The following is a 72,089-nucleotide window of genomic DNA, read 5'->3' as shown; positions in this document are numbered from 1 at the left end:
GGTTGGTTGGAGTCCCAGAAATTAAAACATAATAATGACTGTACTAAGTGTGGGTCCGTGTGGACTGTGACTCAAAGTGCATTTTCTGCACAGACAAGACAGTGAGACAGGAGAGTCTATACGGCTCAACATTCATGACACGGCACACTGATGCAAAGCCAAAGACGAGAGAGAGCGAAGAGGAGAGAGAGAGAGAGACAGAGAGAGAGAGAGAGAGAGAGACACTTGCCAAAGCATGGAGTGGGAGCTCAGAATCACTATCACCACTAACCCCTTCAGTCGTGTCCTGGCCCAGGATAGCGCAAGCATGGAGAGAGAGAGAGAGAGAGAGAGAGAGAGAGAGAGACAGAAGCATAAAGTATTAGAAGTTAGTACAAAGAGCATCAAGGTGCAGGATGAGGTCAGATCTGCTATTTTCCGCCACCAGAGCCGAAACAAGCCAGTGTTTTGTGGCGGCGGAGCAGCTGTGAGGGGCTCGTCTGAGCACAGAAACACCACTGTCTGCACTGAAAGGTCACAGACGAACACGTCGGGCAGGAAAACTCCTATCTCCAATCACATGTGTGAACTTGTTTCGTCGGTTAATGCCCTACAATTCAATGATACAATGTTGTACAAGAGTTTAGCGAACATAGCTGCCTGTAGATAAGCTATTTTCGTTTTTGAACAATTTGAAAGTGAAAATGTTGAAGCGTGCCTGCATGTGTGTGTGTGTGTGTGTGTGTGTGTGTGTGTGTGTGTGTGTGTGTGCGTGCGTGCGTGCGTGCATAAATCTTTAACCAATGAAAAGTAACAAGAGCTTGCCGTGACTGAATAATTAATAACTACAGTTCATCCAATACAGTTTATTATTTAATTGTTCTTGTCCATTTGCTAAAAAGTAACGCGTTTGGAGATATGAGGTTATCCACCCGACAGTGCATAGACACATACAGGATGTTAGATGGCAGGATGGGGGGAGGGGGTGGGGGGGGGAGATCTGTGGGAAGAACGCTGTTAGAGTTAGTTGTAAACAGGAAGTGTTGATTTCGTCGACTAAAACAAAGACCAAAAAAAAAGTCTGTCAACTATACCCTTCTTCACTGACGAAAAGCTAATCAATAACTAAGTGCTGATGACTAAAAGTAAGACCAAATATATAAATAAGACTATATATATATAAGACTACCATAAATACTACCGGACCTCGCCCTTCCTGCTAGGTTTACTGATAATTTCGTCCGAAAATAAAAACTAGACTAAAATGTTATAGGGAGGGACTAGTGGAGAAGAGTTCCAGTAGAACTAAAAGACAAGTCATTTTATGTTTGGTTGTGCTCGGGCGTTCCGTCGCGTTATGAGTCTTTGGTGTGGACTCTGTTGTGTACTCACAACACAAGAGACAATACTTGATGAATACTTCATGAACTGTAAGTAAAACGGTAGAACTAAACACCAAAACAACATTTGGCAGTGTAATCCGAAGCCTCTCGTCTAGGCCAGGTGTTTACCTTTGCAAAGATGTGGCCATACTTAGAAGAAGAAATAAACTTGGCCTCCGCATAACTTGTGTTTCTTTTTAGTATTCTTCAGTCACCATAAAGGAATGTTATAGAAACAAACCTTCTCCTTGTATACAAGACATCACAGGCTGAGTAAATGACATAAATGAAGACATTATTGGGGTGAACTATAGTCCTTGGCTTTAATCTACTGCATTTGTCTTGTATTCATTACTACAAAAGTGGGTTAGAAGAATCCCAATCTTACCATCAAATTAGGCCATCTTGGCACCTGGGGATTCGAGGTACACACACACACACAACACGTAATGTTCAAATACATTGCCACACATGCACGCACGCGCATCTGTGCTAAAAGCAAAACACACACACACACACACACACACACACACACGCACACACACACACACACACACACACACACACACACACACACACACACACACCCTTTCGTGTGTAAACATACGAAAGCGTGTTCCCCTGTGCCACATTTTCATTGTTCCATGCCCTGGCCCATTTAACACCACAAAACAGTGGTTTTCAACCAGTGGTCCTTGAGGAGGTTCCAGGTGGTCCCCAGCTATATGATGGTCCAGAGCTGGTATCTAAATGAACATGAAACCAAATGGACGCCTACAGGTTTCATTTTACACTCTCAAGAGGTAATTTATTAGAATGGGAACCAATTTTTGGGTTTTTACCCTTTGAGACGGGAATCAATTTTGGGGATCTTGATGCTATTATGTACAGTATATAGCAAGATAATAGTTTTTGTAGTTTTTCAGGAAACTTAGGTCAGAATTTAGAAGGCATTTGTAGAATCAGTCCTCAGTCCTAAATGGGTTAAACATCTGCATTAATTAATTCACAAGAAGTCTACACAATAATGAGTACCACAGACGAAAAACAGTCCAAGTCCAAATTTCATTCTGACCCCTCCACGAAAAGGCCTCGTTGTCCTGAACCCTTATCTATCATTTATACATTATGGATCAATGGTGTGGACTTAGACTGTTTTTCGTCTGTGGCATTATTGGAGAATGTAGAAGAATTGTTATTTTGATCAATGTTTGCCTGTCATCTCTCCCATGGTACCGACATCAATACAGCATGTGATTATGGACAAAATTATATCCAACGACAACAACGTTTTGGGGTCTGAGGGGCTAAATTTCATCAAATGGTGGTCCGTAGCTCAAACACCGAAAAAGAATGGACCTTCTTCGTATGAAAAAGGTTGAAAACCACTGCCATAAAAGGCTGCCATGTTAAGTGGGTGGACTGGGGTGGACTGCAAACGATTTTAAGATTTTCAAATAGGCCCTGATCCAGAAAAAGGGCTGAGAACCTTTGATCTCCTGCATAACTCTGCTCGACACTCCCATAATATACTGTGAAAGCTCCAATAAATTAGACAAAAAAAACATGGATATTTTATGCTTGCAAGAAGAGACTGTCGACAGCGCTGGCACAAACAATGACATGGAAAAGAGACTGTCGACAGCGCTGGCACAAACAATGACATGGAAAAGACAAGAAGAGCCTGTCGACAGACGCTGGCACAAACAATGACATGGAAAAGACAGCGTCATATCTCGCAGCAATAAACCCACCAATGCCTACAAAGTGACCTCAGTGACAACTGGTGGTGAATAGCTAGTGTGAGCTACAGTTTAGCCCAGTGGTTTTCAACTTCCAGGGGGTTCCAGGGGGTCCCCCAAACATCATTGATGTGGTTAAAGGGACACTTCACCCTTTTTGCAAAAAAATATATGTTAATGACGTTTAGAAGCTTTAGATCACTTTCCTGGGGGTATTTATGTGTGTAATTATGTGGTTTTAGATATTTTAGATTGTAGCAGTGAGCCTGTTGTCTCTGATGTCATGGACACTGGTCTCACTACCTTCCTGGACTACAATTCCCATAATTCTTTGGTGCACTGATCCTCCTTGTGGATAGGGGGAGAGCTGTCTTACTGAGACAACATGTAGTCCAGGAAGGAAGTGAGCCCAGTGTCCATGACATCAGAGACAACAGGCTCACTACATATTACATACATAAAGATCTCCAGGAAAGTGTTCTAAAGCTTCTAAACGTCATTAACATATATATTTTGCAAAAAGGGTGAAGTGTCCCTTTAATCTTATTTTTTTTTTTACATGAACTACTAGAGATGTTATTTTGCTCTCGATCCGATTCCGATCATTTTGATTTTGACTATCTGCCGATACCGATTTTTCCCGGTCCGATATCAATTTTTTTATCTGACACTTATCACTTTTCTTTGTAACCACCGCGCTCTGACTCATGGTGCGTTAACCTGTTCGAATCATGCAATAGAAATAACGGTGATGGGTCGCACACACCAAGAACTGTGAATAGTGAATGACCCATTCTGACCTGAGATCAGATTCATACGAGGTTTCCGCCGGAGACACACTGGTCTGATGAACCCATTCTGACCTGAGATCAGATTCTAAAAATGTCAGTCGCTCTTCGATTTTTCAAAAATAGCAGACCTACAAGCTCGTATCGCGCCACTCGGTGGCGCGATATGAGCTTGTAGATCTGCTATTTTTCAATAGCTAAAGCATAACATGATGCTGACACCAAAATGGGTGCCCGTTCAGAATGGGTTAATCTTAAAAGAATGTTACATGAACTACTAGAGATGTTATTTTGCTCTCGATTTCCGATTCCGATCATTTGATTTTGACTATCTGCCGATACCGATTTTTTCCCGGTCCGATATCAAATTTTTTATCGGACACTTATCACTTTTCTTTGTAACCACGGCGCTCTGACTCATGGTGCGTTACCTGTTCGAATCATGCAATAGAAATAACGGCGATGGGTCGCACACACCAAGAACTGTGAATAGTGAATAATAGACAAATGTTTCGCCTATCCAGCCCTTCATCAGTGCCCGACAATGGCTAATGTTAATTTCCTGAAATATTTTGGACACAGTTGGTTTTTCTGCCTGACAGCAGCAGATATCAAAGTGAATACATAATTAGGAATTATAGTTTAGAAAGTTTGAGAATCACTGACCACTGTCATCTGCACATGCACCACCAATCACACGCAAAGGAGCGGCGAATACAGACAGAAGCAAAAGTAATATCGATTTGCTCGCAGCATACACAGGTCGTTAGCAGTGGTGGACGGACATGTTCTGGTTCCATCGTTCCAGACACTAAATATATTTTTATCAATTATTTTAAGCCTAATGTAGACCATAAAACATTCTGTGGATTCTGTGGGGGAATTTTTTTTAAAGATAAATAAAAATCCATGAATCACCAGGATGCTGGATGGCTTGATTCTAGTAAATATTTTTTTAAATCTCTATGGGGGGGGAGGGGGGGGGGGGTCTGGATTGATGGAACCGGAAAATGCCCACCACTGCTATGCCCCTATAAGCAGTGTTGATTTTGTTGACTAAAACTAAGACGAAACTAAACTAAAACTAAGCTATGATGACTAAAAACAAATAAAAACTAGACTAAAATACATTTTAGTCGACTAAAACAACTGTAGATTCAGTCGACTAAAATCCTAGGATATTTAGTCGACTACAACTAGACTAACACTAAGACATTCCGGGTGACTAAAATGTGACTAAAAGAAGTAAATGAAAACTATTCAAGAGACTAAAAGACTAAAACTAAGATCAAAACTTGCGGCCAAAAACAACACTGCCTATGAGGCATACGGCACGAGGCACAGCTCATAAGAGATAAGGCACAGGTCATAACGGCTTAATTCACATAAGCCATAAGGAACAGACCGCTACCGGTGACAACAACCTTACCCTTTGCCTTATAGCCGATGTTCTCCAACCCTGATGATCACAAACACAGCAACATATGAGCCTGCTGTGTGCTGATGATCAGGCAAAAAAAAAAAGTGTGTCGCCATATTTCAAATTATGATATCATTATAATTAATATTATTTGTTAATTAATATCCTACGTTGTCGTAGAGTGGGAATATTAGCAAAAAAATAGCACGGCTTGCGATCTCACAATATCCGCTATTTCTTTGAAAGTGTCTGTGGGTCCGTAAATATTGAACCAAGTATTAATACGAGCTTGTGGTTTTAATTGTGACTAAACTACATTTGGGATCCCTTGCGGGACACAGGCTGTTTTCTTCTAAAGTATTGGTTTTGGACACACAAGGTTCCCACCTGACAGCTTGTGCTACTACTGTTATTGTATGTGTGTGACACGCTGCAAAAAAGTGTAAATCACCCTTTAGCGAAAGCCAAGAGAAATACCTGCTGCTGGTCTCTCAGAGATATTTGTTACCACATTGAGATTCGTTCGTTCGGATTGCCCCGGATTGACTCATAACATTGTCCTGGGACTCCTCTAAAAAGGACACACCGACTTATTCCATTGAAGACATCACAACATCACTGGACGTGCGTGTGTGTGTGGGTGTGTATGCGTGCTAAAAAACCCACCTTGCTCTGACTTGGAGTGGTGTCGGTAGAGATCTGACTGGAGATGGTGGCGGCAATGAGCTGTTTGCACCACTCTACATGATTGCCTGCAGGACTAGACAGACAGACAGACAGACAGACAGACAGACAGACAGACAGACAGAAAAGAAGAAAAAACACACAAAGAAATGTTGTACCCTTGCCCTTTTCTTCTTCTTTCTAATTATTAAAATAAATTAAAAATAACAATAAAAATATCATAATTTGAAATATGGCGATACAAGTTTTTTTTCTTCAAATATTGTGTTTATTATCATGATTTTTTTCACGATCGGCGTTGGCTTTGTTTGTGGCTTACAGATCTTTAAATAAATACTTATTTGAAATGTCTATGGGAAAGACGCATCAGGAATTATTTCCTGGGCCTGTCGTCGTCGTCATGAAAGGGGGCGGGACTGCGACGCTCTATATGAGTGCATTATAATGCATTATAAATGTAGGCCTACTTGAAATGCATTGAAGATCCGACCTTAATATACACATTAAACTGTATGAATTAACGTTTTAGTCATTCAATTAGGTCCAGCATAGCAGCTTTAAAGTAGGTCGTGGTGGCAATAGCCTATATAACATCCAGCCATCTGGATAATAATCACATTATAATAGCTACACATTGCACACAGACAACACGTCTGAATGCCTACAGTACAGCAGCATGTAAGCATGCCATCCATTCCATCCTGTGTGCACCTCTGTTGTTTTTGCACAAATATTTGCAGGACCGGACGGATGGGCGGACAAAAATAGAATTAGCATTTTCCAAATACTGCAAAAATGCAGCTTTTCGCTTCTTTGTTTGTTTAACCCATTCTGACCTGAGATCAGATTCATACGAGGTTTCCACTGGACACACACTGGTCTGATTAACCCATTCTGACCTGAGATCAGATTCTAAAAATGTCAGTCGCTCTTCGATTTTTCAAAAATAGCAGACCTACAAGCTCGTATCGCGCCACTCGGTGGCGCGATATGAGCTTGTAGATCTGCTATTTTTAAATAGCTAAAGCGCGGCATGATGCTAACACCAAAATGGGTGCCCGGTCAGAATGGGATAAAATAACCCGAGAAGCAGCTCTGACCAGAACTGGCAAATCGTGTCTCTCTGTCAGCACTATAGGGACACAACCAAAGAAATGCACAAACGCCAATAACACTGTGGATTTGTGGAGTCTGTAATGTATAGCTCTGTAGATAGATGTATAGAACCAAAGCTGTTGAAAAATAGCAGATCTACAAGCTCATAGCGATACGAGCTTGTAGATCTGCTATTTTTTTAAGAATCGTAAAAATGTGGCGCAAATCTTTGGGTCCCTGGAACAACATATTTTCCAGATGTGGGTCGGTGGCCAATTACATATAGTTTCTGGGGCTCCTGACATGAAATATTGAGAACCACTGATATAGAAACATGGGGGTTTTTCAGAAAACTGTCATGATGGGTGAAGTATATCTGGACTTGCATCACGGCAGCGTTATGAGAACCCGTGCTGGTATAGATCCATACCTGTCCAGTGAACTGTCTATGCTGGCATGTCTGGACGACGACGTGCTGCTGCTGCCGGTCCTCAGCTTGGATCGGTTCGATGCCGAGGTGCTGCCCGGTCCGTCGGAAGCCACCGAACTCCCACTGCTGTTGGACTGTTTGTCCATCTCCTCCTCCTCCTCCTCCAATAAGGAGTGCTGAGCAAGTCAATGGAAATATATAAGGAATGATGACATAGTCATAATGCGTCAGGTGAAACAGTGAACGATACAGAGACACCTCCCCAACAATATCTTCGAGACGGTTGGTTTATTTTTGGACCACAATTCTTATATGAGACGATTTTGTATTTTTTTTTATCCCACAATTTTGTAACCCAATTTTTCACCCAGTGTCCATTATCTAACGTAATCATGGGCGCTACACTTCCTCTGCCAACCTGGGGGGGGGGGGGGCAGCGGACTGACCTCATGCTTCCTTCTATGCATGAGGAGTCCAAGCTGCTTCTTTTCACCTGACAGGGGACGTAGCGTGTGGAAGGAACACGATATTCCGACCAGTTCCTTTCCCCTCCATCAGGCGCCCCGGCTGGCCAGGGGGAGGTAGTTTTAGAGACCAGGATTACTGCATGTTTTTTGTGAGGGCACGTACCCTAGGAGACATGGGGAGAACATGCAAACTCCACAAAGAAAGGCCCTTTCGCCAACCCCACCTCGGGTATGGGCACTGATGACACGCCCCCTGTGCCCACAGCGTCCCCAGCGGGAATCGAACCCAGAACCTTCTAGCTGTGAGGCGACAGCACTACAATAAATACTAATAGTATAACGCTTTACAAACACATCAACCAGCACTGGACCTATATATATTATTTAGCCGAGCGCTTGTTGTGCCGTTTCAGCGTTGCCTGTCATGCTGCGGATTCATTTCACTGCGAGTCTCGACTCGAGTGTGCGCGCTGTGCATGGATGCCGTTGGCATGCCATTGCTTGCTGTCCCTGTCCCATTGGCCAGAGGTGCGTGTGTGCATGGATTGGCCAGAGGCAGACGAGGCAGCCAATCAGGCTAGGCCGTCAGTATGACTACAGTAGGTAGTCTACATTTCATGAGCTATTAGTCAGGTTTCACCTGACAAAAAAACGTTCCCCTTCTACCCCGGATTTGAACCCGGTTTCCTGCACAGATTGGACACATTTAATCGTGTTCATGTTGATTAATCGATTAAACAAAAAGAAGGTTTAGCTGAAAAGAAAAAAAGGTCTGTCCGTTGTTTATTAAAGGTAAACTATAAATGGGCCAATGGGTGCTTTAAGTAATTACATTTCTGAAGGTGTAGGCAGAAACGTTGTGTTGAATGCTAAATTGAATGCTATATATACTTAAGATTAAAGTGTCCAATGAATGCTAGTGAGTTATAATCATACTATAACATCGTTATTATAATGTATAGCTATGAGAATTATAATACGCTGATCCTGGTATTATGATACTTAACCTTATCAGAATATCAGTCATTCTTATGTAATGACTTGTGATAGAATCATGAATACTTGTGATTGCTTATACCGGTACATGCAATTATATAGTCTTATTGTATTTATACATGACCGTCATATAATGTGTCATGGGTATTGTTATAAAGATTATAAGGCATTGTATATAGGCAGATTGATTGATTGATTGAAATATTTATTAACAGTTTGTAGAATTTACAGTACATTTTAAGCACAAACTCAATACAAAGACTGTTAACTGTGAGTGGACGACCCAATTAAGCATTACACTTGTTTACAACAGGGTCCACATTGTTCAATTCATCAAAGCAGCTTATGTTTATAATACATTAGACATGGGATGCAAAGTGTTAGCCTACCAAAACATGTATTTAAAAATAATAATCGACTAAATAAGATTTCTCTGATTCATCACATAACCCTGTAATATTATTAATACTAAGTTAGCATAGCATGCAATGCCTGGTCGTGGTGTACAAAAAATATATAAAAATAGTCGATCTTGTGTGAGCTTGTAGATCGGCTATATTCACTATTTGGACTTTGAAATCATGATCATTGATTTGCAGAGTATATAGTCACATCTTGCAGCCCTATAGTAGGAGAGAACCTACCGCTTCCTTCCCGGATGGGACTCGAACCGCGGGTGGTGATGATGTGGATCAGCCAGCGGGGTGTGTTCAGGGCGTCATGCCGGTTGAGAGGTTGATGAAGCCGGCCTTCAGCTCCCCGTCCAGCCGCTGATCATGGATAGATGGACTAATGGATGGATGGTTTTGATGGATGGCGTTGCAACTGGCGTAGTTTTGTGTTGTTGTTTTTATTTGTTCCGTTTCCATCAAAGAGGAAGCTGCTCCTCCGCTTGATGCTGTACTAGTCGCAGCGCCAGGGTTGCCAGGTTGTGCGAGTAACAAGCTTTTTTTTTGTTTAGTTTTTTTGTCGATTGAATAGTATTTTTTTGCAAATGTGCTGAAAGGATAATAACACAAAAGCACAGAGGGCTTATTTCCATTGTGGTCCTGTGCATTCAAATCATAGAGAATTGTCTACGAAAAATAATCTGGGTTTTCTTTTATATTGTTTGAAATGGAAATATATTTATTTCAACGCAAATCATGAAGGGGTCCCCGTCCCTCCCTGCTCCAATATTTTCAGATGAGGATCCGCGGACAAATACATTTTAATTTGGGGGTCCATAAGGTGAAAAAAGTAATTAGCCCAAATGAGCAACAATTAATGCGTCTGCTGGCTGCTGTGCACGACGAAAAAATAAAATAGAAGTTGCTTGTAATAAACAGACTTGGCAACATTGGCGGCTGCTGCTCCTCCTCCCCGATGTCACACCCACACTGGTGCCCCTGTCATATTCCGTCTAGACAGACAGAATGTTGACAGTTGTTGATTGGAAAAGAGGGCGCTGTTTTTCATTTATTTTTTTACGATGGGTTCTCAGATTGCATTCTTTCTGCTCCTCCCCGCTGTTACACACACACACACTGGTGCCCCTATCACATTCTGTTCCCGTCAACTCACACATGAGAAAATGAGAAAATGGGGTCATGGGGTCATATAAATATAATATAATATAATACCAGTATAGTCGCCTGAGGGCGAGAAGAAGTGACGAGGTCGCGTGCATGCATCCGCCTGGGTGACAGCAGACACTGTCGCATGGGGGGTCAGATCAACATATGGAATGTCAGAACAGGTCGTCTCCATATATGGAGATCTAAGGGTGGCTCTGAACTCGGTAGAATCTGCACCTGGCTCGCTGATAACAAATTATCCTTACACCTGGGAAAAACTGAATCCATCAAATAGTAAACTCAGCAAGGCAGATGGCTTCTTGGTTAGAGTGGGTGACAATATTATCACACGAAAAGATCAAATTACCTACCTAGGTTCCATCCTGGAGGCCAATCTTTCCGGTGATAAAATGGCCACCAACGTAATCAAAAAAGTCAATCAAAGAACAAGATTCCTTTACAGGATCTCCTCACTGGTCAGCAAAAACACCTTGAAGACCTTAACAGGAGCCCTCGTACAAGGTTTCTTTGACTATGCATCCACCTCTTGGTACCACAGCACCTCAAAGGCCCTTAAAACAAGGCTCCAGACCTCTCAAAACAAACTGGTCAGGCTCCTACTTGGCCTCACCCCCCGAACCCACCTCACCCCTGCCCACTTTGACAGGCTGGGATGGCTTAGGGTCGACGACAGAGTACAGCATCTTGCAATGGGTCTGGTCCACAAGATTCGATACACCACCAAGATACCCATGTACCTGTCTAAATACTTCCTTAATGTAAACGAAGTCCACACCCACAACACCAGAGGGAGTGCAACAAACCATGTACAACCCAGATTCGGCTCAAACAAGGGACTAAATTCTTTTCGCTCCTATGCCACCAAAATGTGGAACGCCCTACCAACAGTCATTAAGACATGTGAATCCCTTGACTCCTTCAAAACCGCTCTCAAAGGGCACCTACGGATGGCTGCAATTCGAAACTGGCCTCTGTAAAATCTGAATCCCCCCCACCCCCCCACCCCATTTTCCCTCACTGTATATTGTATTTTTTCCCTTTTTTGCTTCCCATATGATGAATTCCTGTTCTGTTCTTTACCTACAGAGAAATGTCTATTTGTATGTCTCTAAATGTTTGTATGTCTTTAAATGTTATGATGAATTGAACAATGTGGACCCTGTTGTAAACAAGTGTAATGCTTAATTGGGTCGTCCACTCACAGTTGACAGTCTTTGTATTGAGTTTGTGCTTAAAATGTACTGTAAATTCTACAAACTGTTAATAAAGATTTCAATCAATCAATCAAAAGCAGCGGGGGCAGTGTCTTGAGTGTACAGGGTGTGATGAGGGCCCAGGTAGGGCTGGGCCTTAATTTTGGGGTCTGTTAATAACTTTGGGGCAGGCCTGTCTAGAGTTTGAATGGACACAATTATCAGTCAAAAGGGAGACATCAAAGAGGAAGGACGGATGGGGTAGGATCAACGAATACAAGAAGACTCACCCCGTTTCTGTTTTCCTCCCAGAATCTTCCCCAGTGAGGGGTGGGAGAGGCTGGCCAGGATTTTGAATTTCTCTAACTATAAACTTTCATGACAGCAGAACTAGCCTGGGCACCATTTCATTTCGGTATATGATCCGGGCTGGAGCCGGATGATATGCTTACGTCATGTTGTAGGCAATGGTTTGCCTACAACAAACAGGAAGAACAGGCGGCGACAACTTCCTTTTCCCTCTCAATAAAAGAGAGCTTTTATTGAGAGGGAAAAGGAAGTTGCCGCCGCCTGTTCATCCTGTCTGGCGACTACAAAACAATACTACAACATGACGTAACCACATCATCCGGCCCCAGCCCGGATCATACAGACTTTTGAAACAGAGACCAGGCTTTCCTCCGAGGCGGTGGAAAGCCTGGTGATGCGAGGTTACAGCAGAACAGCTTAAGTACAAATATAATTTATGAAAAGCTACTACAGTGAAGTCTGTTCACAGAAGTTGTTGTAGGATATGTGGGGATTATCTGACGAGGTACCATTTGAGGGGGCAAAACCTTACATATACTAAATAATACTAAATTGTTTATAGGGTCAATATAAGTAATATAATATAGCCTTTCCACAGGAGTATCTTTTTATATTTTTCCAAAAAGAATACAAACAGCCAATAGCATATTACAAAGTTATCCCCCTCACTGGGGAAAATTCCGGGAGGAAAAACGGGCACGCACCGGGGTGAGTCTTCTTGTTACCGGATCAACAATAATCAACATATGGAATGTCTGTCACAGGACAGGTCAGCTCCATATATGGACATCTACTTGAGGTCAGATGTAGAGTTGCTGGCCGGCTCCATATATGCAGCTCTAGGTGATGATACAGTCTTATCTCCATGTATGGCTATCCAGGGTTTGATAAGGTCAGTGTTGTGATCTTCATATACGGCCATATATGGAGCGTGTTACGACTCTGGACTGACGGCCAATCGGCCATATGATGTGACGTGTCACGAGGCGTGATGTCACGAGGCGTGATCGACTGATAACCATATATGGAGGCGTGACCGACTGACGGATTGACGGATTTGCAGGTTTTCATAGTAATCTGCGCTCTATACGGTCGCAAATAATACAAACGATTATGATTGATTGATTGATTGATTGATTGATTGATCAAATTGATCAAATTGATCAAAATGATCAAATTAAATTTGTATTCAGTATGTAGAATATGGTATCGAGGATGAAACCAGAAAATCACTTGCTTACATCAGGGTCCTCCATTTTCAATTCATCTGAACATTTAAAGGTGTAGCCTACATACATACAGTAAATATATGAAAATATTCTACTAATATTATTAGTATTTAAATAGTATTGAAATAAAACAACACAACATGCAATAAAGGTAATTATACAATGTGTTATGATGATGATGATGATGATGATGATGATGATGATTACTATAATAATAATAATTATTATTATTATTATTATAATCACTGCTCCGTGGCCACCAGCCAATCGGAGCCGTGACGTGCTCACACGTGACTCCGTTATGGAGTTCCAGAGCCAAGCCTTCATAATGGGAAGACTACACCTCCCAACAAACCTTGCGGTCCGCCAGCCAATCGGCGCGCTGACGTGCCAACACGTGACCTGTCCGGTATGGAGTTGTTCTTCCTACGGGCGCACGGAGAGGGGAAACAAACTGAGTGAGAAATTTAATTTCGGGGACTCTGGAAGAAATTCGCATCTTTTTGCGGGTGAGTAAAAGTATTTACCGACACAACGACGAGCATAAAAACACGCGCGTGGTCCGTGGAGTGGCTGCGCGGTGCGTTACACGCGTTACAAGTATTTATGGAGCTGTAAAGAGCGCTTTGAAAAGGCTGTGTCCATTTTGAGGCCTTTGGTTATACTGTATATTTCCTGGTGTTGCTGGGGCTATGAATGATCATATCATCATGTCATGTATAATGCGTTACCTCTAGTTACCAAGTACAGTATCTTTATTTACCGGTCGTTTAAGTACTTGTCTCTGGGGTGCTTTTGCATTTTGGGCTGAAATTGTGAAAAAATATGAATAAAATAAAGAAAAACAAATGCCTTGGTGGGGAAAAAAGTACTGAGGACTGTTTTATACATAAGTACAGTATGGAATGGATACTCTCGTCATAGCTCATGGCGTCCCTTTGGATGGACTATAAATGCTTATTTTTCCTGAACCAGAATTAATTCCATGGTGTCGCTTTTGGAGTTGTGACATGTCAGTGGTGGAAGAGAAGAGATATACTCAGATATATGTACTTGAGTAAAAGTACACAGTGCAGAATAAATTATTAATAAATACTCTGTTACAACTTTACGTAAACGTCATGCATTAAAATTGTGCTAAAGCCAAAGTATCAATACCGCTCTGTGTTACAAGTAAAAGTACTGCATTCAAAAGGAAACTGTTGGGACTAAAAATAGACTATAATTACTGTAGCAAACTCATTATGTAGACAGTGGTTAGTGCGTGGTTAGTAATGCATTAATGTGTTCATCATCACTTGAAATGAATGTTGTACATGTTGTAAATGTTGTATAATTACTAATTACTAATTGTTTATAGTTCAGTCCAGCTCTTTAATAACCAGAACATACAGTTTGAGTTAGGTTGCAACATTTCAGCCAATCAGAAGAGACTAGAGTAGCCATTTGTCAGCTTCATGTCATATAGTGTTCAGTTCCAATTTCGTCTGCTCATTTCTTTGTGTCAGTGCTTGCTCAGTAACGGGAGTCTCCATGTACCTCCATGTAGCTCTTTTATGAAACAGAAGATGCATTTTCAGGTCAGGGATACCAATTGTGTATCCAATAGACAACACACACACACACACACACACACACACACACACACACACACACACACACAGCGCACAGATCACACAAGTGAAATCAAACGTGATGCCACAAAGACATGAGCAGACAAAATAAGCGAAGCTGGAACACTGGCCTATGCAATTGAAGCTGATAAATGGGTACTCTCTCTGATTAGCTGATATTGGCAATCAACCACATTTCTGCTAAATGTCTGCTATAGGAGTCTAGAATCTCATTACTAAAGAGATGGGGATTCTATAGTGATCCTGATAACTATCAGCATATAGTGCTTTACCATTTTAACAAAAAACACATCACTTACCCTGCCTTTTCAATTGATTGTTTCAATAACTTATCAATCATTTTTTTGTATTATGGATTAGTTACATTAACTGTCTGATATGCTCTCTGATATCAACATTATATAGTATTCCTTATGTATATGAAACACATCGAGGCTATATTGTGCAGCATGCACGGTGGCAAAGTGAGTTTAACGTCATTTAATGCAATCAGATAGGACTTTTCTGTTAGGATGTATGGGCTGTCAATCAGATAGGACTTTTCTGTTAGGATGTATGGGCTGTCAATCAGATAGGACTTTTCTGTTTGGATGTATGGGCTGTCAATCAGATAGGACCTTTCTGTGTGGATGTATGGGCTGTCAATCAGATAGGACCTTTCTGTTTGGATGTATGGGCTGTCCATCAGATATAGGACCTTTCTGTTAGGATGTATGGGCTGTCAATCAGATAGGACCTTTCTTTTAGGATGTATGGGCTGTCAATCAGATAGGACCTTTCTGTTTGGATGTATGGGCTGTCAATCAGATAGGACCTTTCTGTTTGGATGTATGGGCTGTCAATCAGATAGGACTTTTCTGTTTGGATGTATGGGCTGTCAATCAGATAGGACCTTTCTGTTTGGATGTATGGGCTGTCAATCAGATAGGACCTTTCTGTTTGGATGTATGGGCTGTCAATCAGATAGGACCTTTCTGTTTGGATGTATGGGCTGTCAATCAGATAGGACCTTTCTGTTTGGATGTATGGGCTGTCAATCAGATAGGACCTTTCTGATTGGATGCTCGTAGTGGCGCGATATGAGCTTGTAGATCTGCTATTTTTCAATAGCTAAAGCATAACATGATGCCAACACCAAAATGGGTGCCCGGTCAGAATGGGTTAAGGTGCTTGATAGAAGCATCAGATGCGTGGTAAAAATAGCAGTGGAAAAAATAGCATCATAGCATAGTAAAAATAGCATCAGATGTAATGACAGATATCAAGGTGCATAGTTTTATCAATGAAATATGAGGGCACTCGAAACTCAAAAGCGCCAGCCACAGAGGATAGAGACAGTGGTGGAAAGTAACTTAAGTACTGTACTTAAGTGCAATTTTGAGGTACTTCAACCTTACTAGAGTATATCCAACATTCAATGCTTTTAGTTCTATCGTCTCCACTACATCTCAGAGGCCAATATTGGGGGGGGGGGGGGGGGGGGGGGTATTGATTTATTCACTATGTATTTTTGAGTGGCGCCAGCCCCTGCTATACACGGGTTTAATGTTTGTCTTTAGTTCAATGTTTTTTTTTTTTTTCATTGACAATGAAGGGAAAATTTACATCATAATGTGTCATTTACGTCATATTGTCTCTTTATTGTTGGTGTTTAATGTTTGTGTTGGCACCGTTTGTTTTACATCACCTAAATCAACATGAGTTAGACTTTAACCCATTCTGACCGGGCACCCATTTTGGTGTTAGCATCATGTTATGCTTTATCTATTGAAAAATAGCAAATCTACAAGCTCGTATCGCGCCACCGAGTGGCGCGATACGAGCTTGTAGGTCTGCCATTTTTGAAAAATCGAAGAACGACTGACATTTTTAGAATCTGATCTCGGGTCAGAATGGGTTCATCAGACCAGTGTGTGTCCAGTGGAAAACCTCGTATGAATCTGATCTCAGGTCAGAATGGGTTAATATATTAGCACCCCTCACTTCACACGGGTGTGATTTCTACATTGTATTTATCCCAAAGCATGACCAGTCGCACACACACGGTACACATGTATTGTATTGTGATGACAGTTGCAGTCTCTCTCAATGTCATGCTGCTCTGTGTGTCTGCACTTGCGTCCCACCGTTTGATTGCTGGGAAGTCTGGAATGTTAGTAAAAGCATGCAGCATTGCTGGCATTTTAGCACCAGATATACAGCTGTTGAAGATAGGCACCCATTGACGCCAAAATCAAATATACTGCACGCACGGACGCACAGACTACAATGAAACATTGATGTGTGATTGTGAGTTCACCACCTCAGACTCACGTGCTGCATGGGTGCTGTTTAATTGCGTTTTTGGCATTGAACATTTGGAACAGTCATGTGAATTAAAACTCTTTGCCTTTTAGGCTTTCCAGCAATAAGAAATTGCACAGGTTAGATATGACAGAATAAGTTAAATATGTAAAGACATTTCTGACATTCTGGGTGGGAACCCCTTTTGGTGTTTTAAGCATTCTTATACTTAAGCTATTGAAAAATAGCAGATCTAGGTCTGCTATTTTTGAAAATAACGTTTTTAACTCAAAACTTTGCTTCTGGGTGGTCACTGGAACAACATATTTTCAGATGGGGGTCGGTTGACATGAAAATGTTTGAGAACGACTGACATAGAAACATAGGTTTTTCAGACAAACTGTCACGATTTAGACTTTTATAGAATCGTCGAACCCAGGTCTAAATGGGTTAAAAAATCTAAATTGCAGAAATAGCTGATCTACAAGCGTTTGAAGCTTGTAGAGCCGTGGGGGCTCCTCACTGGCAGGTGACGCGAGTCAGTACTAGGAATAGGATACATAACAGCAGTGACAACAACACACAGAAATGACATAAATTGAGGAGAAAAGGGGTAAAAGAAAACAAACCCCAACCCAAATCACCATTATTTAAACCTTTGCCTGGATTGCAGTTAATGAACAAATTTGTTGTGTTATCTGTAGGAGCAGCTCCAGTGGTTGAGTGATGGCCTCCCCAATCTCCAACTACAACTCCACTCTAACAGACACCAACAGCTCCAATGTAAGTGCACGCACGCATGCACGCACGCACGCACGCACGCACAGTAATCCCCATACAACTCCAGTGTAAACTAGAAAAAGTGCCCTTCTGGGCACAGGTCTCCACCAGGATAGGAATGTAGGACATTGCAGCTTGCCTTCATCTGGTGGTTGGATAAAAGGGCAACAAAAGTAAACTAGGGAGTTGGCATACAAAGTTATCCACAGATCCGTGCAGTTAGATGTAAAAACACTTTTCGGCCAGTTATAGCGCCACCTTGAGGCTGAGTTGAAATTGTTCATGTGGCATTTCGTCTTTCGTCCTCGGCCTAGTGGGAATGTGGGTGCACAATTTCACGGAAATCACGCGATGTGTTCATGATTTGCAGCATTTTGTTTGAAACTGAGCACTCCTGTGAACTTTGGAAGCCAATCTTAACCAATCAGGATGGAGTCTGAGAAATCTGAAAGACCGGTTTCATTGAATGTCTCTAGAGAGACTGTGTACCAATTTGCGTGATGTTTGGACAAAATCTGTAGGTGTACTGTGCAAAAACTTGTTTTGCACAAAGCGGCCTCCTGGTGGCGCTATAACAGGCCGTTCTGGAAAGTTTGGGGCAGAGGTTCATCGTTGGCATCCAGGGAGTGTGTGTGCAAAATTTGGCATCGACCGGGTTAACGGTGGCCGAGATTAGCTGCTCACGGACACACACACACACACACACACACACACGGACGGACGGAGTGCAAAACATACTCTCCCCCCATGCCTTCGGCCTGGTGGAGACAATTAGGTTTGTGCTTAGCAAGACCTAGCCGGAAGTACGGGAATTTGGCAGTATTCTAAAAAAAGAAGTCTGAACCAACAGCATCTCAGAATGAATTCCACTGGCCCATTATTAGGGTTCTGGTCCATCATTTTGACAGAGAGACGACTGCATTGGCACCTGTTCTTGTAAGTTGTATAAAGGCATGCTTGGAGATTGTCCTAAATACATCTCATCGTCTCTGAAATGGGACTAGTCTGAACCCTACCACACCAGATAAAGTCATTTCCCCAAAATTCAAGGTACCAAAAGTTAATTCTAAACTGCTTTTGGCTTCTGTGGCCTGCAAACCACATTGAAATGGACCACATTGGTACCCATGAGTCGTTTTAAAACCTTGGTGAGCGCATACAGATCCCCACAATATGTAACTGTTTTTAGATAGTTTTGAAATTGGTCTTAGCTTTTATTTGTAACCTATGTAATTCACATGTACACCTTTTATTGATCTTCTAATCTCTAATGTATTGTGATTTGTGATGTTTTCTTTTTTTTATATATGATATTGTATTACTCGACAACACTGAAAATGAGTTTAATTACACAAAAAAAAAACTTGAATACATTTTGGTCCCTTGAAGCCCTCTATTGTGTCGTAGAGTATAATTGTGTGTGTGTGTGTGTGTGCGTGTGTGCGTGTGCGTGTGCGTGCGCAGACATCCAGAGAGTCTTTGAAGATGGAGCCGTTAGCAGACGTAACTCTGCTGCCAGGAGAGGAGAGAGTCATAGGTGAGCGTGAAGTCATCCATTGAATATGATTATTATAAGGAACATGTTTAATATTTAAGAAATAATCGATAATTTAATGAACACATTGTCTTTCGTTCCCCTGTAGATAAAGACATCATCTACATGTGCCCATTCAGTGGAGCGCTCAAAGGAAAAGTATTCATCACCAACTACAGACTGTACTTCAAGAGTTCAGACGCAGTAAGACACACACACACACACACACACACACACTCAAGGGAAAGTAATGTCTCTGCGGCACTCGGTCTAAATGGGTTCTTCACAGATCTTCTAACCCATTCTGACCTGAGATCAGATTCATACGAGGTTTTCCACTGGACACACACTGGTCTGATTAACCCATTCTGACCTGAGATCAGATTCTAAAAATGTCAGTCGTTCTTCGATTTTTCAAAAAATAGCAGACCTACAAGCTCGTATCGCGCCACTCGGTGGCGCGATATGAGCTTGTAGATCTGCTATTTTTCAATAGCTAAAGCATAACATGATGCTGACACCAAAATGGGTGCCCGTTCAGAATGGGCTAATCACCAATCAATCACTGCCTCGTTCTCAGCCTTACTCATCATCTGCGGAGAGAAAGGCCAGCTCACGACCTAAGGCAGAGAGTCTAGAAAGGCGGGGCTTTCCGGCGTATGAACTTGGAAGTTGAAGTTGTCTAATACCAGCTCAGTGGCCTTGTGGTTAGAGTGTCCGCCCTGAGACTGGGAGGTCGGGGGTTCGATCCCCGGCCGGGTCATACCAGAGACTCTAAATAATGGGACCCAGTGCCTCCCTGCTTGACACTCAGCATCAAGGGTTGGATTGGGGGTGGGAAGTGAGGACGCTGGCGTCGACTGTTCGCCGCTTCACCTCCCAATGTATGAATGAATGAACCATTGTAAGCGCTTTGAGTAGGCACGTAGTGCATAGAAAAGCGCCATAAAAATGCAATTCATTATTATTATTATGCCAATAGATGGTGACGCCCTGTGAATTTGCGACATAACGAAGATACAAAGCTACAGTCTTACCATTAACTTTACCAGGCTCTTATTCATTTTCAATGGAAGCCAGTGGCATTGAAGATGCAAAGCAACAGTGGCTACCATTCATTGTTTTTCCACTATGTAATAGTATACACAATGTGTGAATGGGTTTGTTTTTCACCATGTAATGGTATATCGTCTCGGTCGATATATATATGTCCAAAACGGTTACTTTTGAGGCTTTTGTGTGACAGTAGTAGTGTGATGGGTCGACGTGATTTCTTGGCGTTTTTCCCCCAGGACGTCGCGGTGACGCTGGACGTACCGCTGGGCGCCATCTGTCGTGTGGAGAAGATGGGCGGAGCTTCCAGTAGAGGAGAGAACGCGTACGGCCTGGACATCACCTGCAAGGTGTGTGTGTGTGTGTGTGTGTGTGTGTGTGTGTGTGTGTGTGTGTGTGTGTGTGTGTGTGTGTGTGTGTGTGTGTGTGTGTGTGTGTGTGTGTGTGTGTGTGTGTGTGTGTGTGTGTGTGTGTGTGTGTGTGTGTGTGTGTGTTGGTGATGTTTCTGATGGGTCATTTCCATGTAGTTTCAGTGTCACAGGGCCCTATCTTGTCTTGCCACCCCTTATCCCTAAACATATTTGCCTTTTTTTTCCCACTATTTTGCCCAGGTTGCATGTCAAACATTTATGGTGAAAGGATGCGTGATAGGTCCAACATGGAACACTTAACTAAATTGCCATGGATGAACTAAAGTAGTTTCATAGTTTTGATAGTTATCATGTTTTCTGTGTGATCCGTCATCAGGACATGAGGAATCTGAGGTTTGCGCTGAAGCAGGAAGGACACAGCAGGAGAGACATCTTTGACATCCTCTTCAGATACGCCTTCCCTGTCTCACATGGCCTGGTGAGTGTGTTTTCCAAAAATAATTCTTTAACCCATTCTGACCTGAGATCAGATTCATACGAGGTTTCCGCCGGACACACACTGGTCTGATGAACCCATTCTGACCTGAGATCAGATTCATACGAGGTTTCCGCCGGACACACACTGGTCTGATGAACCCATTCTGACCTGAGATCAGATTCTAAAAAATGTCAGTCGTTCTTCGATTTTTTCAAAAATAGCAGACCTACAAGCTCGTAGCGCGCCACTCGGTGGCGCGATATGAGCTTGTAGATCTGCTATTTTTAAATAGCTAAAGCATAACATGATGCCAACACCAAAATGGGTGCCCGGTCAGAATGGGTTGATGTAATCCTGGGCGCTTACACTTCCTCTGCCAACATCTGAAAATGTGTTGTGCCAGGGATCGCCCCAGAATCTTATGTAAAAAAAATAAAATAAGCAGATGTACAAGCTCCAATACGTGCTCACAGCGTGTCACTTTGTTTTCCGTGCTGCGAGCTGGTGTCTGTGAGTTTGTAGATCTGCTGTTTTTGTATAGATAGATCTTTATTTGTCATTGCAACGTGTACAACGAAATTAAAAGTGCCAACCAATCAGTGCATCATATCACAAAACAACATACTGTACAAGATAAAACAAAAACACACATGACTTCTTGTTATTGCACAACCCCAGCAGCACTAATGCACAAACATGTAATTTCCAGCTGTTATCGCACAACAAACCCTTATTGTACTTAAGATAATAGATAGTAATAGAAGGTAATAGATAATAGATAATAGAAACTAAAAAGTGTCGCAGCAACAGATAATTTTTTAGCAGCATTGAGTGCAACTACCGCTGTGGGATAGAAGCTGTTACTGAATCTGTTGGTCTTGGACTTGATCACTCTGTACCGTCTGCCTGATGGCAACAGTTCAAACAGTGAGTGAGCGGGGTGGGAAGTGTCTTTTATAATGTTCAGAGTTTTTTTATGACAGCGGTCTCTGTGTAGTTCTTCCAGTGTATAGCAGATTGTGATGCTGTATTAATTTTCTTTTTCTGGCGACCGACCCCCTGTAATCCTATCCCAAGGACCCCTGGGGTCCCCGAGCCCCACTTTGAGAACCAATGGTTCCGGATTGGCTATTTGTTTTAACAAGAACTGGTTTATATGATCACATCACTGGTTTGCAGGTGACATTAAAAAAATAGCAGTGGAACGAGGCGGTAAAAATAGCATCAGATGTAATAACAGATATGTGCGTGCAGAGTCGACGGTGCATAGTTTAAGCCATCAAATGAGACAGTTATGAAGTAGCAGAGACATGGCCAAAGCATTCCCGGGAGGTCAAAAAGGTTGAGAACCCTGCTATAATAATAACCCATGGATTTGGGTGTACAGCTGGGGGTCTTCAACGTCTTTCAGGCTAAGGACCCCTTTAGCCGAGAGACGGATGAAGAAGGGACCCCCTCACCCCCCAGAACGTATTGTATAAAATTGTGTTGCAGATTAAACTTGTTCTCAGATTTCATAGATGGGTTCCTAGACTCGTTTGACAGCACTATCATCAATGTGGATTAACCCATTCTGACCGGGCACCCATTTTGGTGTCAGCATCATGTTATGCTTTAGCTATTTAAAAATAGCAGATCTACAAGCTCATATCAATACGAGCTTGTAGGTCTGCTATTTTTGAAAAATCGAAGAGCGACTGACATTTGTAGAATCTGATCTCAGGTCGCGCCACCGAGTGGCGCGATACGAGCTTGTAGGTCTGCTATTTTTGAAAAAATCGAAGAACGACTGACATTTTTAGAATCTGATCTCAGGTCAGAATGGGTTCATCAGACCAGTGTGTGTCCGGCGGAAACCTCGTATGAATCTGATCTCAGGTCAGAACGTTGTGTTTGTGTCTGAACCTTGTGTCCATGTGTCCGTAGAATCTGTTTGCATATCTGAGCCAGGAGAAAAATGAAGAGAATGGATGGAGCGTCTACAAACCCATGGAAGAGTACAGAAGACAGGTGAGAATCCACACCACTCACAGAACTCTGTTCCACTGTTTCCCAAACAGTGGTGGGACCCAAGTTTTCCATTCCTACATTTTGTTTTTAATTATTATTTTAAAATATTTCCTTTTTTAAATGCCCAAATTCACAATGTTCATTAATAAATAAATAAAATAAAAAATTGCCCAGAAGAATTTCATAAATTAATAATAATTAAAAAAAGAAAATCAAAGAAATTCCATTAATTATGAAAGAAACGTTTTTTTAGTTAAAAATGATGATTTGATTGGCTGAGCACCCCATAGCTATGATTTGATTGACTGAGCAATGCACATATTGAGGATAAAGAAATGAGGACAGAGAAGTCCGGATTGGACCTAAGGATAAAAAAGTGAGGCCAAAAGTGATTGATGTATGATGATAAGGGCATGAAGAGACGGGGAAACCCCCTGTTAATGAACAAAAACTCTATAGCAATGATTACTATCAGACAATAGAGCTATTTAACACTTAATTTAACAACCGCATTGGATCCAATGGAACACGTCTTATCTTTTTTTTTCCATTTCATGAAAAGTGACGCTTTTGGGCTATAGACATGGTTTCCCCCCTACCCCCGAAAGCAACGCCATTCCCATTGTCTCCTGCAGGGCTTACCCAACGACAAGTGGAGGATCACCTTCATCAACGAGAAGTACGAGCTGTGCGACACCTACCCCACCATCCTGGCGGTCCCCTTCAAAGCCACCGAGGAGGACCTGAAGAGGGTGGGCACCTTCAGGTCACGATGCCGCATCCCCGTGAGTCACTGACCCACCCGCTCAATCGCTGCTTCTCAAACTGGCTTGATTTCGTTTAACCCATTCTGACCTGAGATCAGATTCATACGAGGTTTCCACTAGGACACACACTGGTCTGATTAACCCATTCTGACCTGAGATCAGATTATAAAAATGTCAGTCGTTCTTCGATTTTTTTCAAAAATAGCAGACCTACAAGCTCGTATCGCGCCACTCGGTGGCGCGATATGAGCTTGTAGATCTGCTATTTTTAAATAGCTAAAGCATAACATGATGCCGACACCAAAATGGGTGCCCGTTCAGAATGGGTTAAAAAAAAAGGTTCCCCGACGAAGACTAAATGTGCACCAGAAAAATAATGAAGTCTGTGTGATTGACTAGGGTTTGACTGGATTGCTGTATTCCTACAATGCCCATAATGCTTTAGTGCACTTCCCCCTCCCGTCTGAAGTGAGTGGTGCTGTACTGTACTGTACTGTACTGTACTGTACTGTACTGTACTGTACTGTACTGTACTGTACTGTACTGTACTGTACTGTACTGTACTGTACTGTACTGACATGAAGTCATTACAGAGCGTGAGTATTTTCATTTAAGTAAACAAACAAGAGAGAGAAAATCAACCAAACGAGAGCAAAAGAAAGAAAACAAGCGAGAGGACAGAAAAGAGAGAAAACAATAATAATAATAATAATAATAAAACTTTATTTGTATAGCACCTTTCATGACATGAAATGCAGCTCAAAGTGCTTTACAGAACAATGGAGAATAAAAGAAAAGCAAGGCAACGACATTAAAAAGTAAAAGAATTTTAAAATCAATCCTAAAAACAACCGGAAGCCAGTGCAGTGATTCCAAAACTGGAGTAATATGTTCTCTCATCTTAGTTCTAGTTAAAACTCTGGCTGCTGCATTTTGGACAAGTTGTAATCTGTCAGTTGTTTTCTTAGGCAGTCCTGAAAAGAGTGCATTGCAGTAGTCAAGCCGAGAAAAAACAAAGGCGTGGATTAGCGTTTTTGCATCGTACAAGGACAAATAGGCTCTGATTCGTGCAATATTTCTAAGGTGAAAAAAGGCAATCTTGGTGACATGATTAATGTGTGAATTAAAGTTCAATTCAGAATCAATTCAGAATAATAATAATAGTGCAAGTTAACACACGTTTGTTTTATAGGAATAATGTCACTTAATTATGTCAGCACTACAGCGGAGCGGACAGACGGTGAAATCTGTACCAAAGTCCTGACGTCACTCGCTCATCCCCTGGGCTGGGTACTAGTACAGACTGTATTCTTTACAGTCTATGGCTGGGTCGCAGAAGTTACATTTTTAAATTGTCTCATATAAGAATTGTTGTCCAAAAATAAACTGTCTCAGCGATATTGTCAGGGAGGTGTCCCTGTATCGTTACAACAGTCAGTCAGTCAGTCATATTTGATACATTCTGTTTCTAGTGAAAATATTAATAATTCGGCGGCTGTAATATTAGTAAAAACTAGAAAAAGTGCCCTTCTGGGCACAGGTCTCCACCAGGATATGAATGTAGGACATTGCAGCTTGCCTTCATCTGGTGGTTGGATAAAAGGGCAACAAAAGTAAAAAATCACACGATGTGTTCATGATTTGCAGCATTTTGTTTGAAACTGAGCACTCCTGTGAACTTTGGAAGCCAATCTTAACCAATCAGGATGGAGTCTGAGAAATCTGAAAGACCCGTTTCGTTGAATGGCTCTAGAGAGACTGTGTACCAATTTGCGCGATGTTTGGACAAAATCTGTAGGTGTACTGTGCAAAAACTTGTTTTGCACAAAGCGGCCTCCTGGTGGCGCTATAACAGGCCGTTCTGGAAATTTTGGGGCAGAGGTTCATCGTTGGCATCCAGGGAGTGTGTGTGCAAAATTTGGCATCGACCGGGTTAACGGTGGCCGAGATTAGCTGCTCACGGACACACACACGGACGGATGGACACACGGACGGACGGACGGAGTGCAAAACATACTCTCCCCCCATGCCTTCGGCCTGGTGGAGACAACTACACTAACATGTTATGGAGGGACTAGTGGAGAAGAGATCTAGTAGAACTGAATCCAAGTATGAGCAGACAAATACATACTTGCCGTTATGAAGATCAGTTCTGCTCTGAACATGTTGGTTAGACCTGGGAACGATTCTATAAATGTCTTCTAAATCTTGACAGTTTTCTGAAAAAGCTATGTTTCTATGTCAGTCGTTCTTAAAGCTATGTTTCTATGTCAGTCGTTCTTAAAGCTATGTTTCTATGTCAGTCGTTCTTAAAGCTATGTTTCTATGTCAGTCGTTCTTCAAATTTTTCAAAAATAGCAGACCTACAAGCTTGTAGATCTGCTATTTTTCAATAGCTAAAGCATAGCATAATGCTAACACCAAAAGGGGTTCCCGCCCAAAATGGGTTAAGGGACGCAATAAAACTACTACTTATATTTTAACCATATGAAATGAAATGGGTGTTAAATGCTGCAATTTGTAAAAATGGCAAAATATGACTCCTAAGCCCATTCTGACCGGGCACCCATTTTGGTGTTGGCATCATGTTATGCTTTAGCTATTGAAAAATAGCAGATCTACAAGCTCATATCGCGCCACCGAGTGGCGCGATACGAGCTTGTAGGTCTGCTATTTTTGAAAAATCGAAGACACTTTTAGAATCTGATCTCAGGTGAATGGGTTAATAATGAAACTGTCAGGATGTAATAGACATTTTTTTAATCTGATCTCAGGTCAGAATGGGCTAACGTAGTTGAAGTGGGACTCATAAAATGTCCCTGGGACTCATCTAAACCATCCCTGCATCCTGGGGCTCATTACATTGAAAACCTCACTGTACAAGCAGCGCACGATGCGTACAATAAAATCGCTGTCCTAAAATGTCCTCGCAAGTATAGTGATCCAAAGCTGTGTGTGTGCAGGTGTTGTCGTGGATCCACAGGGAGAACCAGGCGGTGATCGCGCGGTGCAGCCAGCCGCTGGTCGGCATGTCCGGCAAGCGCAACAAGGACGACGAGCGCTACCTGGACCTGGTGCGAGAGGCCAACAGCACTGCCAAGCTGACCATCTACGACGCGCGGCCCAACGTCAACGCTGTGGCCAACAAGGTGATGACACGCCTACACCATTTAACCCATTCTGACCTGAGATCAGATTCATACGAGGTTTCCACTGGACACACACTGGTCTGATGAACCCATTCTGACCTGAGATCAGATTCTAAAAAATGTCAGTCGTTCTTCAATTTTTTCAAAAATAGCAGACCTACAAGCTCGTATCGCGCCACTCGGTGGCGCGATATGAGCTTGTAGATCTGCTATTTTTCAATAGCTAAAGCATAACATGATGCCGACACCAAAATGGGTGCCCGGTCAGAATGGGTTAACCCATTTTGGCTGGGAACCCCTTTTGGTGTTTTAAGCATTATGTTATGCTATTGAAAAATAGCTAAAGCCTAACTGGTATTCCTTATATATCTCGCTTGTTTTGTTTTTTTAAGTGCACGAGAGAGAGGGGCAGAGAGTGAGAGAGAGAGACCGAGAGAGTGCATGCGATTTGCAAATTGATATAATTTTACACAGACATGTGGACACGACCTGGGGCATCATAAGTATTAAGAAGTAGCATGGGGACATTTGTCCCATGCAAATGTCTAATTTCTCTTTTGGGTCTTGAGCTAAAAAGTTTGGGAACCACTGATTTAACTAGCCCCACATTGAGAACCAATGGGGAGATGAGGGTGGAGGAGAAGTGTAAAATAACTTATTCTTCACACACACAGCAAAACATTATTTCAGTGGTTGAGATTTGGCGTTTGTGCTTCAATTCATATCATGTCCCGCTTCCCCTCCCCCCCCCCCCCCCCCCCAGGCTACAGGAGGAGGCTACGAGGGAGACGAGTATCAGAACGCAGAGCTGGTTTTCCTGGACATCCACAACATTCACGTGATGAGAGAGTCCCTGAAGAAACTCAAGGACATTGTCTATCCCAACGTGGAAGAGTCCCATTGGCTGTCCAGTCTGGAGTCTACGCACTGGCTGGAACACATCAAGGTATATAGTTCAGTGTGTGTGTGTGTGTGTGTGTGTGTGTGTGTGCGTGTGCGCACGCGTGTGATTTATTGTTACGTCTTCAGAAGTATAACTTATCCACTTTGTTAAGCTGGTGTTGTCAACAGCATTAGAGCATTGGCGCGATAAGAGCTTGTAGGTCTGCTATTTTTGAAAAATCGAAGAGCGACTGACATTTTTAGAATCTGATCTCAGGTCAGAATGGGTTCATCAGACCAGTGTGTGTCCGGCGGAAACCTCGTATGAATCTGATCTCAGGTCAGAATGGGTTAAACGCAAACCGTTTTGGACATAATGAGGTTTCCACCCAACAAATATATACAATATACGGTAGTGTATGGATGCATTTTCTATAGTTGGTGTTGTCAGAGCATTACACGCATTTATTTATGTGCATTGAAGTCTTATATTATTATTATTATTATTATATATTTGTTTCATAGCTGGTGTTGTCAGGAGCCATCCAGGTGGCGGATAAGGTCTCCTCTGGTAACTCGGTCATCGTCCACTGCAGCGACGGCTGGGATCGAACCGCCCAGCTCACGTCTCTGGCCATGCTGATGCTGGACAGCCACTACCGCACTCTACGGGGCTTCCAGGTCAGTGGATCCTACACGCTACAGCTAAGGTGTTCTGTTGGGGAACTATTCAGCAGCAAGATGAAATAAAGTCAGGTCTGACAGCTGTTTGGCCTCATGAGTGTTCGTCCATCCATCTTCAACCGCTTATCCGTAGTCGGGTCGCGGGGGCAACAGCTCCACCAGAGAGCTTCCCTCTCCCGAGCAACATTAGTGACTTCCTCCTGGGGGATTCCGAGACGTTCCAAGGCCAGAGAGTCGATGTATTTCCTCCTGCGCCTTGGTCTGCCCCGGGGTCTCCTCCCAGTGGGACATGCGTCGAGGACCTCCCTAGGGAGGCGCCCGAGTGGCATCCTAACCAGATGCCCGAACCACCTCAGCTGGCTCCTTTCCAGGCGAAGGAGCAGCGGTTCTACTCCGAGTCTCTCTCGTGTGACTGAACTTCTCACCCTATCTCTAAGGGAGATGCCAGCCACCCGTCGAAGAAAACTAATTTCAGCCGCTTGTATTCGTGACCTTACATGAGTGTTCGTTTTTTGAACAAAATGAAAAGTCGACTTGATGAGATCACAACTGCTCTTATGGAGACGGTTGCGGCGGTAGCATGAGGCATAAATGAACAAACATTCGTATATAATGGAGTACACAGATTTCAGACAGTAAGTGTGTCTTTCTGGCCAAGTGATAAATCTTACCGGCAGTCTGCCAGCAAAGCAACCAGTTTGAACCAGGAGACAAGGCTTGACCGTGGTGTGTTTCAGGCCCTTAGCAGAGAAAGGAGTTACCTGAGGTCTGATATGTACGTACAGAGGCCTTGGGTCACACGCCTCCTCTGCCTATGCTCAACTGAGCGTAAACATACTGATGTTAAAAGATTAAACATGTCAAAGCAAATTTAAAGTGTATATATGAACTAATCTAAGGGAATACGTATATTTCCCTCAACATCTTCAGTCTGTGACAGGGAGGGTCACCCTGGGACACCTCACCCTGACAAGCACTTGGAATTGTAGGAGTTGAGGCATTACATTTTGTCTAGTATTGCAAAAGTATTGCAAAAAGCAAAAAGAAAATGTCTATTTCTTATATTATTTGACAATTTGGTAGTTTGGTAATTTTTGTAGTAAAAAAAGGTCCCGTATTAACCACCCTATTTTAGGCATTATGCGGGTATTGTTCTTAACCCATTCTGACCTGAGATCAGATTCATACGAGGTTTCCACTGGACACACACATAGAGTTATATATCTATAGAGAAGACACCCGAGTTCTCCTCCCATCCACTTGCATTAAGTTGCTCAAAAGCGCATGAGGCGGATTCACTCCTCCTTCCTGGTAGGAACAGAGTGCATTCTGGGATTGATTGGTTACAAACACATGAACGCGCTGCCGTTGACTATCATTGTGCCGTTTGTGCGCGTTCACGTATGAAACATTCGTTCACGTGTCATGGCCCCAATCACATGAACGTGCGCAATGATAGTCAACGGAGCAGCGCTGGCTCGAGCTGCACTACCAAATCCGGCCACTATGTCCATTTCGCCTCAGGGTTTCCTCTGGGTGCCTTCTCTAGAAATATATACTCTAAGGACACACACTGGTCTGATTAACATTGTGTGTGGGTGTTATTGTTTCTAAACAGTGTAAATTAGATTTCTAAGCCGTGTGTTTTTCTAGGTGCTGATTGAGAAGGAATGGATCAGCTTTGGACACAAGTTCACCTCCGTAAGAACATTTATATTCATATAATACTAATTATAAAGAGCTGATGATAATAATAATTAATTAATAATGCTGTTCATTGTGTGTGTGTGTGTGTGTGTGTGTGTGTGTGTGTGTGTGTGTGTGTGTGTGTGTGTGTGTGTGTGTGTGTGTGTGTGTGTGTGTGTGTGTGTGTGTGTGTGTGTGTGTGTGTGTGTGTGTGTGTGTGTGTGTGTGCGTGTGCTCAGAGGATAGGTCATGGCGATAAGAACCATGCGGACCAGGAGAGGTCTCCCATCTTCGTTCAGTTCATCGACTGTGTCTGGCAGATGAGCAGACAGGTAGGAGAAGAGTACATATCGCTGCTGTCGGGGCAGAAACCTTTTATCTCCATATTTTTCATGTTTGTATTTCTTTTTCTTTTTTTTGTAAATTATTGCCCTACGTCAGTAGCCTGGTTAATAAACCAGACCGAATCAGCCGTTGGCAAAAATAAATTGCCTGCCGGCGGATTTCGGTCTGGAGAGGCTCAATTGTACGCCCATTTCCTACACCAGAGAATGTGGGCGGCCAATCGGGACATGGTATGCAATATGGGCGGGCTTTGGTACAGTGACTTTCAATGCTTGAGACCTTTGACTGACAGTAGCTCTGACCAATTGCGTCAAAGAGAAAATGTTTCCCTGGAAATGAAATCCAAGCTGAGCCTCCCCAGACTAATATCCCGCGGTCCGTGCGATATTAGTCTGGTTTATTAACCAGGCTACCACCAGTGGACCTTGAGGGGGTTCCAGGTGGTCCCCCAGCTAAATGATGGAGAGTATGGTAACCACATGGACCCCTCTATACTGTAGATCTTTAACTCTTGAGAGTGTAAAATGAAACCAGTTACACAGTTAAATAATGTAGAAGAATTGTTTTTCTGATCAACGTTTGCCTGTTGCCTCTCCTATGCAGACAAAATCTTATCCAACGACAACAGAATATTCTACGTTTTGGGTCTGAGAGGCTACACCTCATCAAATGGTGGTCTGTGTAGCCTGGGCAACATTTCATTTCGGTATATGATCCGGGCTGGAGCCGGATGATATGCTTACGTCATGTTGTAGGCAATGGTTTGCCTACAACAAACAGGAAGAACAGGCGGCGACAACTTCCTTTTCCCTCTCAATAAAAGCTCTCTTTTATTGAGAGGGAAAAGGAAGTTGCCGCCGCCTGTTCATCCTGTCTGGCGACTACAAAACAATACTACAACATGACGTAACCACATTATCCGGCCCCAGCCCGGATCATACGGACTTTTGAAACAGAGACCAGGCTTTCCTCCGAGGCGGTGGAAAGCCTGGTGATGCGAGGTTATGGTCTGTGGCTCAGATGCTGAATAAATAATGGTCCTTGACGTGAAAACAATTGTAAAAACGTACAATATTTGCAATAAATCATGGAAATACTCGACAATCTCAAAACATCTAGCATGATCAAGCAGGTGCGTTAATTGGCGAAAGAAATGTTAGAACATACAGATAAGAGGTTCCTGCCCAACGCAGCAATAAAATGTGAGTACTGTGAGGCTGTTTAAATCAGTGGTCAATGGTTTAAATGTCCTCCATTTTCTTAACGGTCTTCTCTGTGTGTTCTTGCTTTGTTGTCACGCAGTTCCCCACAGCGTTTGAGTTCAATGAGCGTCTCCTAGTGACCATTCTGGAACACCTTTACAGCTGTCGCTTTGGCACCTTCCTCTACAACTGTGAGAGTGTACGAGAACAACAGGTACTGTAACACACACACACACACGGTGGCAGTGGCTCAGGGGTAGAGTGCCTGGATGGTAACCGTAAGGTTGCCAGTTCGAACCCGGGCTCCCCCAGAGTTACTGTCAAAGTGTCCTTGAGCAAGACACTGAACCCCTAATTGCTCCCGATGTGCTAGTTGGTGCCTTGCATGGTTTCCGCTGCCATCGGTGTATGAATGTGTGTGTGAATGGGTGAATGTAATGCACAATCTCTGTAAAGCGCCTTGGATAAAGGCGCTATATAAATGCACCATTTACCATTTACCATTTACACACACACACACACACACACACTCTTATTATTTTCATACACTTTTATAGTTTGTTAAAAAATCTTTTATTTAGTTTTCACTTTATAATGGGAGTTATAACCCATTCTACCCATTGAACCACTGCCGCCCCCAAGTAGAGAGACCCCCCCCCCCCCCCCCCCCCCAATACAAATGTCACAATCATCTTTATATTTTCTCAGTACATAAAAAAAACAGATGGTCAATCCTTCCATGGGCTTGTTTTCCTAACTCCACATACAGTACAGTCAACATTTTGTAAATAGGTTGGCGCGTGAATCAGCTGTTGTTGTGAGGGGTTTGTTTGTCAGGGTCCAGGGAATAACAGATGACGATCTCTGGACTCCCTGCAGAGTAGCAAGCTACCCAACGTTAACCCATTCTGACCTGAGATCAGTTTCTAAAAATGTCTATTACATCCTGACAGTTTCATTATTAACCCATTCTGACCTGAGATCAGATTCTAAAAATGTCTATTACATCCTGACAGTTTCATTATTAACCCATTCTGACCTGAGATCAGATTCTAAAAGTGTCTTCGATTTTTTCAAAAATAGCAGATCTACAAGCTCGTATCGCGCCACTCGGTGGCGCAATATGAGCTTGTAGATCTGCTATTTTTCAATAGCTAAAGCATAACATGATGCCGACACCAAAATGGGTGCCCGGTCAGAATGGCTTAAGAGATTGACAAGTATATTAAATTAATCAACACCACAATGACTCTTGAATGAATTTCCGTTTTCAATTTCATTGCACACCAAATCCGAAGCCCTTTTTAGTCCTGCATAAAAATGCTTCTCTCTGATTCACCCAGTGTTGATTTTGACAGCAAATATTTAGATTTTAGTTTTAGTCATAGTCTCTTGAATAGTTTTAATTTAGTTTTAGTCACATTTTAGTCACCTGGAATGTTTTAGTGTTAGTCTGGTTTTAGTCGACTAAATATCATAAGATTTTAGTTGACTAAATCTACAGTTTATTTAGTCGACTAAATTGATGCCTGATTGACAAAATTGTCATTATATTTAGTCTTAGTTTTAGTCATCATAGCTCAGTTTTCATTTAGTTTTGAAAAAAAGGTAGTCGACGAACATTTTTCATCTCTCTCTCTCTCTCTCTCTCTCTCTCTCTATCTCTCTCTCTAGGAGGTGAGGTCAAAGACGGTCTCGTTGTGGTCTCTGGTGAACAGCACCAGCGAGAGCTTCCTGAATCCCTTCTACACGCCGGAGTCTGGCCGCGTCCTCTACCCCGTGGCCAGCATGCGCCACCTAGAGCTCTGGGTGACTTACTACATCCGCTGGAACCCACGCATACGACAAACGGTTGGTGGTGTGTGTGTGCGTGTGTGACTGTGTTTATGTATTTGTTTATTTAGACGGGACAGAGCATATTAATGAACAGTACATTATGTAGCGTAAATAGACCGGATTTAGCATATATGCTATTTTCCATCCGTAGTCCCCGGGCATTGAACACTAAACAAAACATTGCAAGACATGAGAGCAGTGACATAAGCAGGAATTAATTATTACCTTGGCCTGGGCATATCTGCCTGGGCACACTGAATGAACGGAATTTTTAAATTAATTTATTAAATTAATAGTAATCTTTTAATTAATTAATATGCATTTTTGCCTTCAATTTCCTAAAAAGGACGTGTCAGACTCAGAACTGCATTTAAATGAACTATTTACTGGACAATTCAACCAACCGACCAGCCAACCAATACAACTGCACAACACACCAACCAATACAACTGGACAACACACCGACCAATACAGCTGGACAACACACCAACCAACCAACCAACCAAGATCGAGTGTGAAGGAATTAATAACCAATAAGGATCCAACGTGTTGCACTGTGTGGTATAGAGGAGATCTTGAATGAACAAGAAGGTGGCCGCACACACCAATAGCTAGAGTACCAATATTTATTAGGACAGCAGGTAAGACAGGAATAGCACAGCACTGTGTGGTATAAACACTAGTTACTGCTGTAACCTCAATGACTGCCAAGGACTTATTTCACTTCTTTGTCATGATGTCCTGGACTGCCAACGACGTGTTTGACGCCTTTTTAACTTCTTTTTTTAAAATATATGTTTATTGGTGGTAGTAGGTTTCAACAATGTAGTACAGTTTGAACATAATTCTCTCCTTCACCCCATCCCTCCCCCCACAGTTATCGTCATTATTAAACAATATAAAAAATAATAATAATTGAGTACAGACATACAAAAACAACCATGTATAATTTACATATAATATGAACAGTAGGAAACAAAAATAACAATTTAAGCACAGATAACAAAAACAATATAAATAACAAAAAATAAAACAAAATAAATACAATTATTATGAGTTGGGTTATTCAAGTTCAAAAGAGTCACAAGTTATGTTGGAAAAGATTATGTTGTATCGGAACGTTGTCATACAACACCCTCTATACACAGTTCTATCGTTATGAGGAAGCAGAAAACACACATAGTATTGGATCAATTAGTTTTTTAACTTTTTTAATAAAAATAAAATAAAGGATATTTGGTGGCGGTGGTCTGAGCCTTTTGGCGCCCCCTGGTGGCGGTGAATGAGGTTTACCTTATCTGTGTTGGAATCTTGTTTTGGTTCCATATGATGATCAGCACAAAGTGAAGGTATAGCCTCCTTTTGAGCAGCAGCAAAAGTTTGTTGAGTCTTGCACTGGCTTCACCCACAAATAAATACTTTCCCAGTCCTTGTTGTTGTAACTGCATTCCCTCTTCTTTGCCGTGGTCTTAGTTTATTCTCCTCCATGTTTCTCCACAATTTTCTCTAACTTTGCTAACGCTGTCTTGTGCTGTGTTTGTTCAATGTGTTGTTTTGTTATTGGTGGGCGTTCACTAAACTAGCGTGCCCGGCTGTTTGATTGACAGCCAAATGAGCAAATCCTATCTGCCTACACACACACATGGCCCGCCTCGCAAGTGCACTCCGGTACGGTATTTCCGAACGTGCCCACAGTGTCTTGACAGTCTCCGCTCCGCTGCTCACACAGCCAGTTGATAAAACATAATACACCCACTATTCTTCGGCTGGGCCGAGTTTAGAAATACCAGGCCCAGGTAGGACCAGGTGTGCATACGCCCCTGCATGAGAGGACAGCATACAAAAACATAATGCATTTCAGTAAAAGGAGAACATAAGAAAATATTAAAACTATTGCTAGTGTTGGCCAACTCTATTGTAGACTGACAGTCATACGTGATCACAAGACTGGTTGTTTTTTTGTGTGTGTGAGTTTGTAGATCTGCTATTTTTGAATAGCCCAACATATATGGATAAAGTTGTTAAAATTATTGTGATGCTGTATCCCTTCAATGTCACGCACAGCCACGCATTTCTTTTTATTTTGTTGTTCTACTGGATCTCTTGTCCACGTTTTTAAGTGGTGCAAACCACTTCTACATCCAGCTTGCAATGTCCGTGTAGCTGTGTACCTGTGTGTGTACCTGTGTACGTGTGTGTGTACCTGTAACCATGAGCATGAGTGGTGTGCGCATGTGTGAAATTGGAACGACAGAAGTGACATGGCTGCCACCTGCTGGACGCAAACGATACAGAGTTGCACCACTTGGTTCACACTGGTGTGATTTTTATTTGTATATTTAGTCATCGTGTTTTTATTTGTTGTCATCATACCTTAGTTTAGTTGACGAAATGAACACCTTTTGATGTATTACCTTGATTCTACCATGCTAGCTCTGTGTGTGTGTGTGTGTGTGTGTGTGTGTGTGTGTGTACGTGCGTGTGCGTGTGTGTGTGCGTGCGTGCAGCAGCAGAGTCCGGTGGAGCAGCGCTACAAGGAGCTGTTGGCCCTGCGGGACGAGTACCTGAAGAAGCTGGAGGAGCTCCAGCTGTCGGACTCCACCCCGTCGTCTCGCCTGTCCAACAGCTCCGTACCCAACGCACCCTCGCCCGCCACGCCCTCGCAGCAGTACACGCACCTGCAGACCCCCTTCTGAACGCACACCTTTCTGTTTACGCTTCTCACACACACACACACACACACTCGTTTTCTCACTGACACACACGCGCATATACTGACGGGAAAGAAAACTAAACTTGCGCTTTTGTACATAGTAATAATTGTGGATAACAAGGAATAGTAATAATGTTTGATAACGATATAGGTTAGCTTGTGAACACCAGCTATAATGGTCATTTTTATTATGCAATATGTCACAGTACAGCCTTTGCCACATGAATCTTTCTACAGACACAAGTCTTCATCCACAAAGCTGTTGTTTTTTTTTTTTTCCCTAGGAGGGGAAAGTGAAGGGGAAGCGCTTGGGTTTTGCTGCCTCAGCAGGCCGTGCCAACAACGCTGGCCGCGCGAGCGATGCTCTGGCGAATGGCCCGGTGGCCGGCCGCACACGTCGAGCGTGCCGTCCGAGTGGGTGAGCCGTGCCAGACAAAATCGATTATCTCGTGACGCAAACAAACGAGTGCTTCCTCCCTCCGCCTCAGCCAATCAGATGCAGAGAACTCACTTTTGCTCCTCCTAACGAAAGAATAAATTATATCGCATCTAAAGAAAGGCCTTAATGAAGACATCCCATCTTCTGCTCGCAGCTCTAATCCTCCCATCTATGATAACCTGCAGGATTCAGGAGCTGCTCGCCACATATAAACCTCACGCTAGCCTACAAGCCCCACTTCTGACCCTCCTGAAGCATAGCTGCTGCACCGTTGCACAGCCAGGGAGAGTTCAGAGCAGTGGTTCTCAAACATTGTCATGGCCCCCCCAGCCCTATCTGAAAATATTTTGGACCAGGGACACCCACAAGAGAAAATTGGTGTTAACCCATTTAGAACTGAGGACGATTCTACAAATGCCTTCTATATCCTGACAGTTTAGTGAAAAACCCATGTTTCTATGTCAGTCGTTCTCAAAACATTTTCATGTCAAGGACCCCCAGAATAATGATATGTAATTGTAATTATAAGTAAGCAGCCCAGGCTATCCGTGGCCTGTAGTACATTATTTAAATTGTTCGGTTCTCAAAACAAACTACAAATGATTCTCTGTCCCTACGTGTACCAGTGTGTCCACACCAAGATTCATCAACTGGTTCTCACACTTGGAACGCAAAATTCTGATGGCGCGCATAATGTAATTGCTCACATCTCTGTTAAACAGAAGTTAATCACTCACGTGAGAGAGATATGGTGCGTTTGGCTACGCTGTTTCATGCTGGGTGGAGCTGGTCTCCACATCACAGAACAGTGTGGTGGAACTATTTGCTGACAACTCTCCTGTCTTTAAGTGGGGGGGAAAAAGGGCAACATTACGTGGCTGGGGAGGCTATGGGGACATTGAATGAGGTTGAGAAACGTATCATCTCTAAAGAGTTTAAGCTGCCAACTCTGCTGTCCCACCAATGAAATTCGGTGTCTCTACCCCAAGACTGAAATGAACGCCAGTCATAATGTTTAGCTCTGAAAAAGATTTGTCGTGCGTGTGGGCTTGCCCTCATCTTAACTCATTCAGCCAGTTCAGCTATCCTATTCCTTACTCCTTGGCACGCGATACAGACCTGCCGCATACAGCTGCATAGAAAAGCATTTCAAATCGCACAGCCTTTGGGCTGGGGTCCTGAAAAAAAGTCTGAGAAAATTATCAGGTCCCTGGTGCGTTGTGTGTTGCTCAGTGAAGTTCATTGAACTGACGTTATTATAAGATAATAAAAGATCTTTGGTGTATTCAACCAACCTAAATGCCTGAAACCATTGCTAAATGTACGAACAAACTATTACAAAACTAATTGCACCATTTCTTTGTTGCTCTTGGCCAGTGTTATAATTTGCTGATTTACAGATTCAGCTATGGCTGAAATTCGCGTGACTGTTTTTTTTGAAAATTAATCCTGCTGTGATCGATGCTGCACTCCCGTTCCACCCCCAAGTGGTTTGAAACATTAATACCCGTATGAAAAGGACGAGTTTCTGTCAACGGGCTACGTCTGTCATAAAAGTGCTCCTTGCGCTCGTTTGTCCCCTTTCTCCACCAACATGTCAGCCATTATTCGATTCTTGCTGGCTCTGTCATTGTCAGATAAGGTCAGGTCCAGTTTTGTGCCTTGGTTCATCTGAGAAGATCCTCCACCTTCTCAGATGGACATTTTTGTATCCAAAACGTCAGTCTCAGTCCGCGTTTTAAATGGTTCCGTCCGTGGAGGGGTTGCACTGGTGTCCATGACATACACCAACAAGTCAACCGTGTCTGATGTGATTTGAAGGTTCTTGTCATGTGTACTGTACTGTTAGTGATGTGGAACCATGTTGTGGCATTGGAACAGTGGCGGGCAAAAAAAAAGGGATGTAAACCTAGGCTTCAGTCCGGTGTGTAAGACAGGGTAATTTATTCTTTGCTGAGTGGTGGTGTGTCACCAAACACGGCACACAACCAAATGGAACTCAAGCTTTTAGGATTTATTGAGACGTAACCAAATATAATTCAGCCTTTTGAGTGTTGGATTGTAACAGAATGGTACCCACTTTCACACCATCCTTCCAATGGGTATGTACAGACACTTTGGCATGGCACACATTTCCAATTCAATTTTATTTTATATACCCTTAATCACAGTTGCAGTCCCCAGGGACTTTACACATCCACAGAAAATAGTTCTGTGAGCCAATTAAATGCTTACTGCATACATGGTGCACAAACCTGGATGTTCCCAGAAGACCCACTTTTCCACGTGCCTTCCCAGGAATGTGTGCCGTTCTGCCAGACCGTTAAGCGTAATGTTGTTGTGACTTTCACAAGGAAGGGCTAGCGGGAAGACATCATTGGGAAACGTTCCCCCAACAACAGGGCTTGACGAGGCAAAATTAACGCAGTTTCAAAAGCAATATCAGTCAATTTTAAACTTGAAATGTACCGTAATTGACAAATCATCTCTTTTTGGTATGAAGATATTTTAGGGAAAACGTGTTTTGCCGGGTTTGTAGCAGTTTGGAAATCAGGCGGGTTTTCTATCAACTATTCCACAAATCGTCTCTGTCGGGTCACTCGGGTGGAAATCTGTCCACAATGTCCAAAACTGTTTTTAGGATTCAAATTCAAAAGTAGCAGATTGACATTGGATCTGCTACCTTTGATGCTTTAGTCAAGTATGTATGATCAAGTAGAGCGTTAATTTTTACAAAATCATTTAGCAGTTTCTGCCCGACAAAATCCTACTGTAACTCCCTCTATTGTTTAGTTTCCCATTCGCAAACATTACTCTGATCATTTTAAACTCCCCCTGAAAATCAACATCACATCTTATACATGGACCCTTTTTATTTTGAATATCAGTAAAAGTCAGGAAATGTAAACTGACATTGTAGAAAAACACTTTCCGTTGGCCGAGTGGTTGTGCTTTCCCCCCCCCTTTTTTTTTTCCTTCAGGGGAAAATAACAGACAAAAATCTATTTTATTTTTGACTTTGTACAAGTACCATAATGATGTAATTACCTCAAGCAAAGCCTATTTTACTGTCTAAAGTGCTATTGTTGTAAAATATAATTTTATTTAGTGTACAATTTGACAGTTTTATAAAAATGAAAGGTTTTGAGAGAAAAAAAAAACATGTTTGTTTTTTGGTTTGAGTTGATATATGCTATATCTTTTGGTTCAAGTGGAGTTATAACTTGTGTTGCCTTATAAGGGCATTTCTTTGGGGATAACACAACATCGTCGCTGCCTGGTGGAAACCCTGCATGTCCAAAACCATTACTATTCAGGAGGGGAAAAAATTACCTGTGTTCCAATGGATCCAATGTAGTTATGATGTACCCATTCTGACCTGAGATCAGATTCTAACGCACGGAAGAATGGTGGTTCTTTAATGCATTTTGACCTGAGATCAGATTCAAAAAATGTCTTAAATCCTGACAGTTAAAAGAAATAGCAGACCTACAAGCTCGTAGTGCGCCACTGAGTGGTGAGCTATGAGCTTGTAGATCTGCTATTTTTCAATAGCTAAATTACAACATAATGCTAACAAAAGGGGTTCCCGCCCGAAATGGGTTAAAAAAGGGGTTCCCGTCCTGAATGGGGTTAATACTTTTCATTGGTTCCATATTTACGAAAACACATTCACGTTTAAAATATTAGCTATTGTATAGCAGCTCCACAAGCTCGCAACGCGTTGTACTGTAGGTTGGCTATTTTCACTACATTCGCGCAACACTCCTGTACTTCAAAGTAGGCCATTAATTACATTGAAATGTGGAGATTACTAGGTTTCTGCCCGACAGCGATGACGATGACGTTGATTCACATGGTATAGTAGATGACGTATCCTGATCCATTGAAGGGCATGTGAGTGCGATCCCAGCTTCATCCTTAAAACACCACCCTTCTTTGGTAGAGTTTTAGCTTGTGTAATGAATGACCTTGTCACAATGTAACTACACTATTGGTGAGGTATCTTCAATATTATTATTATTTTTCCTTTCTTTTTTCCCCTCTCCATGAGGTGACTTTTCCCAGGTCAGTTTCTCAATAGCTTCATGTGATTGGCTCAGCAGCGGATTGATTGATTACTTTATTGGCAGAAATGTAATCAGTACAGGGTACAGTCAAACAAAGGGATCACGAAAAAAAAGTCCTTGCAGTCTTGTTTCCATTCAGGTCCTGGGTATTCAATTCATGATAAAGGTAAAAAATAACATGTATGGGTTGGGGAACAAAGACAATTTGAACTGGGAATGCATATGAAGGTGACGCAACGCCGCCTTATCCGTTTCCGGTTCAAATCTGTTAACATTGTGAAAAGTGTGTCAAAGTCACACTTAGCATACAAAACAGACGTGAACAAAGTAGATATTGAGAATGTTTAAAATTACAAATGCAGGTCGGTGTTTAGTTTGTGTTAAATGGCCTACAAATCTCACCCTCATTAATTTTGCTATTTTGTATGATCTAGTAGATATTATGCTTCTTGACCGATAGTATGGCAATAATACATTTATCAGTCATTTAAAACAATGAAATGCTGAAACATGTTTAGTAATTATTTTACACATTGTCAGAATTCCCTTTGTGCAAGTGTGTGTGAAAACAGAGCTGATTTACCTTGCAATGTACTGTAACTCAATGAGACTATTTTGGATCATAGATTGCTAATCAACAGAGCGAATTATATTGACATAAGATATCTTGCCAGTATTTGAAGTTGCACCATGACAAGATTACGACAACACTCAAACCTCTACCAAAGATGCACTATTCTTTAAACACGGATTCATGTTTTGCTATTTGGTGATGATTCTAGAATCTATGGAATCTGAGAAAGGTTCCTTTTTCTATTTACTCTTACCTTAATATAGGTACACTAAGTTTAAAGGGATTTGTTATTTTTTTCATAAACTACTTTTTAACAACATACAGTGGAAATGCATTTCAATAACCTTTTTTTGGTTCAATAAAAGATACTGGCCAAAAAGTGGTTCCCAACAGCTTTGAAAATGTATTTCTCCCAATCATGTTATATTTTACTCTGTTGGAATGGCTTTTGTTATGTAAATATTACTGATTAAATTAATTTAAATATTTCTCACTTAACTTTTGTGCCTTTGCTTTTTTGTTTCATTATAATGGTATAAACATGTTTTGAAAACCGCCGAGTTAGACAGAATCATAGGCAGTTACCCTTGATGGAGAGGCGGTGAATTACATTCTATTGGCTTATTGTCAATAGATCCATGTCATTTGCCGCATCTTCATAGTCCCTTTATCTACCCCGTGTTTAGTCTTATGTTCAGAACAATAGGATACTTCGCATAGCCGATCTACATCAACACATTGTGAGCTTGTAGATCAGCTATTTGAAATATTTAAAAATGTTTTTCAAAATAGTAAAAAAAAAAGTAGGTAGTATAGGTAAAGGCTCATACATAGTCTGGATTTTCGGTGGTTAGGTGACCACTGAACTACAACATGACGTCACGAGCCGCGGTGAAGAGCAAACCACCGCCACCGCTCCAGCCCTTCTCTCTGTTTTTCACGGTGGTCGCGGTGGTCAGCTCACCACCGAAAATCCAGACTATGAATAGGGCCTTAAGGCAGAGATCAAAGCGTGTCACGACTCTTCTACGGCTCTGCAGAAATCGTTATTCATGCCCTCATCATAGCATCCTGTTTAGACTGATGTAGTTCCCTCTACATTGGGATCAGATCATCAGTCAGTCTGCCCTATCCCTAATACCACCACTTTTACAGAACAACATAAATGATACAATCCAACAGACAACAGACAACCCTTTGTTGTTCTCACAAGAATGCTGGCAAAAGGATTCAAGATAGAAGAGGGTTTATTTGTCACTTACTTTGCCTGCCTGTTTAAATAATATATTTATCATATAATTTGAGCGGCCCGACTTGGGGTTATTAGATGTCCCGACGACCATGATGAGGCTCCCAGTGGACCACGGCTTCTGTTGCAGCCCCTAGGATTAGATCTGCCCCTCCATTGAATCTTTTAAATCCATGCTTTGTCATTGTTTCATGTTATTAAAAAGCAAATTGGGCAGGGGGAGGGGGGACAGACAAACTGCCTTCTTCAGGGTAGCTACCCTGAAGAAGGCAGCTTGTCTGTCCGAAAAGTTGGACTTGTCTGTGTCCACAATATAAAATGAGTCATACCAGTGATGAAAAGCCTTTGTGCAGTCCATCCTCTGATCAGTCAGTGATTCTCAAACATTTTCATTATGATGCTTTTTCCCCCTCAGCTTCCACACTGACGCCGTCAGAGACTGAACGTGACAAGCCGTCTTTCTTATGGGTCCGTCCGTGATCGGTCAGGTGTTGGCGAAGCCTGAAAGCTCTTCCGCAGTCTTCGCACTTAAACGGCTTCTCCCCCGTGTGAATCCTCACGTGTTTGGTGAGGTTGCTCTTGTCGTTGAACCGCTTCCCACAGGTGTCGCACTTGTACGGCTTCTCTCCCGAGTGGACGACCTGGTGCTTGTCCAGTGTGGAACGCGAACTGAAGTATTTCCCGCACTCGCGACACGGATACGGAGTCTCCTTCTCGCCGATCGCCGGCTGATCATGCTTCGCCTTGTGATTTTCCAAGGACCTCGCCGCGGCGAACGTCCGCCCACACTCGTCGCACTGGTTGGGTTTGGCCCCTGTGTGGACGAGCTCGTGGTTCCGCATGTGCTGCAGGAGCCTGAACTCTTTCTTGCAGAAGCTGCAGCTGAAACGCTTCTCTCCCGTGTGCACGCTCTGGTGCGTCCTCAGGTTGCTCCTGTCGCCGAAGCTCTTGGGGCACAGCATGCATTGGAAGGGTTTCTCCCCGGTGTGGGTGTGCCGGTGGACCTCGAGGCTCTCACCCAAAGAGAAGCGCTTGCCACACTGCTTGCACTCGTAGGGTTTCTCCCCGGTGTGCACCCGGAGGTGCTGCTTCAGCTTCGCCGGGTGTTTGAAGCGCCTCTCGCAGCTGTCGCACGCGTACGGCCTCGCGTCCGAGTGGCTCAGCTGGTGGATCTTGAGTTCTTGTTTGCGGGCGCATTTCTTGTCGCACTGGTCGCACTGGTACAGCTTCTCTCTGGTGGTGTGTGTCAGCTGGTGTTGCCTCACGCTGATCTCTCTGGCGAAGCTCCTGCCACACTCCTCGCAGTGGTAGGGTCTCTCGGCCTGGTGCGTGACTCCGTGCTGCTTCAGGTGCTGCGACGTGAAGAAACTCTTGTCGCACTGGACGCATCGGTAAGACCTCTCGCGGTTCTTCTTCTTCTTGGTTACTTTACACTGGGGTCCAGAACCTAAATGTATAAGAGAGAGAAAGAGAGAGAGTTCGAGGTAAATGTTTCAGTTTCATTAAGACCTGATGCCGATTCAACAAAATGCCTTCTAAATCAGTAGTTCTCACACTTAACCTCTTAGAGCAGCACTATGTAACTTTCCTCTTCTAACCCGGATTTTAACCCAGTTTCCTGCTCAAGTGCTGACATTTTTAACATTGAGGTAATAGAGCCTGCATGCTTGCCCGAATTATAGGGATGCCAGCCTTGCCAGGTGAAAGTGACGAAAGGAAAATTATATCTTTTCTGTAAAAGAAAGAAAATAAATAACTAATGTTTGGTGGTTAAAAAGTGAAAGCTCCACAATCCACAATTCTTGCTATAGAATTGTTGTTCAGTGAGATTGGTCTCTCACTCTCTCCAGCTTTTGACAAAAAAAGAAAATGGTATTCAGACCCGAACATCGTAAAGAGCTGGAGAGACGGGGTTGGTTGAAGTGGTTACAATGAATAACACAGAGGGTTTAAATGGGTAAATTCTCTTGACCTGGCCTGTCTCCATGCAGGCTGTCCTCCTCTGCCCCAGAGCCACCGTCCCATTCCGATCCACTGCTCTGCTCCCGCGTTTCCACTTCCACGTCGTCGTCCGAAGTACGCCGCTCTGCGTTTGCGCCCAAATCGAACATCCGAGAATCGCAAAGGTACAACTCCTCTGGTAGAAAAAGCAAATACAGAACCTCACCTACCAGAGCACAACCAAACCTAAAATGACTTGACTTTTAGAACATTTTAGTCTGCTTTTTATTTGTTGACGAAATTGTCAATATATATTCTTTATTTATAAGGCGCCTTTCAGGGCACTCAAGGTCACCGTACAAGTTAAAAACAGTTGGCAAAAGCAGAAAAAAAAGTATAGTCATTTTAGTCATTATACTTTTAATCATCGATTCGTAGCTTAGTTTTGTAAGTTTGTAAGTTAGTCGACAAACATTTTCTGTCGTGGTTTTAATCGACAAAATCAACAAGAGCTAGCTCTCTTGGCGCGGCTTGTTGCCTGCCTTGTCTACTGAGTTGGAGATCAGGGTTTGACTGCAGCTCAGCGTGCTAAACGTTACAATATATACCGTTTTAACTTTTTTGATCCAGGACCCAGCGTAGTGGGTCTGGGATGTGTGTCTTTTAGCCGTTTATCAGCGTCTCTCTCTTCTTAAATTATGAACTCCCCAAATTCCATAGAACCAAGTCCTGAAAAGAGACAGTTTTGGACAGTTTTCCCGCACTGATGATATGTAGCACACGAGTGTAAACATGTATAGTCAGTACTAGTCTAGGAAAATTGGCCTCAGATCCTGTGCAGCAGGGGCGTGGCCCAGTGCGTTGCGTTTCAAATGAAATGCGAATCAAAAGACAGGGGCGGGTTCCACATGGAGTGGGCGCTACATCTAAATAAGACGGAAGGGAAACAATTGCTCCTTGAGCGGTGGTGGCCTGCTACAATTCAATTTGGAATTGGACTCCCTTCGGACTATTTTCATGGTATGCACAGTGCTTCAGACCGGAAAGGGGAGTGTCCGCTCAGATTCTGAGCGCAACGTACTTCCCTCACAGGGATACGGTCCTTTTTCCCCAGAAGTCTTTCTCGCCCGCCTAGTGGCGAAAAATAAAACTTCTGGGAACTCAGATTAAGTCAGTACAGACACACAGTATGAATCAACTGCCTCACCTGGAGGTGCTGTGAGGCTCTCTGATGTCACCCTGCCTCCCGGTTCCACATGCGTGTGCTGTGTGGCGCTACGCTCCTGTGAGAGGTTAAGACGACAAACAAGAGTTTTTAAACAATGTTTGTTATGGATCCTCAATTTGATTATGTATTCGGCTGCGCGGACGCCCCCATTGGAAAATATTTCCACATATTATTTTAGGGGACCACGGGCAGGAGTCACAGAATAACGCTTCCCTACTTCCTTCACAGGTGTTTTACCGATGATACTAATTAAGGCTCTGTGCCATTTAGTGTGCAGTTGTTCACAAACCTTTTAATTTCAAGGACCCCCAAGGATCCATTTGGTTCCATTTGTAAGCTCTCAGAGTTACACACGACACCCATACAGGGCCATTTGGAACCCACTCAAAGACACTTAGAGACCCACTGGTGTATTAGTTTCACTGGAGGTAGTTTCCAGTGAGCCAACACGCACAGTAGCAGAACCAGTGGCGTGCACAGATAGACACTAGGGGGTGCTAGAGCACCCCCTGCCCTTTTGGAATTTTTGCTCTTAAAAAAAACAAAAGTTTTCTCTTTTCCCCCTTAATTTGTAGTGTGTGGACCATGGTGACATTGATCAAATCTTGATAAAAAAAACGCTTCTACTATATTATTTAGGCCCCCCACAATCTAAAGCTATGTTTCTGTCAGTGGTTCTTCGATTAAAGTAAAATAGCAGACCTACAAGCTCGTAGCGCGCCACTCGGTGGCGCGCTATGAGCTTGTAGATCTGCTATTTTTCAATAGCTAAAGCACCAAAATGGGTTCCCGGCCCAAAATGCGCTGCACAAGGTGCCCTTTTTTTCACTTCAGCACCTGCCCCTCTAAATGTCTGTGCACGCCACTGAGCAGAACCCTGACTCTCTTTGACCCGAACGGAACAACACGGCCTTCATTAGTATCGGCGGGCAGGTATCACCTGTGAAGAAAGTCAGGGAAGGGGAAAAGTTGTTTCCAAAATGGCGGTTGTGCCCATTGTGTTTTTGTGTCTGGCAGGCCTGTGTATAGGCAAGGACATTTACCAAGCGGCTGTCCTCCACGTCTGCGTCCTGCTCTGGCCCTCCCTGGTCCGACTCGAGCTGAAGCTCCAGCTCGCCCCCCCAGCCTGGTGAGACCGTGCTCACGGACACTATCTGGATGCCGCCGTTGCTCCCGTGAGTCTGTGGGGATCTCACCGGTGACTCCAGTTCATCCTTGACGCTGGCGGCGGCGCTGGGACTACTCGGTCTGTCTGTGTGTCATATAGGAGGGAAACCTGTCCACCAGTGACATCATCGATGGGGAATCCAAGCTAATAGAAACGGCAGTCTTTTCTATTCCTGAAAAAGTTGCAATGCGATAATGGAAGCCATCGTTCTCACGATAATACAAATCTAAATGTAATGCTATGTAGAAGAGCCATTGGACTGGCCCTGTGAAGTGAACGGAGTTGTCGTAACTCTGTCTTACTCTTAGCCCTCCAAGCAGAACCCAAATGCTACTGAAGTTTCTGACATTTTGACGACCCAGATAGCATTGGGTCCTGTTGCACTACTACCATGCCACCTGGTACACAGCCATTCTTAAACATAAACAACATGTTTAGCGCCTCTCCGCGCTCGGTGACGACATATTTCAGTGTGAGGTTTTCTGAATATGTAAAGTATAAGTACCCATACATCCCGCTGCGAATATCTCCTGTGGCGCGGAAGCCGTTGTATTTTTAATATATGTTTGCCCGATTTGGAAGCTTGGATTCTTCTCTTCCTTCCTTGTTTATTGACACCGCATTGTACCGCCTATCTGGCTAGCTAGTGGCGCTATAGCTATGACACAGCAGATCAGATCAGAGATCAGAGGCACAAGCCAACCGCACACCGGGAGGCGGTACAATAAACGGTAAACAAACAAGAAGAAATAAAGCGACCACATCGGTCAAACAAAGATTAAAAATACTTAACGGCTTCCGCGCCACAGGAGATATTCGCAGCGGGATGTATAGGTACTTAAAGTTACCGAATTCAGAATAACAAAGGCAAAAAAATGCCGTCACATGGCGCAGCTTCTATTTTAGAGAGAATGATTACTTCCGCGTTCTGGAATTTCCATACGAAAATATAGTTCTGACCAGGGACCCAACATAAAACTCATCAAAATTTCAGAAAAGCTAAGTAGGGTCCCGAGAGGGGCTATCTTACTCTATGGCTCTGACTGAAAGTAAACATCACCACAGCCATAATTACCCCGTAGCGCCTCCTCCCAGTCCTCCTCCTCCTCCTTCAGGGCTCCTGGCAGGCCTCCAGGAGGCTTCATGAAGTCCACCAAGGAGACCCTCAGCTCCTTCAGAGGTACCCATGATGCCATCTGTCACCATTACACATTTAAGTGTTATATTTTTGTTTTGTTTTTTGGCATGGCACGGCACATTGGAACATATCAATAAAGAGATACATCTGTTTGCTTGGTAATAATAAAATGCACAGGGCATATACGACAAATAACTGGAATATACAAAGTAATTACTGATATATTAATTGTTTAGCGGAAATTGCGTAACCATTCCTCAAACTGAATTTACACTCATTTGTAATTATTGTACTGTTAATAAATTCATCTGCGGAACCACGACACCTGCTGTTCAAAGGGTAGGTGGAATATCAACAAAACCTTACTGTTTTCATCCCGTCTGTCTTAATAAATGAAAACAATAAATTGCAATCGATGTATGTAGCGTTATGATCTGTAGTCTAGTCGTCGGGAATGTACCGTACGTTGAAGAGACCGTTGCATTGTTATTTATAATTATATAATAAGCACTTAATGCCAATTCGCCCTTTTCAACACAATCACGTCCATGACATGTTTTGCAGATTTGCAGGATTACTCACTCAGTATGTCTTACTTGGCATTTCTCTTTTGTATGCTATATATTCCCGTGGTACATAGACGGTCAATTCAGTTCTCAGATATGTTTTTACTTTATTTAACAATGTAGTCTTATCAAACAACAGCGACACAAGTTTACAAAGCGCCTCGCCATAGAGCAAAGCGCACACTGTCTTCCGGGTCCAGTGATTGACGGCCATGATTTCACCCAATGGATTTAGAGAGTATAGAGTCCGAGGCGGGCCTTGCAGTACCACATTAGGCCAATCACTATAGCCGTTTACAGCCCATAATAGTCTGGAGGGATGGTCCATGGTCGCGCTGGGATTGGACACTTTCTGTTGCCAGGGGAGACAATTAAGGCACTGCCGAGAAGCGGCCGCTGTGCCGCACGCCATGGGTCCGTTTTGGTAATTTAATAATTGGTATCAACTATCAAGGCAGCAGTGTTTGGAGAGCAGTGTCAGTGTGTGACTGACTGTGTGTAGTAGACCAGACCTTGAGAGCCATGCTCTTCAAGAGTTTTCCCCCGAAGAAACGATAACTGAAGAAAGAGGAATTACGTTGCTGATACATACACCCTTATGCAGGGAGCAGACACATTTGAAGAAGAGGATCCTGTATTCCTGTCTGAATTGGAGAAAAAAAAGCATAGTGTGGGTGGATAAGGCCCAGTTGACATAGATGGAGCAAAAATGCACATTGCTGAGGGAACATTCGGATCCTTGAAGGATAAACTCCAGATGGAACTCCATGGGTGCGTTCGGAAATGCACACCGAGAGCGCACTCGCCTATTAGTTTGCATTGCACAGTGCGCTCAGTGCGCTATTTCCGAACGCGCCCCATGTAATGTAACGTTTGTTGCAAAAACATGCTTTTTGGGGATAAATCAAATCCCCTCCAAATTACTTACACATGATCACAGGGGTGACTTGACATTGTGATTTGCTAGCAAAATCAGTGGAAGGGGCCTATATTTCCGAAGCGTCAAGGCAACCCACACCCAATTTCCTAAGAATTGTACCCTTCCTGTCCTACTTGCTCGACGGGCAGGTGCCTCTGAGAACAGAGCTGATTACACCTCAAAATACATAAGTAGTCTTGCCGAGCCATGAGGCCCATAGGGGCAGGAGCCTATCTCCTGTTTCTGTAGCGTGAGGCAGCTTGATGTACAAGTACACCCCCTGGACATGACGCTAGTATGTCGCAGGGACTTACTTACCCCCAATCCAACCCTTGATGCTGAGTGTCAAGCAGGGAGGCACTGGGTCCCATTTTTAAGAGTCTTTGGTATGACCCGGCCGGGGATTGAACCCCGACCTCTCAGTCACAGGGCGGACACTCTAACCACAAGGCCACTGAGTTGGTCAAAATACATGCATCAATAATATGATTTATTAAATCACATTACCCACACTGTACATCAGTTGGTGTGCATATATTTGAACGGGTAGTATATATATATATATATATATATATATAGTATAAATGGCGAAATAGTCGAAAAATCGAATATCCGCCCAAGTTCGTGTTGATTAAGTCCCTGCCCTTTGTACAAACCGCCCATCGCTACTACTGATCGGTTGTAAGGTCCTCAGACGGGCCCTGCCGGGGTTGGTCATGGCCCCCAGACTGGCTGAAGAGCTGAAGGTCGCTGGTCCACATCTTGAGTCTCTTAACACAGGAGCGGGCCACACTGCAGCACCATACTGGATAACCAGAACTACACTCCGGCTGAGGCGATGGAGAAGATGGAGCTCCACCGGAAAATCTCCATCCTCCGCAAAGGCTCAAGAGGAGGCAGAGCAACGCACGAAGAGATGTGTCTGGCCATGGTCAAGGGAAAGGGTTGAATTGACCCATTCTGACCTGAGATCAGATTCATACGAGGTTTCCGCCGGACACACACTGGTCTGATGAACCCATTCTGACCTGAGATCAGATTCTAAAAATGTCAGTCGCTCTTCGATTTTTCAAAAATAGCAGACCTACAAGCTCGTATCGCGCCACTCGGTGGCGCGATATGAGCTTGTAGATCTGCTATTTTTCAATAGCTAAAGCATAACATGATGCCAACACCAAAATGGGTGCCCGGGTCAGAATGGGTTAAAAGTGGCAGAGGAAGCTAAATCCCGTAAGCTAAAGTTGATGGCAGCATCAGCAGAGAATGCCTGTGGACATGATTTTGACATACTGTACCACATCCATGTGCACAGCATCACCCTGTTGCCAGGGCTGGACTGAGACAAACATTTCGGCCTGGACATTTTTGTGGAATTTGGCCCAGACTGGCCAAATTAGTAGTTACCCTACTGACCTTCCGGGGTCGAGGCCCATACAAATACTTGAAATACTGTACAAGCCCTTAACACCAGTACAGTACAACAAAAATGATACACAACCAACAACAACTGGCCCACAAGACGCTCAGTCTACAGGGGTCTAACGAGGAGACGAATGGCCAAATCATGCGCAAGATGGAGTCGACGCTGCTGAGAGAGCGTGATTATCAACTTGTCGGGGGTGCGATCGTAGGGGAGATAAATATTCTGTGACTACTTAAAAAAAAAAGGTAAGGAAATATGAAAAAATATATTTATGATTTTTACTGACATGGAGACTCCGAGTGGGAGTATACAGCACAGCAGATGCATGTCTCTCAGTGCAGTGACATTCTGTGAATCTTTGCCATGATCATGTTAAAAATCACACCCGTGTGAAGTGAGGGGCGCTAATATATTAAAGTCCAACTCATGTTGAGTGATGTAATGGTGATTTAAAACAAACGGTGACAAAACAAACATTAAATTCTCTTTATTGTTAATGGCATTTAATGTTTGTGTTAGGGACAAGATGACGTAAATTTTCCCTTCATTGTCAATGGTGTTTTTAAAACAAACATTGAACTAAAAAACAAACATTAAACCTGTATATGAGGGCTACCACCCCTCAAAAATAATTACATATATTATATATGTAATTACTTTTGAGGGGCACTGTATATTATACATACGGATCAGACGTGCACGCACGCTTATTACTCTTTTTTCTGAGACAGAATCCGGTATTTGGAAGGTTATAATTCCCTGTTCTTTACATGATGAAAACAACTCCATCGCGGGTCCACTGCTGCCTAGAGTGAAGCCAGTGTGGTGGTGGCTGCACTTCCTGATTGCCCAGGATCTCTTCTTCTACTTTGGCATTTCGCACATTTGACTGACACTGGCCTCACAAATCACCAGAAAGATGCCCAGACCTGCAGCATGACAAATATTCGTCAACTAAAATGTTATGACCGTGCCAGCGTGTGGTGTGCAATTATGACACTTTTTTCCCCTCAGCTTCCACACTTTCAGAGACTGAACGTGACAAGCTGTCTTTCTTATGGGTCCGCCTGTGATAGCTCAGGTAATGGCGAAGCCTGAAAGCTCTTCCGCAGTCTTCGCACTTAAACGGCTTCTCCCCCGTGTGAATCCTCACGTGTTTGGTGAGGTTGCTCTTGTCGTTGAACCGCTTCCCGCAGGTGTCGCACTTGTACGGCTTCTCTCCCGAGTGGACGACCTGGTGCTTGTCCAGCGCGGAACGCGAACTGAAGTATTTCCCACACTCACGGCACAGATACGGAGTCTCCTTCCCGCCGATCGCTGGCTGCTCGTGATTCGCCTTGTGATTTTCCAAGGACTTCGCCACGGCGAACGTCCGCCCACACTCGTCGCACTGGTGGGGTTTGGCCCTAGTGTGGACGAGCTCGTGGTTCCGCATGTGCTGCAGGAGCCTGAACTCTTTCTTGCAGAAGCTGCAGCTGAAACGCTTCTCTCCCGTGTGCACGCTCTGGTGCGTCCTCAGGTTGCTCCTGTCGCCGAAGCTCTTGGGGCACAGCATGCATTGGAAGGGTTTCTCCCCGGTGTGGGTGTGCCGGTGGACCTCGAGGCTCTCACCAAAAGAGAAGCGCTTGCCACACTGCTTGCACTCGTAGGGTTTCTCCCCGGTGTGCACCCGGAGGTGCTGCTTCAGCTTCCCCGGTTGTTTGAAGCGCATCTCGCAGCTGTCGCACGCGTACGGCCTCGCGTCCGAGTGGCTCAGCTGGTGGACCTTGAGTTCGTGTTCGCGGGCGCATTTCTTGCCGCACTGGTCGCACTGGTACGGCTTCTCTCTGGTGGTGTGTGTCAGCTGGTGTTGCCTCACGCTGATCTTTCTGGCGAAGCTCTTGCCACACTCCTCGCAGCTGTAGGGTCTCTCGGCCTGGTGCGTGACTCCGTGCTGTTTCAGGTCCTGCGACCTGAAGAAACTCTTGTCGCACTGGACGCATCGGTGAGACCTCTCGCGGTTCTTCTTCTTCTTCTTGGTTACTTTACACTGGGGTCCAGAACCTAAATGTATAAGAGAGAGAGAAAGAAAGAGAGAGAGTTCGAGGTAAATGTTTCAGATTCAAGACCTGAAGCCGACTAAATCTGTAGTTCTCACACTTAAAGAGATCTTTCAAAAATGTTCAAAAATACCAGATCTACAGTACAAGCTTGGCACAAAGTGACACGCTGTGAGCTTGCATATCTGCCATTTTTGAATAGCAAACACCAAAATCTAGAATGACATGGATCCTTTCCCGGTTTTAATGGTTTAAGAAAAAGATGTGGTTATAAGTTGGTTATAATCTAATGTAATTTTCATAATACAAAAATGTCAATAAAAATAGTAGTGGTGGTTCTGTGGTTAGTCTATTATGTGATGTATGAGTAGGGAATGTTGGGTGATGATGACTACGAATTGTGAAGATTAATATAACCTCTTTGAGCAGCACTATGTAACTTTCCTCTTCTACCCTGGATTCTAACCCAGTTTCCTGCTCAAGACAAGTGCTGACATTTTTTTAACATTGAGCTAATAGAGCCTGAATGCTTGCTCAGGAGATACATTTTATCTTGACCGTCAGGGAAACATTTATGTCAGATCCTGAGTCTATAGGTGAGACATGACCTTTGACACGATCTAAATGTCTCAACCAGGGGGGCAGTCAGACAGATATTTTGTGAAGCCTGAAACTCCTGAAAGTTCATATAATGGCCTGTTGTGGCGCTGTCATTGGACCCAGAAAAACCCATAGCCCCATAGAAGTCCATGTATTTGGGCCCAACTTCACCTAGACTGTATCACCTTAATAAACATGGTCATGAATACTTTCTGCTTCCAGTCACTAGTTTAAAGTCTCATTTCTAATGTCATAATATTCTTTTTGGAAAATTATGGTCCCATTAATTAAATAAATGACCATAAAGTCACGTATGTTCTGAGGGGCGTGGCTACCGTTACAGTCTATGATCGGGATTCCCCTCCCACTCGAGTCAAAATAAAAACCAACGGAGAAGAAGGGGGGAAGTCCCGCCTCGTGTCTGGGCCAGCCAATGGCCAGCTGGGCCAAAACGGAGCCAGCCAATGGCCAGCTGGGCCAAAACGGATCTAGAAATATGGCGATTTATATCAGGAATTACCATAGAATTACAGGCTTCATTTTACGTCCATGTTAGACCCGGGGAACGCTTTGTCCATATTTTTTACAGTCTATGGTCTCAACAGAAGAACAGGGAGACGAAATACAACCACCAGTTATATTTTATCAACATACTCTACCACACTCTACCAGTGCCCGTAAATGACATGCCCGAATTAGGGATGCCAGGTGAAAGTGATGAAAGCTTTTTTTGAAAACATTTTAAAGAAAAGAAAGAACAAATGTTTGGTTGAAAAGTGAAAGCTCCATAATCCTCCACAGTCCTTGCTATGGAATAGTTGTTCAGTCTCACTCTTCAGCTCTTGACAAAAAAAAAGGTATTCAGACCCGAACATTTATTTTCAGTTCACCATCGTAAAGAGCTGGAGAGCGTAGGGTGGTTGAGTGGTTGAAGTGGTTACAATGATTGACACAGAGGGTTTAAATGGGTAAATTCTCTTGACCTGGCCTGTGTCCATGCAGGCTGTCCTCCTCTGCCCCAGAGCCACCGTCCCATTCCGATCCACTGCTCTGCTCCCGCGTTTCCACTTCCACGTCCGAAGTACGCCGTTCTGCCTCATTCATGCAGTCCACCAGGCCCACGGACAGCTGTTTCAGACCTATGCCTTGTAGAGAGATACCGGTACATTCTTTAGACTCCAATGCATTACGTTAAACCTCCAATGTCCCTATTCACCAATAGAAGTCTATGTAGAAGAGCCGCCATTAACCCATTCTGACCGGGCACCCATTTTGGTGTTAGCATCATGTTATGCTTCATCTATTGAAAAATAGCAGATCTACAAGCTCATATCGCGCCACCGAGTGGCGCGATATGAGCTTGTAGGTCTGCTATTTTTGAAAAATCGAAGAGCGACTGACATTTTTAGAATCTGATCTCAGGTCAGAATGGGTTCATCAGACCAGTGTGTCCCCGGCGGAAACCTCGTATGAATCTGATCTCAGGTCAGAATGGGACCCGCCATTGGACTGGCCCCATGAAGTGAACGGAGTTGACTTACTCTATGGCTCTGAGTGAAAGTAAACATCACCACAGCCATAATTACCCCGTAGCGCCTCCTCCCAGTCCTCCTCCTCCTCCTTCAGGGCTCCTGGCAGGCCTCCAGGAGGCTTCATGAAGTCCACCAAGGAGACCCTCAGCTCCTTCAGAGGTACCCATGATGCCATCTGTGAGCGTAGCTCTACGCCTGTCACCATTACACATTTAAGTTGACGAATTAATTCAATTGTGATAAATCAAATAATTGCGATTAACGATGTAATAGTTTTTTGGCATGGCACAACATATCAATAATACATTTCTGTTTGCTTGGTAATAATAAAATGCACAGGCATAGGCTATACGACAAATAACTGGAATATACAAAGAAATTACTTATATATTCATTATTTAGCGGAAATGGCATAACCATTCCTCAAACTGAATTTACACTCATTGTTAATTATTTGTAGCCTACTGTTAATACATTAATCTGCAGAACCACGACACCTGCTGTTCAACGGGTAGATGGAATATCAACAAAACCACTGCTTTCATGCCGTCTGTCTAAAATGAAAACAATAAATTGCAAATTTGCAATCGATGCAATTTATTCATTAGCGTTATGATCTGTAATCTAGTCTTCGGGATTGTACGGTTGAAGAGATCAGTTGCAAATTGTCACAACAATCACGTCCATGTTTTGAAGATTTGCAGGATTAGGCTACTCACTCAGTATTTCTTACTGTATTTCTCTTATGTATGCCATTATATTCCCGTGGTAGATAAACGGTCAATTCAGTTCTCAGATATGTTTTTACTTTATTTAACAATGTAGTGTAGTCATAGAGTTATCGTGTAGTCTGTCAAACAACAGCGACACAAGTTTACAAAGCGCACACTGTCTTCCGGTCCAGTGATATGATTTCACCCAATGGATTTAGAGAGTATAGAGTCTTGCAGTACCATTTTACGCCAATCACTAGCCGTTTACAGCCCATATAGTCTGGAGGGATGGTCGCGCTGGGATTGGACACTTTCTGTTGCCAGGGGAGACAACAGACAACCATGTCTGATCGTGCTGTGGCGTTTTCCATAGACATCTATTATATGGAGTCCATATAATATGTCCATTTGTCCATATTATGGACAAATGGTCATTCTCCCCATTTTTGAAACGAGGTCCTTATTATTGCCACTCGCCCTGCACAGTGAGTGCACACTTCCATTTGGTTTGGTTTGAGCATGCGTTTTCCAACTCCCCTTGTTGTTCTTGGTTTCGCCAGAAGATGGCGCTAAATAATGTGCTTCCAAAGAGAGAGCACATAATTGATTGATTGATTGAGATGTTTTAGGGAAGGTCCCGTTAGCGTCCTTGTGCATGCAGGGGGTCATCAATATCTGTACCAAAGACTTGTTCTTGTCTGTCACACCGTCCATTCAGTGGCGTGCACAGACATTTAGAGGGGCAGGTGCTCAAGTGAAAAAATAGGGCACCTTGTGCAGCGCATTTTGGGGCGGGAACCCATTTTGGTGCTTTAGCTATTGAAAAATAGCAGATCTACAAGCTCATAGCGCGCCACCGAGTGGCGCGCTACGAGCTTGTAAGTCTGCTATTTTTCTTTAATCGAAGAACCACTGACATAGAAACATAGCTTTAGATTGTGGGGGCCTAAATAATATAGTATAGAAGCGTTTTTGTTATCAAGATTTGATCAATGTCACCGCATGGTCCACACACTACAATTTTACAATTACAAGCACAAGGTGCCCTTTTTTCACTTGAGCACCTGCCCCTCTAAATGTCTGTGCACGGACGGGCACGCCACTGATAATAAACGGCTACGGGCTAAGGTGGAGTCTGAAGAGGTTGAGTGAGTCTTATCCAACCACACCACCCCTTATGTCCATCACCTATAGTGTGTGTTCATGCCATGGGGCTGTATACCGCGTTTACACAATAGACTTTATTTACACTTATTTACCCTCAGGAACATCCTGTAGGCCATTCAAGTTATGGTGCATGTGACCGTTCTCTTTACACATCATTATTAATCATTGTTATTATTCGTGGTGGATGAAGAACGCACAGTTATTACTTAAAGGACCACTTCACCACTTTTCAACCTATCTTCATATAATAGGTCCTCACTCCTCACTAATAATCTTGAAAAAATGGCGCAATTTCTTTCTACTCGGTCTGTGTCTCATAGGAGGGCTGTGGGCAGGTCAGAAACCGTCTTCCAGTGACATCATCGATGGGGAACACAAGCTAATAAGAACTGCAAGCTTTCTAGTCCTGAAAAGTTGCAATGCGAAAATGGAAGCCATCACAATAATGAAAATCTTTTTTTGTAAAAAAAATCTTGTTTAAAAAATAATCTGCCTATTGATGATGTCACTGGAAGACGGTTTCTAAACTGCCCACAGCCCTCCTATGAGACACAGACTGAGTAGAAAAAAATGATTATTAGTGAGGACCTATTATATGAAGATAGGTTGAAAAGTGGTGAAGTGGTCCTTTAAGTAAAACTAATGAATACCAAACGACCTGCCCCTTTACCAACTCGCCCTGGGCGTACAGCCAGCGGAATTGCGCGGCCTGGTATTCCTAAAGTAAACTAAGTAAATTATGCTTAAACGGTTAAACCTAACCTTATTCCTAACCATAACCTCATTTAAAACTATGCCTAAACCTAACCCTATACCTAAACTTAACACCAGTAAAACTATATGCCTAACCCTAAACTTATTTCTAACCTTATTCTCAGTAAAACAAAATTAAGAATACAAGAACCGTCGGACCGAGTGGTTGGCATGAGGTGATGGTTTAATGCTCATTCATAGTCTGTATTTTCGGTGGTGAGGTGACCACCGCACCGGTGGTGAGGTGACCACCGGAGCTGAAATAACGTTGAGCGGTGGTGAGTAAAAACAGAGAGAAGGGCTGGGGGCGGTGGCGGTGGTTTGCTCTTCACCGCGGCTCGTGACGTCATGTTGTAGTTCGGTGGTCACCTCACCACCGAATATCCATACTATATGAATAACGCTTTAGGGGCGACCGTTCCTGATACCAAACTTATACCACAATGTAGAAATGACCCTGTTGCCTGTTAATGTAAGAATTCCTCAAAAGTGTACAGTACTTTTTTACAGCACTGGCGGTTACAGAAAATAGCAGATAAGGCACAAGAGTTCCTAAGTGTCTTGATGACTTATGATGTCAAGTATCATATACAACTTTATCATTGTTGGACACACATTTTATTTGCAAGGATGTCATATTTGTTATACATTATAGATCATGCATTATAATCACTGTCATAATGCATTATAGTGTGATGCAGCAACAGGTTGAGTTCATGGCTTTATACCACTGTCTTCCATATACTTTTGACATGCGGTATATCTCTGCAGTTGTAGGGCAGACAAAATATATAATTAAAAACAAAATGGAGGATACAAAATATAAAGGGGTATTTACTTGCGAGTCGCGACCCATACAAGTTGGTCCATGACTCACATTATGGATCCAGACCCACAGTTTGGTCACGTTCCTTCCTAAAAAATATATTAGCCTGCTGTGTGTGTGCGTGTGCATGCGTGCGTGTCCCGTTCTGCGCACGCTCGTGTTAGTGGAAGGGCCTCAGCTGCTTTTAGCACAGATGGACGAAAGTTTCCCTGAGCACGCAAAGTCATCCCATTGGATACGACCTGAAATGATAGACAGACATGGAGTCCTACATAAAAAGAATTGGCTTCCAGACTGTAGGCCTACAACATCAAATAACGTCATCTTTACCGGCTTGTTATTATAGGTTTTTCTTTTTGTATTAATCCATTCTGGGCAGGAAGCCCTTTTGGTATTAATATGTTATACTTTAGCTATTGAAAAATAGCAGATCCACAAGCTTGCAGATCTGCTTTTTTTATCGTGAAAATGTGTCGCAAATCTATGAATAATATATATTCTTCTAGCGTTTTTAACTCAAATCTTTGCTTCTGGGGGTGTGGGGGGTTAATTGAGTACTACACACAAAAAACTGTTTTTCAAATGTTATTCTGACCCCTCCACGAAAAGGCCTGGTTTCGTTGTCCGTTCATCTGTAGTACTCCATTCAGGGTGTTGTGTGTGTGTCATACTTAGCCAGTTTGCGCGCAGACAGTCTTGTTTTCCACCACGGTTGTTGGGTTCGTGTTTGGCCCAGTTGGTATAGGGCATCCTCTTACCATCGCTCCATAACCATATGCCATCCTATAGAGGATGACAGTGTGGATTGAGTGAGCTTGTAGATCGGCTATTTAAAAAAAATGTTGCCTATTTTCTTATATTATTTGACAATTTTGGCCAATTCTTTTTATAGTATAGTTTGTTGATTATAGGCCTAGAAGTACAACACCATTGTCTCCTTCCCTACCCCTGCTGTATATAGCCTTATACGGTAACAATACTGCACCTTTATGCTGTCAGTGCCACCGATCCATGCGGAACCTTCCCCGTACTGTGATTTGATCAAGTAATGAATGAATATGTCCTCTGCTCTGCTGCTCACGGATGCCAGGTTTGCATAGTGGCTCAAACAGTTGTTCTACATTAAGACGAAAAGAGAAGACGGCAGAAGCAATAATCAGTCATATACACACTAGGGCTGACCTCGATTTGTCGAATAGTCGACTAATCGATCGGAACGGGTCTCAGTCGACTGACCACCTCTTAGTCGACTGAGGTTTTTTTTTTTGCCCCAAAAAATTGTATATAAAAATACAATATTTACAAAAATATACAAAAATATTGTATTATTCCACTAGGTCTGTGGGGGACATAAACACATTTGAACATTCTGACTGTACAAATCTCCAATGTGCATCTGGAGTGTGTCTGCCTGTGACTTGAATGACTTGAATCGCACAGTGCGCTGGCCTGATAGACTCCAGAATCTCAATCTCACCTGCTGTGCTCAATCTGGCTAATGACAAGCCTCTCAGTTGTTAAAAAAAAAGATTTGAACAGTCAGAATGTTCAAATGTGTTTATATCCCCCACAGACCTAGTGGAATAATACAATATTTTTGTATATTTTTGTAAATATTGTATTTTTATATACAATTTTTTGGGGCAAAAAAAAAAAAAAGATTTATTCATCTATCAGTCGACTATACAAATCCTTAGTCGGGGACAGCCCTAATACACACTAGATGTACACTAGACTAGAACACCTGCTGCAGTATCGGCCTAGAGATACATAACGTACGTAGTAGCATGCAGTGATGGAAAGTACCAGAAGTACTCACAATCTTTAGGCTACTTGCAATATAGAAATACTCAAGTACAGTATACTGTACATTGTACAAGTTCGGAATTCAAAATGTACTTGAGTAAAAGGACACAAGTATTGGCATCAAAATGTACTTAAAGTACCAAAAGACATTATGCAGAATGTATATGCATATAACAATATGCGTCGCCTTGCAATTGTGTGAGCTTGTAGAATTTTAGAATTGCCTAAATTAAGTGTCTAATGTGTGTTTTGTAATAATAACCAAAATCTACAAAGCACTAAAAGTAAACAATAGCTTTCAAATAAATGTAGTGGAGTAATAATGTACAATATTTGGATCTGAGATGTAGTGGAGTAAAAGTAAAAGTATTTTTTACTTACTGTAACTATACAGTGTTACTTAGTTACTTTCCACCTACTGCAAAGTAGAAGTTGTATGAAAGTAATCTGCTTTGCGTTTTCAACCATTGTTGTTCGTTCTGATTACCTCAGCGGAACCCCAGTCCATTGTAGCTCGGACATACAGGTAACAGCGACCAGAGAAGTATGTCCATCCATATGCACATCTTCTTGGACATAATGCTGAGGTAAAAACAAAATTAAATAGAGTAATGAGCTAGTTTGAATATCTCTCTATAGGCGCGGCCTGTTGCCTGCCTTGTCTATACTGAGTTGGAAATCGGGGTTCGACTCCAGCTCAGGGTGCTAAACACACGCACACGCATACGCATATACACACGCACACACACACCTGACGCGGCTCCAGTCAGAGTCATCACAGCGCAGAGAAGCAGCAGCCTCATTGCGATGATGAAGATGATTGCCTTCAGTAGAAAGAGAAAGGGTGAAAGGTTATAGAGATACTTCTGGAGAGGAGAGGAGAGGAGAGGAGAGGAGAGGAGAGGAGAGGAGAGGGGAGGGGAGGGGAGGGGAGGGGAGGGGAGGGGAGGGGAGGGGAGGGGAGGAGAGGAGAGGAGAGGAGAGGAGGAGAAATGTATCTCAAACCTTCAGTAGAATGATCTGTGTTGTCTTCCTTCCTGCGTTGAAGAAGACAAACAGTGTTGAAGAAGACAAATACAAGCTTGTATATGTACACACACACATGTTATGTCACCATATTGTGGGTGTGGTGAGAACACACAGTATAGCCTACCGTATGCACAGAGAGAGATGCACGTTATTGTTTTTTGTAAACTCTGCATCCGTGGAAATTAAACCGAACAATGTCTTCGGAATAATTATGAACACAAACCTTGATAACATTGTATTGAATATGCAGCATATATTACGCTGTGCTTGTTTGTATTTTTTCTCAGATCCTGCCTGGTCAGTTAGAAGAATTAAATGTAGGCCTAATATCTGCACCAGGGACATGCAGAGAGTTTTAGAGAGGCAGAGGCTGAAATCTGGTATAAGAGGGCACTTTTGGACAGAGAGCTTGTAGATCAGCTATTTTCGGGGTGCAACCCAGCACTCTTTATCCAGTGGAGATGCAGTGTACGACATGGATTTAGAAACAATTAGTTCAACGCAAAATGGTGCGTTCAAGTTTAGGGTAGAGAAAGCAATTCTCCTGAATGCTGCCTTCTGGCATGGAAAGTAGTGGCATTTGCATTTCTTTCACCATAGTAAGTGGTACATTCGTGGTCTGGAGTATGTATGGATCTACAAGCAAGCTTGTAGATCAGCTATTTTCAAATGGCCGAAATGTATACAGTATTTGAAGTGGGTAAAAGTATATAAAAAGTACTCCAGTAAAGTAAAAAATACCTCAGTACAGTACTTGAGTAAATGTACTTTACACCACTAGTGGCAGAAAAGGGAAAATAAAGTTAAATATATATTTTTTTGTCAATTGTAACTTTATACTCTTTTATACTCATTTATGTTTTTCATTTTATCCATGCTTTGTAATGAACAGTTTTGCAACATTACACGATTGATATTGACATGACTCGCATGCTGATTGGCTATAGTATGCGCCAAAATGAGTAGGCTACATAAATCATATAGTGTCTAGTGTGACGGTTCCCTATATTGTGTGTTATATGTATATTACTCTTAGGTTGTCTGGTTTAGGTATGTTGTGTTTACTGTTTGCCCTATAGTAACCTCTGTTCTTTGTATCCAATAGGATTGGGGAGCAGAGCTAGTCATGATCAGCCTGAGTGGCTCGCACCTGGGCCCGGGTGTCGACGCCCTATAAATGCCTGCTTCCCCAGTCCTTCCCCAGTCCTGTTCCTTTAATTTGCCTCCTGCACTCCACCATGCACACTTCTCAACATTTATGTTAATCCATACAACACGCACACTATACATCTCATGCATACACGCACTACACCACTGACTACTGATCTCCACACTTCATCTGTTCAATCATGATTTTGTTCCTTAATTTACTATTTTTGTTTAGTTAATAAATTCTATTTATTTGGTCAACTGCGTCTCCCCTGTTTTTTGTTGTGTATCGTGGCACCCCCTAGGCCAGGTACATAACACTAGAGAAATATGTATACTTGTCTTGCATATTTAGTTGTTTATATTCTATTATATAACTTTTGCCATTGAGTTCTCACAGATATTGTAGGTTATTATTATATGCCACCTGTATAACCCCCTGCTGGGAGAGCCAAAAACCGCCTGATTGAACATAACCCATAACACATAAAGCACACGTCATTATATAGTGTCCGGTACATAAAATAATCATCACTGAAGTGATGATTAAAACAGTATAGATAAATTGTGAACTCTTGTCAAGAGAACTTACAAAATGTTAGAAATAATGCGGTACCAAAATATTTATAGCTATTTTACAAGAGGTATCTTTGCAGACTTCATAGTTTTTGAGTGGTGCAACCACTCCAAGGAACAGAACAGCAATGTCCGTGTGTTGCTTCACCTACCTACAGTAGGCTATCATAATTAACCCATTCTGACCTGAGATCAGATTCATACGAGGTTTCCACTGGACACACACACTGGTCTGATGAACCCATTCTGACCTGAGATCAGATTCTAAAAATGTCAGTCGCTCTTCGATTTTTCAAAAATAGCAGACCTACAAGCTCGTATCGCGCCACTCGGTGGCGCGATATGAGCTTGTAGATCTGCTATTTTTCAATAGCTAAAGCATAACATGATGCACCAAAATGGGTGCCCGGTCAGAATGGGTTAAATAGGGCTTAATCGTTAATTAATATTAAGTTTGGTTTCCGGGTAGGCATCAAATCTATATTGCATAGACCAGTAAAAACCTATACCGGCTGCTGACCATCAAAACCATCATATATTTCAGCTATTAGCTGCAGCATAGACCAGCAAAACCTAGAGCTGGTCATCAGCTAAGACCAGCAAAAAGGTGCCCAAAACACACTCTAAGCTCCATGGTCACCAGCTAGCCTACTGTATTTTTCAGATTATTATTGTTATAAACCATTATGAATATATAGTTCTTTATAACTATAATTATACAGTGTTATAAGGAGATTGATTATAATGAATCCAGCCATCCCAGCCAGCCAGCTGGCTCACCAGCAAAGACCAGAAGAATCCAGCCTAAGACCAGCTAAAACCAGCAACCATCATAAGCAGTTTTTTGCAGTTTTTTGTATCTATACACCTACCTATAACTAGGTAGCTTTCGTGCACATCCCAAGTGGGGGAAGTGCTGGTAGGCGAGATATTGTATGCAGACCAGATCAAACTTCACTTAAAGGACAACTTTAGTTTTTTTTCAACTAAGGTTCATGTTTTAGGTTGTTATTAGAGAAACTAAAAGGTGAGTGTTCATTTTCTTTTTGGGGATTTTAGCAGTTTTTGACAGGGGGGCGGGGGCATTCGAGCATGGGGCTCAAATGTGATGGTGATTTATTTATTTATGGTTTACTATAGTCCTAATAAACCCCAGGAAATTACATCTGGCCACAGAAGATCACAGGATCTACTGAATGTGAAGGTAGCCTACTGGGGGAAGGCTTATACTGTGTGTATAGGCTCAATATGTCAGTTTGTCACATTCAGTAGACCCTGTGATCTTTTGTGGCCAGATGAAATTTCTTGGGGTTTATTAGGACTATAGTAAATAATAAAAAGATAAATCGCCATAATATTTTGTATAAAAATACATATTTAGCCCCATGCTCAAATGCCCCCGCCCCCCTGTCAAAAAGAGCTAAAATCCCTAAAACGAAAGAAAGCAGCAAATGAAAGAAAATGAACACTCACCTTTTACTTTCTCTAATAACAACCTAAAACATGAACCTTGGTTGAAAAAAACTAAAGTTGTCCTTTAAAGAAGGAAGGCACTCCAGAGATGCTCGAGGACAGGACTCGCACCACGTGTTTCGCCGTGTAGGCTTCGTCAGGTGCTATATATTTACTGTACCTTTAATCTATTAAATAGAATTATTATTTCAAATGTCATGTACATTAAACCTACTACAACACAGCCCTTAAGGCCAAACAAACAGACCAGCTTGTTTCATTAAATATTTTTATTTATTTTTGTAGGAAATCAAATCACCCACAGCCTTTCCATCTCCTGTTAATGTTAACTGTCTCTGCATACGGGCTTAACCCATTCTGACCGGGCACCCATTTTGGTGTCTGCATCATGTTATGCTTTAGCTATTGAAAAATAGCAGATCTACAAGCTCATATCGCGCCACTCGGTGGCGCGATACGAGCTTGTAGGTCTGCTATTTTTGAATAAAATCGAAGAACGACTGACATTTTTTAGAATCTGATCTCAGGTCAGAATGGGTTCATCAGACCAGTGTGTGTCCGGCGGAAACCTCGTATGAATCTGATCTCAGGTCAGTCAGAATGGGTTAAACAGTGTTGCAATAGGGCATGCAAGGCTGAAGATACCGGTGCCATCTTGGATGTGATGGCCTACATGTACATATATATAGATCTGCATCAAGTGTATAAAGTTGGTGTTTGAGTGTTTAGTGCACAGTGTTTAGTGCACAGTGTTTAGTGCACAGTGTTTAGTGCACAGTGTTTAGTGCACAGTGTTTAGTGCACAGTGTTTAGTGCACAGTGTTTAGTGCACAGTGCTAGAGCTCTTTCAGTTCACCAAAATGGGATTTATTAAGCCTATTTGAGTAGCCTATACTTGTGTGAAATACTGTACAACAAGAAGGCTTCTCACCAAACAAGGTCAGAATAAAGGGGATAAAATAGATAATGGACTAACATAACGTTTCACCGCATTCCTCTCACTGCCGCCTCCTCTGAGTGTGACTTTCTTTTTCTCTCTCTCTCTCTCTCTCTCTCTCTCTCTCTCTCTGCAAACTTTAGTGTGATTTGAGAGTTTGTCATATAGATACACTCACACACTGAAAGTGTGTGAGTGTATCTGCGCACGTGTGTGTGTGTGTGTGTGTGTGTGTGTGCGTGTGTGTGTGTGTGTGTGGTGTGTGTTGGTGCATCCACGTCGACTACAAGGCTTTTCTTGTACAGACGAATGGGAGTTTATACCAGCATCCCAGGTCACCCCAAATCCTGCGCCCTGAGACGTAGAAAAGAAAGATAATGCATTAGAAACTGATCACAGATCTGTTTTCGGAGCTACGTACAGTACTATGAGACCTCAAGCCAAATAAGACTAACATTGAGAAAAGTAGTGCTTCATCCAGCTACATGGAAAACAATAACTACTTTATATGCAAAACATGACAAGGTTTGAACCATCTAGGGATATTCTTCAGGTTGTTATTATTGACCTGAATAATCAGTGGCGTGCACAGATAGACACTAGGGGGTGCTAGAGCACCCCCTGCCCTTTTGGCAATTTTGCTCTTAAAAAAAAAAAAAAAAAAAAAAAAACGTTTTCTTCTTTTTTTCTTAATTTGTAGTGTGTGGACCATGCGGTGACATTGATCCAATCTTGATAAAAAAACGCTTCTACTATATTATTTAGGCCCCCCACAATCTAAAGCTATGTTTCTATGTCAGTGGTTCTTCGATAAAAAGAATAAATAGCAGACCTACAAGCTCGTAGCGCGCCACTCGGTGGCGCGCTATGAGCTTGTAGATCTGCTATTTTTCAATAGCTAAAGCACCAAAATGGGATTCCGCCCCAAAATGCGCTGCACAAGGTGCCCTTTTTTTTCACTTGAGCACCTGCCCCTCTAGGCTCTAAATGTCTGTGCACGCCACTGTGAAGAATGACTTGTTTTCTGTATGGGGACTACGAATGGAAATTTGCATTCTTGCTAAATCTGGTGTATTTACACAGCATTGTACTGTACGGTATGTGTGGTGATATGATGCGCTGTCGAGCCTGTCCCTCAAGAATAAACATATAAATAAATAGTTATTTTCCATATACAGTAGCTGGAGTGCAGGCTCTTCTCAAACAAGAATAAGGCCATCAAAGCTGACTATAACAGAATTGAGATTTTTAACCACTTAACCACCAAAAAAATATATATATATTCCGTTTGCCTATAATGACATATGTCCACAGATTAGGACACCACATTAAGTAATGACATCTAAATAAATAAATACATGATGATAAAACATGTGTGTTGTAACTTACGTGTCCAGTTGATTGCTAGACAGTTCTCATTTCCTCTCCAGTTGTCAGGCTGTTTTGGGGGCCATTCTGCATAGTTCATCGGGGTTCCATCACTCCACAGCCATATGCCCTCCTGGATGGGAGGGAGGGAGGTGGGGAAGGGGATGGTACAATTTAAAGGTATATTCAGTGATTTCACTTAATTCAAATATCACTTCTTTTTTTGTTTTGTTGTGATAATCCTCCCTACTATAGAGTGTGCTGACCATATAAGGAGTTCCTCCCTGTCCCCAGTTAACCCCTGGGGGTCAAAAAACCTTAGGTTTCGTTTTTGACTCTCTATCCTGATTGGACGAAAGGCTGGGTCCCACAGCCAAAAACGAAACCTAAGGTTTTTTGAGTGAAATCACTGAATATACCTTTAATAGTGCAGTGGTTCCCAAACGTTTTAGCTAGAGACCCAAAAGAGAGATTAGATATTTGCCCGGGACCCAAACTATAGTGAAGATAGTAGATTTCACTTTGACATTTCTGTGAAAATTCTATTTTTGCTATGGACATACAGTACAAATGAACGGACAATAACATCACAGAAGCACATAAAGAGCTATAGCCGTAAAGGACCTTTACATTCCGGGTCCATTTGGTTCCATTTGTGCACTTTCAGAGTTATTGGGGACCTTGAAAACAAAACGTTATAGTTATAGAGCCCACTGTCCTAGGGGAGTCCTTCCTAATGTGCCATACAAAAGTGTCATAGTAGGCTAGTTCACTGTCATAAATAATCATGTGTGTGTGTGTGTGTGTGTGTGTGTGTGTGTGTGTGTGTGTGTGTGTGTGTGTGTGTGTGTGTGTGTGTGTGTGTGTGCGTAGTGCAAGAGACGTTTACATCAGAAAGTGTCTGCATGTGGTATAATATACCCCTGCTGAATCGTAGCCCCCAATCCATGAATGCAGGTCTTTGCCACTCTTGGTTTGTATCAGTTTCTGAATGAACACTGAATCAGCATGGGTCTGCACAGATGCTAGGTTCCCACCCAGGCCCAAACAGATCCTCTGCGGAAACGAAAAACACACGTGAAGACAACTTAGACAAGAGAGGGAATAATCATTCAGTAAAATAATTAATCAATAGTGAGCTAGATGGATATACAGGTTCCAAATCGTTTCTGTATCCTGCCTCTAAACACCTCTAAAACGTTCCTCTTCTGCGGTTCTACCCCGGATTTAAACCCGGTGTCCTGCGCAAGGGCTATATATATAATTTTTTTTCCATTGAGCTAATAGAGCGTGCCTACTTGCTCAGAGGATAAATTCAATCTTGTCCGGGACTAGCCTGGTTAATAAACCAGACTAATATCGCACGGACCGCGGGATATTAGTCTGGGAGGCTCAGCTTGGATTTCATTTCAATTTACAATTTACAATTTAGGCATTTAGCAGACGCTCTTAATCCAGAGCGACTTACAATAATCAAGAACAAAAGCATGGGAATACATCACAAAAACATTTATCATAAAACATGCGTAAGCTAAGAAAGTAACAGTGGAATATCTATATTATGAGACTATACATATAAACTATATATATATACTACTATGCTATACATATGTACTATGGCGTGCTATGACTATATACAATGCAATTATAGTGCCGTCTACTATGACTATAATATAGTCTTAGACTTATAGCATGTTATGTAGACGGCACTATAATTGCATTGTATATTATACAATGCAATTATAGTGCCGTCTACATAACATGCTATAAGTCTGTATCAGATGCTATCTAAGTCTACAGAAATGCTATCTAAGGGGGTAGGGTAAGTGCTATGGGCCATTTCCAGGGGAGCGGGTTGAAACATTTTCTCTTTGACGCAATTGGTCAGAGCTACTGTCAGTCAAAGGTCTCAAGCATTGAAAGTCACTGTACCAAAGCCCGCCCATATTGCATACCGTGTCCCGATTGGCCGCCCCATTTCTCTGGTGTATAGGAAATGGGAGTACAATTGAGCCTCTCCATGCAGACCGTAATCCGCCGGCAGGCAAATTCTTTTTTGCCAACGGCTGATTCGGTCTGGTTTATTAACCAGGCTAGGGAGGGACCAAATACAACCACCCCACTTGTATAAGTTATTGTATTAACATACTGCACCACTATACAGTTTATATAAGTTATATTGTATTTACATACTCTACCACACAGATTGGACAAAATAAATTGCCTTTTATTCATAAGAAATATATCAATTGAACCAATTAAAACTTAATGTTCTTATTTATCAGGATTTTAAAGAAATATACCATGACATTTTCTTTAAAAGAAAATGTATAGGCCTATATATTAATGTTAATACTATTAATACAATCTTATTGTTTTGCCAATTATTTTGGTGCCCACTTGAAATGTTCTCATGGCCCACGAGTGGGGCCCGGCCCACAGGTTGGGAACCACTTTAACCCATTCTGAACGGGCACCCATTTTGGTGTCAGCATCATGTTATGCTTTAGCTATTGAAAAATAGCAGATCTACAAGCTCATAGCGCGCGACCGAGTGGCGCGATACGAGCTTGTAGGTCTGCTATTTTTTGAAAAATCGAAGACACTTTTAGAATCTGATCTCAGGTCAGAATGGGTTAATAATGAAACTGTCGGGATGTAATAGACATTTTTTAGAATCTGATCTCAGGTCAGAATGGGTTAATCGTTTGGCAAGAGGCCAGTCCTGTATGATCCAATGTATTTTACCTCTGCGTTACCCCAAGACTTCTTTAGTCCAACGTATGTGAAGCAGCGGCCATCAAACTCCACCCAATTACGTGGACATCTTGCTGGCAAGAAATACATCATCATCATCATCATCATCATCATTTATTAACCCATTCTGACCTGAGATCAGATTAAAAAAAATGTCTATTACATCCTGACAGTTTCATTATTAACCCATTCTGACCTGAGATCAGATTAATAAAATGTCAGTCGTTCTTCGATTTTTCAAAAAATAGCAGACCTACAAGCTCGTAGCGCGCCACTCGGTGGCGCGCTATGAGCTTGTAGGTCTGCTATTTTTCAATAGCTAAAGCATAACATGATGCTATAACACCAAAATGGGTGCCCGGTCAGAATGGGATAATTTAACTCACGACCACTATGGAGCACGTCATAAATAGTAATTGTATAAACTGTAATATACAATAACAGTATTCAGTCAAACCAAAAGGCATGCATGCATTAATTGAACAGAGGAGGAACGTTTTTTCAGAAAAGCACCCAGTTTACAAATATTTGTACCGTATTATTAGGACCAATTATAAGAAGATGGGTGAAGTCGTCCTGTACTGTATACTGTATCAATCTATGTTTGATTGAGATGTTGATGATGTTTGATGCTGGGACATGCGTTATCCGTTCTGTATAGGTGGCCACAGTACGCATCAGTCTTCTGTCTACGGTCTACACCAGTGGTTCTCATCATCATCATCATTTATTTAACTCACGACCATGATCACATGGTTTGGAGCACAGATTCATAAAAGTATACAATCGAAAGTATACAATACATTACAGATTACACGATATACATAGACATATCGTAAGGCTTTCCCTATTTATACAGTGGGAGAACATTTTTCAGAAAAGCACCCAATTTATAAATTACTTTTTGTTTTTCAGATTTTAGTAATGCAATTAGTTTAAACATAGAAGGGTAGGTAAAGAAATAAAGTGGCAGGTATTTTTGCCTGAAATTCATAATGTCAGTATTCTTACATTCCAACAAAACATGATACTCGTCTCCAATTCTGGCTTCCTTACATAGGTTACAAATCCTCTGATTTCTTTCCAATCCTTTATCCTTCTCATTCTCATTCTCATATTTGAACTGGGGTGCCCCCATGCACCCCACCCTGACAGGAACTTGCAATTGTATAGGAGTTGAGGCATTACGTTTATAGTTTGACAAGGTTCCACAAATAAATATTGTGAAAATAGCAGCTCTACAAGCAATTTTTTAATATTATTTGACAATTTTGCCAAATGTTTGACCAGTATTTATAGTTTGTTGATTGCTTTTGATGTAGTCATTCTTGTCACCTCACTGTCATCATGGGGACCCCCTCAAAATCATGTGACCCACAGGTTGAGAAGCACTGGTCTGTATGACCAATAGTCTTATTTAGGCAAATTGAGAAAGTACAAAATGATTCGCTTTAATCTGTGAAGCAGAGCTCTAACTGGACAGTTCAATTCTCTGGTCAGAAACACACACGCACACGCACGCACGCGCACACGCACGCACGCGCACACACACACACACACACACACACACACACACACACACACACACACACACACACACACACACACACACACACACACACACGCACACACACCTGATGTGGCTCCAATCAGAGCCATCACAGCGCAGAGAAGTAGCATCCTCATGGTGACGAAGATGATGATCGCCTTCAGCAGAAAGAGAGAGATATGGTTAGAGAGATACTTCTGAAGATCAGTAGTGGAAAGTAATGTACATGTACTAGTACTACTCAAGTACTGTACTGAGCTATTTATAGTTTTCTGTAGTTTTGTACTTACAAAACAATAAAACATACATTAACCACTTCAGGAGAGGAGAGGAGAGGAGAGGAGAGGAGAGGAGAGGAGAGGAGAGGAGAGGAGAGGAGAGGAGAGGAGAGGAGAGGAGAGG

General features: G+C 42.6%; 4 protein-coding genes across 7 annotated transcripts in view; 1 reads left to right on the top strand and 3 right to left on the bottom strand.

The window, feature by feature from the left end:
- Positions 1-9,895, bottom strand: part of mtmr1a (myotubularin related protein 1a) — a 25,071-nt gene extending 15,176 nt beyond the window's left edge. The window contains exons 1-4 of one of the 4 annotated variants that reach the window (XM_083788851.1): positions 9,628-9,895; positions 7,521-7,696; positions 5,978-6,071; positions 5,316-5,350 (exon numbers count right to left, since the gene is read on the bottom strand). In XM_083788851.1, coding sequence (XP_083644977.1) covers positions 5,316-5,350; positions 5,978-6,071; positions 7,521-7,666 — 275 coding nt within the window. In that variant the 5' untranslated portion in view covers positions 7,667-7,696; positions 9,628-9,895. Of the gene's footprint in view, positions 1-264; positions 287-5,315; positions 5,351-5,977; positions 6,072-7,520; positions 7,697-9,627 lie in introns of all 4 variants that reach the window. The other 3 variants (XM_083788850.1, XM_083788852.1, XM_083788853.1) reach the window with 3 other exon arrangements.
- Positions 9,896-13,703: 3,808 nt separating this feature from the next.
- Positions 13,704-42,578, top strand: mtm1 (myotubularin 1). The gene is made up of 16 exons (XM_083788854.1): positions 13,704-13,800; positions 17,913-17,991; positions 19,453-19,525; positions 19,632-19,726; positions 20,815-20,925; positions 21,323-21,424; positions 23,351-23,434; positions 24,070-24,219; positions 27,165-27,350; positions 28,114-28,296; positions 28,758-28,913; positions 30,570-30,617; positions 30,842-30,934; positions 32,250-32,363; positions 33,824-34,000; positions 36,493-42,578. The coding sequence occupies exons 2-16, from the start codon at positions 17,935-17,937 to the stop codon at positions 36,679-36,681; spliced, it is 1,818 nt and encodes a 605-aa protein (XP_083644980.1). The 5' UTR covers positions 13,704-13,800; positions 17,913-17,934; the 3' UTR covers positions 36,682-42,578.
- A 692-nt stretch (positions 42,579-43,270) lies between these two features.
- LOC310876141 (uncharacterized protein) lies at positions 43,271-50,751 on the bottom strand (the record flags this gene model as incomplete). The annotated part of the gene is made up of 7 exons (XM_083789586.1): positions 43,271-44,477; positions 45,003-45,167; positions 46,179-46,254; positions 47,243-47,451; positions 48,443-48,563; positions 49,584-49,629; positions 50,663-50,751. 7 exons carry the CDS (start codon positions 50,749-50,751, stop codon positions 43,423-43,425), a joined length of 1,761 nt encoding a protein of 586 aa, XP_083645712.1. The 3' UTR covers positions 43,271-43,422.
- A 1,273-nt stretch (positions 50,752-52,024) lies between these two features.
- On the bottom strand, positions 52,025-56,419 carry LOC310876140 (uncharacterized protein). The gene is made up of 4 exons (XM_083789585.1): positions 56,304-56,419; positions 55,639-55,779; positions 55,036-55,197; positions 52,025-53,456 (listed from the first exon to the last, which is right to left on the bottom strand). The coding sequence occupies exons 2-4, from the start codon at positions 55,757-55,759 to the stop codon at positions 52,405-52,407; spliced, it is 1,335 nt and encodes a 444-aa protein (XP_083645711.1). The 5' UTR covers positions 55,760-55,779; positions 56,304-56,419; the 3' UTR covers positions 52,025-52,404.
- Positions 56,420-72,089: the final 15,670 nt, after the last annotated feature.

Source organism: Protomyctophum parallelum, assembly GCF_964188405.1.
Source record: "Protomyctophum parallelum genome assembly, chromosome: 18".
Lineage (NCBI taxonomy): Eukaryota > Metazoa > Chordata > Actinopteri > Myctophiformes > Myctophidae > Protomyctophum > Protomyctophum parallelum.
This window is presented reverse-complemented; position numbering and strand designations above follow the sequence as displayed.

Coding starts and splice junctions, on each gene's coding strand:
- LOC310876140 (XM_083789585.1), bottom strand. CDS start 55,759: ATGGCATCATGGGTACCTCTGAAGGAGCTGAGGGTCTCCTTGGTGGAC. Junction 55,198..55,638: donor CTGGGAGGAGGCGCTACGGG/GTAATTATGGCT, acceptor TCTCTCTACAAG/GCATAGGTCTGAAACAGCTG. Junction 53,457..55,035: donor CCTGCATGGACACAGGCCAG/GTCAAGAGAATT, acceptor TTATACATTTAG/GTTCTGGACCCCAGTGTAAA.
- mtm1 (XM_083788854.1), top strand. CDS start 17,935: ATGGCCTCCCCAATCTCCAACTACAACTCCACTCTAACAGACACCAAC. Junction 19,526..19,631: donor AGGAGAGGAGAGAGTCATAG/GTGAGCGTGAAG, acceptor GTTCCCCTGTAG/ATAAAGACATCATCTACATG. Junction 21,425..23,350: donor TCCCTGTCTCACATGGCCTG/GTGAGTGTGTTT, acceptor ATGTGTCCGTAG/AATCTGTTTGCATATCTGAG.